General features: G+C 29.7%; 3 protein-coding genes across 6 annotated transcripts; all 3 read right to left on the reverse strand.

Moving 5' to 3' along the window:
- Window positions 1–2,229: 2,229 nt before the first annotated feature.
- Window positions 2,230–5,326, reverse strand: LOC111641081 (N-alpha-acetyltransferase 40-like). Its single transcript, XM_023387200.1, has 2 exons — window positions 4,404–5,326; window positions 2,230–4,229 (listed from the first exon to the last, which is right to left on the reverse strand). The coding sequence occupies exons 1-2, from the start codon at window positions 5,075–5,077 to the stop codon at window positions 4,226–4,228; spliced, it is 678 nt and encodes a 225-aa protein (XP_023242968.1). The 5' UTR covers window positions 5,078–5,326; the 3' UTR covers window positions 2,230–4,225.
- A 5,847-nt stretch (window positions 5,327–11,173) lies between these two features.
- LOC111640991 (MAM and LDL-receptor class A domain-containing protein 1-like) lies at window positions 11,174–19,834 on the reverse strand. Its single transcript, XM_023387096.1, has 18 exons — window positions 19,804–19,834; window positions 19,703–19,727; window positions 19,453–19,629; window positions 19,008–19,285; window positions 18,836–18,929; window positions 18,612–18,758; window positions 18,457–18,540; window positions 17,728–17,921; window positions 17,028–17,112; window positions 16,876–16,902; window positions 15,237–15,392; window positions 14,867–15,141; window positions 13,945–14,032; window positions 13,834–13,863; window positions 13,617–13,751; window positions 13,158–13,426; window positions 11,425–11,506; window positions 11,174–11,349 (listed from the first exon to the last, which is right to left on the reverse strand). Exons 2-18 carry the CDS (start codon window positions 19,707–19,709, stop codon window positions 11,294–11,296), a joined length of 2,184 nt encoding a protein of 727 aa, XP_023242864.1. The 5' UTR covers window positions 19,710–19,727; window positions 19,804–19,834; the 3' UTR covers window positions 11,174–11,293.
- A 13,305-nt stretch (window positions 19,835–33,139) lies between these two features.
- On the reverse strand, window positions 33,140–56,122 carry LOC111641092 (ras and EF-hand domain-containing protein-like). Of its 4 annotated transcripts, none has more exons than XM_023387218.1 (19): window positions 56,017–56,122; window positions 55,494–55,876; window positions 44,085–44,234; window positions 43,744–43,834; window positions 43,411–43,506; window positions 43,135–43,340; window positions 42,997–43,065; window positions 42,715–42,787; window positions 42,520–42,608; window positions 40,703–40,776; window positions 38,887–39,047; window positions 37,784–37,908; window positions 37,377–37,696; window positions 37,005–37,086; window positions 36,702–36,816; window positions 35,926–35,976; window positions 34,783–34,902; window positions 34,621–34,697; window positions 33,140–33,277 (listed from the first exon to the last, which is right to left on the reverse strand). In XM_023387218.1, exons 2-19 carry the CDS (start codon window positions 55,835–55,837, stop codon window positions 33,181–33,183), a joined length of 2,340 nt encoding a protein of 779 aa, XP_023242986.1. In that variant the 5' UTR covers window positions 55,838–55,876; window positions 56,017–56,122; the 3' UTR covers window positions 33,140–33,180. The 4 variants fall into 4 exon arrangements, with proteins under 4 accessions (XP_023242986.1, XP_023242979.1, XP_023243001.1 ...); XM_023387211.1 differs by having other exon boundaries at window positions 42,970–43,065; XM_023387233.1 differs by lacking the exon at window positions 35,926–35,976.
- Between the last annotated feature and the right edge of the window lie 11,620 nt (window positions 56,123–67,742).

The raw sequence follows: 67,742 nt of genomic DNA on the forward strand, positions 1-67,742 counted from the left end.
GAGCAGAATGTTCACAAACCATATAGCCCAATATTTTTGCTAATTTTGACTCTCTTCCCATCCCAATGACTCTTTGTGGCCAGACATGTGACTCTTACCACTAAAACTACATAGTCTAACAAAGCTAGACTCCCTAAATACTTTTATTTATTTTATTTTAAACACCAGGTAGAAAATAGAAAAAATGTTTTCGGAACTCCTTGTGAGCAAATAAAACAGAGAGGCAGGTCAGTTACAAATAATAATTATAACAGTTTGAAGATTGGTGGCTAATGTGTTTTTTTTTTTTTTCGAAATGGTTTTTCCTGTTTAAATATTACTAGTTCTTTAACTCTTAAAATTTATGTTCTACTGTTATAATTGTTTATGCCACACCATACAAAACCATAGAAGATACAGTGTGTTGCAGAAATGATGGCCAAATTTCACAGGTTTATAGAGTGGAAAACCCAAATCAAAAGTTGTCATTTTTTGATCTGAAGTTTAATTATCGAGTTCTATCTATCCAGTGGCATCCTCTCTACAGAGGGTTGCATTTGATGAACTATTCCTCTCCATGTTTCTCTATTCCAGGCTTCTCTTAAATCCTTTCCAGTCCAGTCTTTGATGTTATCTCTCCAAGTCTTTCGGGGTCTTCCTCTAGGTCTTGTCCCCTCCACCAGTCCCTCACTGTCCAATCACTGTCAATCAACCAGTCCAATCACTGTCTTTAGTAGTTGTCCTCCTGATCCTCTAGCCAAATGTCCAGCATATCATACCTTTCTTTGTTGGATATTTATAAGCAACCTTCTCCTCAAGCCCAGCCTGCCTAAAACTTCCTCATTTGTTATTTTTTCTGTCCAACTTATTCTTTGCATCTTTCTCAGGCACCACATTTCAAATGAGTTAATTCTTTTCATCATTTCATGTGTAAGAGTCCATGCCTTGCATCCGTATGTTAGTACACTCCAGATCATTGTCCTTAGGATCTTTATTTTCAGTTTTATGTTAAGGCCTCTGTTTGTTAATATATGATAAATTTGATAAAAGGCAGCTTTTGCTTTATTAATTCTGCTTTTAATTTCCATTTTACATCTATTATCACTCGTTATCCAGCTTCCCAGACATTCAAACTTTTTAACCCTTTCAAGTTCCTTATTTCCCAGCATGATCTGAAATTCATCCATATCTTCCTTCTTTGAAACCTTCCTTACTTTTGTCTTTTTTTCATTTATTTTCATATGGAATTTCTCCAATCCAGTTTTGAACAGTTGATTCAGAATTTTCTGTAATCTCTCTTTACTTTCACTCAGCAGGACTATGTTGTCAGCATATCTTTTGTTGTTTATTAAGCAGCCATTAAGCTAACTGTGCATGAGCAAAATGGAATCCATTGTTATCAAGACAATATAAGGTCACACTATGAAATGCTTTCTAAAAATGGGCAATACTGGACCATATGCTGCATTACCACCAAATAATTAAAGATCAAATGTCATCTTCAAATGTATAACTGCTCCATTAAAATAAAAAAGTAAAATGATAATATTTGAATATATTTAGTATTAGTTTTTTCCTACACCTGTTATTTATATATGTAATGAAATTTTTGTGTGATCCTCTTTCTAATTTCCTGAATGTTCTCAGAATTTAGTGAACTGGAAGGTGTAACTCTACCTGCAAATATAGTTATATAGAGTAGGTAATTTGATGAAAATGCTTAATAACTATAAAGTATAATTCATTAAAACTACATTAAATTTTTCATGAAATGAAATAGCATTCATATGCAAGATATATAATAATAATGACACCTTTTATGTTACAAAATAAAATTTATTTAATATATTAATACTTCATATTAGAATATTTTATTATATACACATTACAACAATGAATGAAATAGTAACATGCTACTATATTTAGAAAATAATTGGACATTTGGAATCATCATCAACAACTAATTACTGTTTGTTGAAGTTTCAACAGATATGTTATTAAATAATATTAAGCACAAAAAATTTTTAAATAAAACTGAAATATTTGGTTTATTAATTTCATTAAATAAAGTTCATTATAAATATATAATAAAATTTAAATATTTTTCTGCAAATAAGTTTAATATAATTTTTAAAAAAATATTTCCTTATAGAATAATGATACAATGATTTTTATAACATTGTTTACAAAATCTTACATATGCTACACTATACTTTTTAAAATATAGTATAATGTAAACACACTGAAAATATATTTTATAGTTGGATTTGTTTAATGACAATTATTATTCAATCTGAAGCAATGAGCACTTCTTAAAAACTAAATATATTGTTACCAAATATACAGGAAATAATTCTTTTAAAAATGCAAAAAAAGTTACTTAATTATGTATTATTTGTTATTGCTTAAAATATAAGTAAAAAAAAATTATATATATATATTTTTTTAATTAAAAATTAAAAAATTGTTTTAACCTTCAAGTAACATGGACTGGTTTTAGACTGTTAAGGAATTTAATTTTTCTATAAAAGTTATAGAACTTTCTGTTAGTTGAGAAAATTGTCCCTCTTTTTATCTTTAAATGAATTTACATTCTGCTAGTTTAAAAGCAATGAGTAAGATATTCTGTTGTAGTTTTCTTTTGTTTTTTTTTAAATATCATAGAATAATATTGCCTAATATTCTATGTTGTGTTGTCTTCAATTTGAAGACAACACAACATTGAATAAAGGTCATTTTCATTTTATTCCAGTTTGTTCTCACAAATGGTCTTCGAGACTGCTGCATGTAAGTGACATTACTAGATTTTTCATGTTAAGTTGTTAAGTAATAACATTGTTACTAACACACGAGTATGCCTTACTAGGCCAAAAAATATATGCAGACTGTGCAGAGACAATTAAGGCACAAAAATAATTTACTTTGTATAAACAATACATATTCATGAAGGAAAAAGAATTAATGATTCTGACATTAGAGAAAAATTCAGTTTAATCAATAACAAAAGAAATAAAACTCATTTCTTAGTTTACTAATGTATATTATCATCTTTTAAATTGAATAAACCCTTTTAACTACCAATATTGTAATTCTAAATACAAATTAAAATAAACAGTCTGTGAGTCCACACCATGTTACTTAAAAGAAAAAACATTAGCATATTAGTTAAGGGTTAGAGAGAACTTAAAACATATTTTAAATTTAAAGTTGAGGTTCAATAGATATACAGCTGGAAAACTTTGCATATAGTTATTGAACATCTGTTCATTTCAGTCATTGTTATTTAAGCTGATAACTTCAGGAATTTATGCTCTAATTTAATCTATCATTATATTGTTCCTACTGTTAAGTATGAAATCAAAAGGCCATTTTAGATTATTTTCTTGATATTTGCCCTGATGTAACATTTGTTTTTAGTACATACACATTAAGGCAGCATTATATCTCACTACTTATCATTATTTAATACAAATATTCAATTTATCTTATTAAATATTTGAAAGTTTATTGATAAAAAGCACTTAAATGTTTTTTATTAATAGATACATATTACTCAATGCTAACTTATTTTTTATTCCATGGGTTCAGCTGAACAGAATCTCCTGATGTAGGTTTTTGTCAAATATCATCATATATAACTTATTAATTTGACTACTTTCAAAACTGCTTTTTCAGTTTGTATCTTTATCAGCTTAGCACTTTTAGGTTCTAACAAAAGTGCTAAGATAATGAAAATTCAAATTCTGAAAATGCAGTCTTAAATGAATAAGTTGATACAAGAGTTGTCATTAATATTCAAATTTAATATTGTAATACTTTTTAAAATAATGATGAATTAATCTAAATGTTCCATTTCCTATTCAAAATAAATTATTCCTATTAACTCTTATTTCATATTTCAATATATAAAGGATTTGGTATAAAAATTGGCAATGCCATTTTTATTAGTATGCTGCAATTCATGTTAATCGCTAAAAGCAATGTACTTCAATTTAAATATTTTATGCACTTTTTAGCTATAACCTGCACTTTATTCTGATTAAAGTAACCAAATAAAAAATCTTATGGGATTTAATTTATTAATTTTCTCCTAACTTCCATTTTGGTGCTTACTGTCTTTTACACCCAAACTCTACATATACTGTATACATACAGTACATAAACTATTTCATGAAAATCATTTTGAGACTTTTTTAAAATATCATATTTCAAAATTGCATAATTTTTACTGATTTATTTGTATGCATTAGCAGTGCCGTAACTAGACAGGTGCAACAGGTGCACCCGCACGGGGCCCACTTGGAAGAGGGGCCCAAAATGCATGTATTTGTTTTATTACTTTCCCAAACCTAATTAATTAAGGGGCCTAAATGCAAATTCCTGCACAGGGCACAGGAATGACTAGTTACGGCACTGTGCATTAGATTGCATTTTTAGGAAACCTTTTAGTAACACTGCATCCAAACTCACATTCTTTACTTAGAATTTCATAACAAGCTTCTTCTGTTTTATCTGGTGATGATGCATCAATTTTAAATCCACAAATTCTTGTATAAAAATTATATGCCAATTTATTATGTTTCAAAACAGTTAGGACAACTTTTTTCATTTCGGTCATAGCTCCAATTTTGCATAATAAATTTATTAAATGTTTTCCAACACCTTTCCTTTGTATGTCTGTTTCTATTTGTATTTCGTAACAATATACTACAGGATCACCAAAATCCATATCAAACCGAAAATGAACAAAAGCTTTTGGATGGTTATTTTCATCTTTGACAATTAAAAATCTAGCTGTGCGATGTTTCAGCTGAGATAGTTTATCATCATCATCCCAGCCCCATTCACAAGTTTCATATAAAGTTTTCATGTTAGTCTTCGTTAACTGAAAAGCCCATTGAATTGTGGTTTCATCTAAATGAGAAGAAGGCATACTAACAATACTTAAATTAAGATTATTTTCTGTGTATTTAGACTCACAGCAAAGTTCTTGTAATGGATCTTTTAATCTATTAGCAATTTTAACTAATGTCTTATTCGGATCAGCCTCCAATTTTCTTTTTGTTCTTGACTTGCTTTTTCTGGCTGATTTTCTCATCTTCTGTAAAGCATTTCTTTATTACTTCCGACTTATGGATAATGAAGATTTACGTAAACATAATGAAAATATGCATATTAGCAAATTTTAGAAACCTCATAAACGCATAAATAATTATTACTAGATTCCGTAAACTGTCATGGCTATTCTAACTAGAAAAATAATATTTATCACTTTACATATTGAAAATAATGCAAAATTTCAAAACGTTTGAAGCATCGAATGAAACGAGTTCATGTTACAAGCGCCACCACACAATTCTAGACGAAAAACTATTAATATTGGTCATGAAATTAAAAGTACAGTATATCAAGTTAAAAATAAATAATCTACCACTTCCGTATAAATGGAAATAGAAAAAATATATATTCGATATTTATTTGTATTGTAATTTGTTTTACATAAAAGTTATAGATTTTTTTAATTATTATTTAAAAGATTACATCCTATTTAACCATTTTGCAAAGGCCGGATAACTCAGCGGACAAGGTGACAGCCTACCATTCTGGGACCCGGGATCGGAATCCGGACGAGTCGAAAAATCCCAAGGAATTTTTCGAGGATGATCCGTCTGGATATGTCGGGCCCCGTCCCTCACCTCCCGGTCGTCCCATTGTGGGTCTGGCCTAATTCATAATAGGCTTGCTAAAAGAGGCCCTCTTAGTACCCACAGGGCGGAGTTTAAAGAAAAAAAAAAAAGATTCAAGAAAGCAAATTAGAATAAAAACGTTTGTAAATTAGGATTAAAAAAAGCTCAAATCATTGCCCAAATTTTTATCATTTTATACTTTTGGATACTCGTAAGCAGTGGCGTGCCGTCCACGGAAGCGGTAAAAGCGCCACTTCCCTTGTATTTTCTAAATTTAAATACACATTACGCGATTATTTTCATATTTTAACGCACTTTGAGTTAATTAAAATTAATATTATATTATAACCGCATTATGTATCTTATTACAAATTTCTATACATGTGAAAAAAACGATAAAGTTTCTATTGTACATTCGAATATCAGTGGCGGAATGGAAGCGCTGTATTGTCGAAACCGGGTCAGCTTCCAAGCAGCCAGATTATACGCATTCGGGCATGCGCTTTACAGAGCACCAACCTCACCCGGTTTAGCTAGTGCAAGCTACACACCAAAATATTGTATAACGCTTCCAATGATTCTATCCAGGACCGGTTCTGGGCTGTTAGCCGCCTGCCTGCTAGATATTTGGCCGCCCTCTCCCCATTATGTGAATCATGAATAGATTTATAACTTAACCTAACGATAGGAATTTACTAGTATGTTTTTATAATAGTTCTGTATAGTTGACAGGAGTTTTAAAAAATCCATTAAAATATTTGATATAATTATTCTGCTGGTTCATCTTACATTACTTACGGATTTCGGTTAAATTTACCTTAGGTAGCCAAAATGGCAGTGCTTCGATTAGGTTCGTTTAGTTTCCGTTAGATTAGCTACATTTTTAGAAGACGTTTCCTTTTTTATTTATTTTTTTTATTTTGTTCAAGAACTACCGTGAATCAATAACTACAATAACTAATGACGTTTGGCACTCGGCGGCCTGCCTGTGGCTACCCTCCGGAGGAGTCCGTCTGGACCACGAACGGTCGGAAGCGCGGCCATTTTGGCTACCTAAGGTACATCTAACCTACAATTCTTGTATAATGTTAAAAAATTAACTATTACTTTGGCAGCATCATTTACAAATAAATTTAATAAATGAGATGCACAAGGTACAAAAAAATTTTTCCAGTTCAATGAGAGTGACTAAAAAGTTGTAAATTTTGGAAATTTCCGTGGACACCTGGTCCTAAAACGAATTAATTAGAAAACAAATGACTATTAAATTTAACATATGTAGATTTTTACAGCTATGGTGAGAAACGTTTAAAATCTACAACATCCCTGTCGCGTCCTTTCAGATATATCAGTGATGCCACAAAACAGGCATTTGACATTAACCGGTATCGGCACCCTCGGGATTTGGCACGCATGCACGCACTGCACACCTACCAAGACCGTCTCTGATTCCATTCATTAGCCACTTGTAGGGAGCAATTTTAACTAAGTGGATTGTTTTAATATTTAAAAAGTATAAAATATTTTATGTTATTTTTATGTACGTTTCTTCACAAAACTATATTTAATTATAATTTTCTTTAAAAGTATATTCATACAATTGAATATTTTGTACCAGGTATGTATAATTGTATATCCATCACACATTTTATTTTAACAAGTTTTTATAATTTTATTTTTAATTTTAGCCCTTATATTATGGCTAGCGATTCAGAATGTAATTGTGATATTGATAATTTATTTCAAAAAAGTTTTGGCTGGAGACCATATAATGAGAAAGAAAACACTATTAAAAGAGAAAGACCAATGCCTAAATGAAATATAAATACATCAACAAAAAAATTTATTAGACACTTTCACGATAAAATTTATGAAGATGTAAAATGGCTTTGTGCATAAAAATGCACATTTTACGTGATGCATAAAAATGCAAAAATTGTTTTGTTGGCCTTGCCTACTATTTTCAAATGAAATTAGTGTGTGGAATAAGAATGGCTTTGACAATTTAAACAATTTGAGTAAAGCTGGCAAGACACGAAAATCGTAAATGTTATATAGATTCTTTCGTAAAATTGAAGCAATTTGGAAATCAAAGCAGAATAGAAATTAACATTAGTAAACAATATAAAATAAATATTGAAAATTATAACAAGATAATTACGGCTAATAGATATATTATGTCTAAATTAATAGATGTTATGTTTTTTTTTTCAAAACAAAAATTGGAATTTAGAGGACATAGGAAATCTATTGAATCTAATAACAGATGTAATTATATTGAACTTGTTTATTTATTAAGTACGTCAGATAATCTATTAAAAATACGTATAAAGAAGTGTACGTTCTACGAAATACGGTTTTTACTGGCTTATCGAATAAATGAATACGAATGAACCCTGAAAAGCATTAACTAATTGCCCCTGTAAGTTGGCTTCTTACAGAAACACAGCTTTCCTATCATCAAATGTCACGGCACGCCACTGCTATGCACCAATAAGATCTCTGTATCACAATCGGCGATTGGTCAAAAAAATGGCCCCCTAAGATTTTAAAATTTTTAGACTCGAGACTTTGAAACGTCGAAAAATGCTAGAAAGAAATGCTAAGGTTTTTCTGTATGTTTGTGTTTGTGTGGGAGGAGCATGATTTTATTCATTCTCTTTGAAGCTTAAACATCAAACTGAAACACGCAGAAAATTTCGTTTATCCAGTTACGGGCGCCCATATGCAAAGAATTGAAAGATGTTGTTGGCGTTGTTTGAAAAACAGATAGAACCCATTTACACTGAAGATATAACTGATTCGTATTTATATACCTTTATGTACCGTACAAGAAGATTGTGAGATAGGAAAAACTGAAACCAGCAGAACTTTTCGATTCATTTCTTCAGCGTTTGAGTAACGTTTATCCAGGAGCGGGTCGCATACCAATATGGAAAGAGCCAGAAATTGTTCCATCAGCCACGAAAGCAATCAACAAGAAAAATGAAAATTCAAAGAGGAAGAAAGAACAAACTTATGTTAAAAGTACGAGAAAAAAGTCAAGTAAAATAAAACAAGATATAGTTACTAAAGATGTTGCAGAATCATGTTCTTGTTAGAAGAGAGAAGGAAGATAAATAAATAGAAGTATATTAGTTGTGAGTATAAATTTTTTTGTTTACAGTACGGTTTTGTTAGCATTGCCTTGCTCGTGAAGTTATGGTTAACCTGTGGTAAACCTATGCTGAACCTATGCTGAAGTTATAGTGAACCTATGCTGAAGTTATGGTAAACTTATGCTGAACTTATGGTTAAGTTAAAAACATACTGTTCCAGACAGTTGCAGAATCCAAATATTTTAATTAAAAATGTGCACCATAAACAGGGAAATAATAGCAAGGTTGAGGCCGAAAGTTTTAAACAAGAAAACATGTACGTCGAACGTTCAGTGACGCATTCCTGTAAGTCTAGAAGTTTAACAATAGTGTTTGGAATGTTAAGCTTGATTCCACTGACTATCCAAACACCAATGTCAACCTTCTAAACTTATAGGAAAGCGGCGCTAAACGTCCGACGTACACGCTTTCGCGTTTAAAACTTTGGCTTCAACCTCACTAATAAACAAGATTTAAATGTAAAAGTATCAATGACAGCTTACACGATTTATAGAGCATAAAGCAGTATTGATTGCTTGTGGAAGAGCAGCTTTTCTTCTAAAGTTATACTGAAGTAATGGTACAGTCCTGCTAAAGTAATGCTGACGTTATGCGAAACTTGTGTCGAATGTTTTGATAAATATATGCTATAGTTAGGCTTAATGTTTTGCTAATGTTATACAGAAGTTATTGTACAATTATGCTGAAAGTTATGCGAAAATTATGCTGAGATAATCGTGACGTTATCATGAAATTATGCTGAATTAATGGTATACTTACGCTGAAATTATGTTGAAGTTATCGTAACGAAGTTAATCTGAAATAGTTAAATAGTGAATAGTGAAATAGGTACTTTATTATTAAATTATTTATTTATGTTTTTCAAAAGTTTTTTCAATACTATTAATACACTTAAATATTACAAAGAAGATAATATTTAATAAATTCATTTTCTGATAATGTTGTGAAAGAAAGCTTTTTAAACATATTGAAATTATTAAAATAAACGAATGTCACAGAATGAATTTAAACATTGACGTTGTCATCAGTGAGATCTAGCAGCCATTACTACCAAAATATTGATAGAAAAGTCTATTTTAAGATGTTTTTCCTCCCATTTCTCCACCCCTTTTTAATTCACTGTATCGTACAAAATATTAGACTTTCTGATAAACATACAGTGAATCTGTATGTTTACAGATTAAGTTACATCTTATTTTTTACCAGTTTTAATTGGTTTTAAGGTTTTTATGTTTTACTACCGTGTTTAGTCAAATTTTAAATACATTTTAACGAAAATATATTTATTTTTACAGGTATACCTTCTTATTATTTTTACAACATTTTATTTATTTATTTATTAACTTATTTTCTAATATACAAGGTATTTCAGTTTTATTTGTACTAGCCCATAAAACATTTTATACGTTTTAACAAAAATAATTTTATTTCTACAGGTATATTGTCATATTATTTTAATAGCATTTTATTACTTTTTCATCTTCTTATTCTTTTATTATTTCAATTTTACTTATTTTACCCCACGGTTTTAATAATTAGTTATTCCAGCTATCACTATAGTAATTTTTAGGTAATTATATTTTTTGAAAAAAAATTTTGTACGCGCATGTTAAATATAATTTAATACATTCTATAATTTCTTACATAGTTTTTTGCCGATATATTTAATAAAATAAGGACTGAAAAAGGACATAAAGCCCGAAATGCACATTCATATCCTTTCTACATTATATTAATAGAAAATAAACCTACTTTTTCCATCCGAAAAGAGTGTTCATGTGTGATTTGTTCTCAACAGTAACTTTGTGCTAATTCCGAACGACATACAACTAATTGAGAGAACAGTAAGCAATCAAGTACTAAGCAACTTTAATACTGACTAGCACGTTGGTAAGTTATAGTTACAGTCTCATTCTTTTTCTGACAGCCTCATATGATCCAAAAAATTTTCTACATGTTTTCGAGTTTGTTGATGAAATGATTTGCACTATCGAAAGAAAAAAAAACAGGAAAGCATACAGAATAAATTTAGGTAAAAAATTAGTTTATTCTTTATATCTTATTTTATTTCATCGATAATATTGTGTCTCACTTCTCCCATTTTTTAAATTTATCAACTTGTCTTTAAAATGATTAAACCAAAAATCTTGATTTGAAATTTAATATCATTTCTTAATATCTTTAAATAAATCTAATAGTCTATCTTTTAATGAATATTCCAAGAAATTAATGTAATTATAAAAAGTTATATAATCTGCATTTCATGTAAAACTTTATTCTCAGTATTCCTTCTATAAACATTTAAAAAAATGATTTACAATTTTAAATAAACATTACAAAGTTAATGATGTTAAAATGCGATTCATTAAATAATATACATGACTAGACGAAAAATCCATTGATGACCTCTGAAAAGATTAGTTTGGCAACCCGTAGATTTTATGCCAGAGAATGGCACAGCATCAAAAGTTAAGTAGTTGGCAAATTATTAGGTTGAACTGTTGGAGCGAAATAAGGAGGACGTGCTGCGAATGAAATATTTAAATATAATAAGAATTTAAACAATTTTTCTACATATGTATTTAAAACTATGAACTTACTAGGACATGATGTATCCATTTCATAAAATCGAATGTCATCAATAACAAATCCAGAATGCTGCACTGTTGCCCCAATAACGACCTAGAACCAAATTGTCATTTTAGTCATTAGTCAATTATCTTATTCTAAAATTATTTTTTTTATCGATATTATTTATTAGCCGAGGTAGCCGGCTTCGCTCGGAAAAATGATGTATTAAGTAAAGGTAATGGACTCATATAAAAATGTATATACGGGGAAAAAATATGATAAACTTATAATGGATTCGACTAAAAACAATTTTTCATTGAAAGAAGTTCTGGGACTCGCTGACAATCTAACGCGGATGAAAATGGCAATGGTAATGTTCAGTGGAGTATATATTTATCTACAGACGTATAGTACACATGTACTGTACGAATTCATATAAACCGGTTCAGCTATTTACCCATGGTACTCGAACAGATAGACACAAATTCAATTTTATATATACAGTATAGATTATTACAAAGTCTATATTATGATATTTTTAATTGTATGAAAATTTCAAAATTAAAAAGCTTGACTATTATTATTGAAACATTAGAATAATATATTTTTATTAGTTATTTGTTTCAAAATATAAAATATGATTAGTGTTCAGATCATAATGTATAACTGGATTTATAAACTAAATAAATTAAAATCATGTGGCTAGGAAAAACTATATTTATATCCTATACATATTCTTCTATTTGAATAAATTACATATAAATATATATAACAGCGCAAATCATATGCACAGAAATTATATATATATTAATTTACTCAAATATATTTTGATTAAATTGTTTGCTATGTATATATTTGTATGAATTATATCATATAAAATAAACTCGTAAGTTTCATTGTATTCAATATATGATTTAATATTAGTAGTAGTAAATCGAATTATATGTTTTGAGTTTACCTTTTAATATACAGAATAATTATTTTCATTTCAAATTTAAAATTTTTTAAATAACAATTTTATTTGTATTTTTTATTATGTTAATTAGTTGATCATCTAATGTGTACACTATTTTTGTGTAAATTAATCAGTATTAATTTGAACCATTTAATTAGCAAAAGTATTATGAAATTAATGTATTAAAATTGTTTTTCCTTAATTTTCGATAAGCATTATTCAATTTTCTTCGTTCAACGTTCATTTGTCAATCATTTTCAGTCCATAAACCTTCGTAGAGCTTTATTTCAAAATTTTGAGAAAATAAAGCACAGTCAATTAAGTCGAGTACCGGTATCTGTTTTATTATACATTTTAAAATTTACTATTGCAGGAATAAATTTGAGCAATAGTGGGACTCGACTAACTTATAGACTTTTTTAAAATGAAATTTTAAACCAATTTTAAAAAAAATATATTTACTTAATTTTAAATTATTGATAAATGTATTTGAAATTTATAATTGTTGGCTACAGTATTAAAATTCAATAAAATCACAGAATTCTTGTAATAAGTAATAATATACTGTACTTCTCCTTGCTAAATAATATAATTATAGTGTACGTTGACAGGTTTAGCGAGTTATTTTGTGTTAAAAATGATTTTCATTCGTGGTTATTATATGAGTAATTTAATGCAATATAACATATGCATATATATTATATTGCATTAAATATTCAAACCATTGATTACATTCAAATATTTATTTATGTATAGAATTTTGTTAATTTTTCACTTATAAATATTGTAAAGTATTAATTTGCTTACAGTGAAATCATCTTCACTGAATACTTCCACTTGACCAAATGAAAAAGAAGATGGAGAATTTTCTTCTTCAGCATCCCTTACAAAACTCCAAACGATATTTGAAGTATTATTGCTTTTAACATAAATGCTGAGTGTTGCTCCTTCTTCTTCGTCAATAGTCGCGTACCAAAATGTAAAACATCGAGATTTATTCCCATCCATCGTGGGACTATGCAGTTCTGCTGTTGCTGCTGTAGGTAGAGTGAAGACGTCGATATAAACAAACCCGGCTAAAAGTGAAAAAAGAACAAATATACATTTTTATGTTCAAACGAAGAAATTGAAAAATTTACCCGGAGAAAAAATTACAGGATTGTCTAGAGAAAAAACTTGAACCACTCTAATAGAAATCTATCTCACTTTATTAACCGGATAGATATATAAATACATATATAAAGTTAAAAACTTATATTTAATTACCTCCAGGAACGTTAAAAGTATGATCTTTAACTGTTGCTGGACGTGCTTGACCACTCGGAACTCGCCATTTTGGAGAACTAGAGGTAAATGTAACGGATTTCCAATCACATAAATCTACATCAAATGCGCAGTCACCTATTTCAATTAGCACAATAGAGAAACGTGTTGTTATTAACAAATTTGTAAATAATTGCAGTTTTAACTGAAATATTCTTACCTAAAGCTGTAAGAGCTCTTGTTGGTTTTCCTATAGTATGCACAAGGTATCAAAGTACTGTAAGTAAATCATTTAAAAATTTTATAAAACATTGTGAAAATTTGTACGTACCAATACATTTAAAAGGGGTTGTGAAAGTTATATCATCTATCGCTATTACTGATCTGGATTCTGCTCCTTTAATTGCTTCAATGGCAACCTGTTAAAATGTGGACAATCATATTTAGTTCTTCAATAAACTTCTATAAATATGTAATCTGTACTGGCTATAAATCTCATTTTAATTTAAACTTGGTTGATATTATGAATTTTTAAGAAATTTGAAGGCTAATATTATTAATCACATGATCAGTCAAAAAATGACCACCCAAGATTTTTACATTTTTGGATTCAAGGACCTTGAAATGCCCAGAAATTAAAAAATTCGGGGGTTTTTTTCTGTATGCATGGATATTAGTGTGTGTGGGAGCACGATTTTGTTCACCCAGTTTGAAGGTTAACAGCTGCTGTGTTTTTGTGGAAAATTTCTGAAGTTTTGCATGGATGTTTATATATTAGGAGGATTAATACTATTAAATTTTGGTGGTTAAGGTCGAGAGATTGGGAAGATGAATGGGGCTCGTCTGTCATATTTTGAGGGTAGTCGGACTTAAAGATCATTTTACACGTTATTAGTATTTACAAGTTTTTATTAAACTTACTACCCTGAAAATTAAGTATTTTGCCGTTTTATAATAATTATTAATAACTTCAATAAAGGCATTAAATTGCTTGAATTAACCTAATTTATTGCTTTTACCTAATTTATTAAGGCCAAATTTTAATTACAGCAAAATGTATTATTTAAAATGCATATTTTAATTTATCTGATAAATTTCAATAAAATAATATATCTATGACGATCTATTGTAGAACAGCAGATACTGGTATTACCAAAACGAGAATTGAATATACTAAAAGTTATATCTATAATTGAATGTTTACTTGTTAGATGCAATAATTTAAGATTACATATTTAAAAATAAAATTTTACCCTGGAATTAACTTCTTGTGGTAACCCGATCTGTGCATAGAACCATCTCGAATCTTGATGATTATTTAATCTCCATAAAATGGAAGATGTATTGTCGCTTCGAATTAGTTTTACTAGAATACCGCCGATGGGTTCTCCAGCTGTCGAAGATAACAAAAATGCCCAAAACGACAAACAGTAAGGTAAATTAGTAGTTTCTAAAACTGGACTGATTAGCATTCCTCTGTCCAATGAAGCGTGTTGAAAATTACTTGTGTCAAACTTCATATAAAAATCTACAATAAAATAAAAGTGGGATAAATTACAATAATAACAAAAATAAACTTTTTGTATTATCTTCATTTACACGGATTACAAGGAAATCAATTACCTAATCTACCCGCTCTCGTCATTGTATAAGTATGTCCTCGAGGATTAAGATGAGTTCCATCACCAGAAACTCTCATCCAAAGAGGTGGACTGTTCTCTCTTAACTTTTCATAAATTTCTTGCCAACCGCACATATCAACCAAAAACGCACAGTCACCTAAAAATGATTATTTTTATTTTTTAGCTTTTGTGATATGACATCTTAAAATTATAACAAAATTTTTGAAACTTTCTTCGTTATTGAAATACATTTTTTGCATTCATAGATCTATAAAATTTATAAATTATTTATTTTTAAATATTTCTTATGAAATATTTTAAATAAATATAAAATACTTATATTTAGCTTAATACAGTATATTTTATAATTTATAAGTACTTAAAAGCATTGCTTCTTAATATAGCTATTAAAAATATAGTTCAAGCTGAATAAATAAATGATACATTAATATAAAAGTTTCTGCTCGTTATTATTGATCATTTTAAAACTTCAAGTATTAAACATAATTTTATTGCTCTTCCGAAGACATTAAGTTGATAAAAAAATAATTTGTATTCATTCTGCAAATATTTTAAATGCTAGCTAATAAACAGTATTCGTAGGATAAACTTTGAATTGTGGATATATTAACTTAATTTCACTAACCTTTTAAAACAGAAAGAGTTTTAATTAATTCATTAACAAAAAAATTAACACGCAGAAAATTTATACAGAACCTTTTTTACTTATTTTATTTAAATATGTGCACATTTATAATAGAGAAACATCTCTCTAGACAATGTCAAATTTAAAAAAGTTTGTAGTTTTTACTAGAATATGTAATTATGTAATAATATTGACTAAAAATTATATTTTAGTAATTCTTTTCATCTATTCAATCGTATAAAATTTTGTATAACAACCAAAATGTAAAATAATAGAAAAAAATTAATGAATTTTTAAAATATCTTTATATTGATTGTATACTTTTGATTAATATTTTCGACAATAATTCTTCAATTTTTCATTTAAAATGAAATAAAACTAAATATTACATTTTCTTCTTAACTAAACAGTTGATGAGAATTAAAACTGGAGATACATTTATCAGTTTCCGCAGGAGATAAGGTTATTTTCATCTAAACTATTCACCTTCCACCCAACAGGCTTTGTTAGGGATATGACATATCCGGAATGTGTCATTCTATTGTTTACTCTTTTCAAGTAAATATCATTATACTGTGTTTTGATTTTCTTTTATTGTTTCTTATGAGAACTTATTTTATTTGATATTTATTTTAGTGCAAATTTTATAATATATTGATGTAAAATAAATAAAGTTTAGAAAACTAAATTTTTAATTGAAAAACTAAAGAAATTTAAACAGTAAATTTTTTATTGAATTGTTTATTGTCAAACACTCTAATTCCTGTTTGAAATTTATTATAGTGTTTGTTGTTTGTATTTGTGTTAATTGCTTTTTCCTAAATTAAATTTTCATGTAGTTTAATATATTTCAATGCGATGTAGATTTGTAAACTAAGTCTCTGCACAACTTTGGTGCGCATATTTGTTTTTTTTTTTTTTTTTTTTTTAATGANAATAAATTGAAAATCAAAATTTCGATGAATGCAATGAAATTAATTACAAATACGTTTACCTTTTCTGCTAGCTTCTCGAGGAACACCTAAATGTAAGAAATATAAGTGTTTAAAATGTTTTTACTACTTATTATTCATGTAAAATATAAACAAAAAAAGAACTTTATAACCATCAAAGCACAATATTTAGCAACAATCAATTTGAACTCACTTGGACACGTTCCATCAACAAGAGAAACATCATCTAAGGCAATATCACCCTGACCCGGGATTCTAACTTCGGCTTCAAAAATTACCTGTTAAATTTAGTAAACATTTAATTTTTAATACGTTTACAAAATAATAAAATTACATTTATTTTCCAGTTTTGTCTCGTGCCATTATGGAACCCTAATTAAGCTGATATTGGTGATGAAGAACATTCAAGCTATACTTGACCAGTGAAAACATGAGAGTAAACTATATATTACTAGTTTGTGTATCATTAGCATATATTGTTTTAGTAGCTAGTGTTCTGCGGTTGTGGAGTATGTTGGTACTCAGCAAGCTCAAAGCCAACAACTCTGTAAATAAATAAATAAATTGTATGTGGCCCGTCGGAAGCCTACGAATTCTTTTGCGTCTCTCATCTAGAAATAGTCGCTCATCATTGTTTTTAAAGCAATAAGTATACATTTAGAGAAAAATGAAAGTGTTGTATAAATGATGATGATGCTCATGTTATCTTTCACTGTATATAATTAAATATCTAGTTTGCATATATATCAATGCGTATACAGAACATATTCCGTGAACACTAGCTGTTTTTATCATCTGCCTTGTAATAAGAAATTTTTGGAGTATATATATCTTATATTGTAAATGTCGTATATATATAAAATTCGAATATTTACATAAAAAGAGCAAATTACCCAATAGGGAGCTGGCAAAGATAATGTTACTTCTCCTTTGTGCCATTGATCGGCTGTTAGACTGCCCGAATTTAGGCTCCAAACAGCGTCGCTAATTTGTTTTTGGAGCGAATCGTAAAGATATATACGCAAGCCTCCTATTCCGGCACCAAACATCGAAGTGAAAAAGCTGAGACACATAGGGCCGTGATCTCCTAATTAAAATAAAATTTAAACAATTCAATAAATATTATAATTAGCCTTAAGTTATTTATTAGTAAAGCACGAGAAAATTATATTGATGCACCAACGAAACATTTCATTTTAATGTTATATTGATATTAGAATGCGTTTTGAAATTTAATGCATTTGAAAGCTATTGCCTAAAATTCTCATTGCTGATAACATACAGTAAGTTATTTACGAAATTAATATTTTGCAGAAACTGATTACAACTAAATCTAGTTGCAACCCGTTTCCGCAAAATATTAATTTCGTAAATAAGTTACATATAAGGTACCTTGATAACATGTTTTTAAACTTTTTAAAATAAAAAATCATTTCTAAAACTTCAACAATAATCTTTCTTTTCGTTTGATAAAATTATTAATTTACACATTTGAAAGAGCCAATTTAATTTCAAAACGCATGCTGTTTTAAAACAAGTACTTTTAACGAAATAATTAATAGAATTATTTAGGATAAATATATAATTAATAATAAAACTAAAATAAAATAAAACATATTAACCTGTTGGATTTAGAGTAGGGCTCCAAAGTTGGGCAGTATCTCCTGGTCTTCTTGGATAAGATGAATCTATATACGCATATCCTCCTAATTAATAAAAATAAAATTTGTAAATATTTTTATCTTAAATTTTCAAACATTTTATAAAAGATTCCGACCAGTTCTTCCTTTTGTGATACTACTACCATGATCTCTTTCGGGACCTGTAACAGTACTATCACTTCCTCTTCCCATCTTCCAATCAAAATCGTCTCCACTATTGACATTTGTCCAGTCACAAAAATCATATTCGAAAGTGCAATCTCCTAGAATTAGTATTAAAAGTTAAACGTCATTTTCAATTATTAAACTAGTAATATTTCAAAATAATAAGAATAGTAACCTGGACAGGGACCATCGTATAAAGCGATATTATCTATAGCTGCAAAACCTCGTCGATTCAGATTATCGTCTTTTGGAAAAGTCTCGAATACTATCTATTTAATGTAATCGTATATATCATAAAGCAATCAAAATTATACATTTATAAATTATTACAAAGAAGAAAATCTTACTCGATACGAGTTTTCCCTGGTAAAAGAAACTTTTCCATTTGTCCATTGGCCATCGGTAGTGTCTAACATTTCCCAAATAGTGTAGGATTTATTATCGACTGTGTCGTAAATCACTACCCTCAATCCGCCTACACATAACCCTTCCAAATTATATCTAAATCTCAAACATTTACCTCTTCCAGTTGTTGGAGGATTACTAAAACTTGGCAACCAAGCTTTTTTAGTTTGATTGCTCTTTCGTCTTCCCATAATGGATATATCAATAAATGCGTAGCCACCTACCAAACGAAAATTGTATATTAAACTTAAATGACAATAATTATATTGAATTATTAATTAAAAAGACTAATATTATATAAACACAAAATGTCTAATTTATAGTCCCAATAAGCTATTCTGTACCAGGTGTTCTTGCGAACATTTTTATGCCAAAATGCATTCGTACCTTTAACGGAGCCACTAGCATCTGTTGTTGGACCGCCATACCAATAAGCTTCTCTTCCTCGACCGAGTCTCCAATTATAAGACGATAAGTGCGTTGACGGATAATCCATATCAAAAAAACAGGAAATTAAATTTCCCGCTCTATCACTAAAACCACACGCGCTAGAAGGGGCTACGACTGTAAATATATATTTCTAAAATATAATATAAACTTATATTTCTTTCAATATATTAGTTTCTTAATAACTTACCTGTCATTTCTGTGGTTTGAGCAAACTAGAAATTTAAAAGATTTTAAGTATTTTAACATTTTATTTTAATTAAATCTTGATTAATACATTTAAAAACTTACCGATAGTACAAAAATCCACTTTAAAATGAAAAGATAATAAAAGATCCTCATTTATTATCCAATATCTAAAAATTATATTATTCATCAAAAATCAGTACTTTTTAGTTCATAAGATTATTTTGTTTTAAAAATTGAGTTTTCTTAAGAATATATAAGGCTTTATTATTGAACTTATCATTAGATTTTTTAAATAATTTTTACATAAAACAATAAAAAGTTAAAAATTTATTTTATAAAATTTAATTAAATTAACAATAACATATTACTTATTTATCTTTTATCTTTGGTACAATAGTTATTTATCATAAAATAATTAATTTAACAACTTTTTACTTAAAAAAATTAATTAAGTACTGTATTTAGATGAACTCGCAGCTGTCAAAATTATGCTAAAATATGTCTAAGAAAAATATGAAATATTTCAAATAAATAGAAAAAAAAAATTCCTAGTTCGTTGAAATTAGAAAAAAAGTGTTACCATGAAAAAATTTTTTAAATCGATTAATTAAATATCGATTTAAATAAAGTATATTGATTAACATTTCACAAAGTTAAATAAATTATAACTGAATAAATTATATATTGTACAAACGATTGATATAAAAATAGGCTTATTATTTGTTAGTTTAATTTAATTTCTAAAATAATTATAATTATATTATAAATTGTAATTAATTTAATTTTACTGTTATGATAATTTATCAAATTTACTGTGTACGGTACTGTACGTTTTGTTTTTTTCTCATCTTAAATTTATTAATTTTATAAAAATTCTCTTATTTTTGTATCAAGAAAAAATAATTATTACAATTAATTATGTAAATCGTCTGTATTATGAAGCCAATTTTCATAATTGTAACAACTTTTTGGATTTATAATTACATTTTTAAAGAAAAAGTTTTTCTGTATATAAAGGGTTTTTTTTATAAGAAGGAAAAGTGTAAGATAAAAGCATTATCCTTGAACGTTTTCTTTGAAAAAGTTTAAATAGGTTAAATATTATTCTATAAATAAAACAATCTAATTAATTGTAATTTTTTAAAATTTTAATTATTTAAATTTTTCTTTGGAAATTAAGTTTAGAATGATATTTAATTCAGTCAGTTAAATTTTATTCTTATGATATTGTTTTATAGTGTCCGTTAAAATAGTTTCATTCTTTATATAACTTGGAGTTAAAGATAAAACTTTAGATAAATGCAGAAATCTTTTAACAACTTTATAAATGTTTAATTAATCCAATAATTTTAGATGTATTTCTTTTTTACAAGAGGGTGTTCGCAACGATAATTTTTCTCTTCTTAAAATTCCCATATAATTACAGTGTAGGGCCATTAAGCTGCGGTGATTGGGGTCCAAACTGCTTAACCGCGGCTTAAATATTTTTTGATAATGCATAAATTACAATAAATAATGAAAAAAATAAATGTTTTTTGATTAATGGTCTTGAAATTAATAATAAATTATTATTTAAGAATAACAATACTGTACTTTAAATACGAGTCGATTTTTTGCTGATTTACCGCGGATTAACTTTGTAGCATTGTAAGGTGTGAATCGATTACAATGGCGGCCTCCATAACGCTGACAATCAGCGTGGATAAAACAGATTAATACTGTATTTGAATTTCATTGTAAGTTATTTTATAGTTTATTGATAAATAAAAGACTAATCTTCTATAAATACCTCTTTGAAGTTATACGCCAGCATTTCAATATTTAATCCGCGATAGTGCATATCACGTCAACCACGGACATTCGAAATGCCAAAATGACAGCTGTCAACACCTGTCTCGAGTGTTTGAGAGGCCATGTCCAGGTCCGTACGATCCATAGTGTCAAAAAATTGGGATACAAGCTTTTTGCGCGGCTTAAGCGAATTCGCGGATTACTGGCCCGCCGCTTAATGGCCCTACACTGTAATATTTTATGTTTCAAAAGAGACTCGTTTATAATTTAATTTTTGCTAAGTATTATCGTATAAAATTATTTTCGTCAGTATACATATGATTTATAATCACTTATTATTAATTTCGTTTGACGAATAGGTTTTTAATCCAATCATTCATTTTGCTTTATCTTTGAGGTAAATTCTGATTGAGTCTGCGACCGAAAAAGATATTAAATCGTTTACTTAACATTAGATTAAAGGACTGGAAGAATAAATGATCTATAGCTACGTAAATAAAGCTGATATTAATGCCAACTCTATTTTTTCTCTTGCTGTATAATCTTTGTTTTTCCCACGTACTGAGATAAAGCCTATTATCAGACTAAAATCTCTAAATATTTGGCAATTAACATGAATATGGAGTGAGTAATCTGAGAATAAACTCCATGAGCTAAAAATAACTATTGAACATTGGCAATAAATAACGAAAAACAAAAAAAGAAGTCATCCTAGTGGAATTGGAATCGGACATAACTGCTCATAAATCTCTTTATTTATTAAGTGAACAACCAATGTGCACATTTTTTTTTGTAAATATATTTAATGCTTTTACATTATCCTCTGCGTTGTATATAGGATAATATAAAAGACGCATATTACAGCATTATTGTACCATTGTAGATATAAAAACTACTTTTAAAGCTCTAAGAATTAATCTCTGAACATTTTTTAGGTTTTTAGGAGTAATTTCTGTTTGGGAATCTATAATTATTTATTTTTTAAAGATATTTTTTAACTGGAATTGTCTGGTGCACTCTCTATTGGTTTAACTTTACACTGGTCAAAACAATAAGGGGATCAATGGAAATTGATGATATGATGTAAGTCAATCATGTAATATCATATTTACTACACATGGAATATGATGTGGACATCAGAGAGATGCATATTTGAATGGAAATGAGTACACGAGACAGCAGAATACGCAAATGACCGATTTCTATGTAAACGATGTTGCCCCAGGGTTCTCCTTGTTCAACTGCAAATTGTCTTTATTGGTATAATCTGTTGGTTTTATGCAGTAGTTGATTTCAACGATGTTTTGCCAGCATGATTTACCTGAATTAACAGCATGGAGGTCGATTGGAAGGCTGGAAGCTGGCCAGACGCAGATAGTGGTAGCAGAAGCCACGGGAATGTCACAAAATATAATTTTTTAACTGTAGATCTGCTTCCAGCATACAGGAAATGTTTGAAGATGACAAGGTCAAGGATGTCCAAGAGCAACAGCAGCAAGGGACGATCGTTTCTTTCCGTTAAGTGCCTATCAGAACAGGTGGTAAAGTGCTATAAAACTTAAACATCAGCTTCATTTGGCAACAGGACACAGGGTATCAAATTAAACCATTCAAAATTACCTTCGGCAAGGTGATCTTTATGCACATAGACCAATGATTTGTGTCCCTTTAACTGCATAACAACGTAAGTCCTGTAGGAATTGCAGGAACCGCATTGTGATTGGGAACATAACGAAAGGAATCCAGGTCTCTTTACCAATGAGTCAGATAATCGACGATTTCTCATCTGAAGTATACAAAGGTTTATATACTTACAAAAGTATATATAAATTTATCCAGCATTTATGCAGGAAACATCACTGTATGGTGGAGGTGGATTGGTGGATTGACTAGCATAAGCGTGATATGCATACAGACCTACACATAATCAGAAATGACAGTTTCATGGTCGCAAGTACAGAGACAAGATTCTCCAACCGATTATCATGTCATATGCTGAAGCTGTATTTGTGAGTTGTTCTTGCTGATGGATGATAACACTCACTGAGCTTGTCTAATGAATAACATGCTTCAGAAGCAGGAATTGACGTACGGAATGGCCAGCATGATTTAATTCCCTGACTTAAATCCTATTGAGTCCTTGACAGATGAGTTACAATATCGAAATATCGAACAGAAGGAATTTTTAAAAATTAGGAATTTTTAAAAATTAAGTTTTGCTCACTTTACAGTACATTTGATAATTTATTTAATTACAGTTTTAAGAATTTTTCTTAAATTATCGAATTAATTATTTTCAAATTCTCGAAATTTTAATTTATTTACTGTAGTATTATAAAATGAAATATTTATAAGTATAATATTTCACTGTAAGACGAACTTAGTATAAGGAAAATTAATAAAACATTTAAAATTTTGTCCAGTTCTTAAAGTTTACATTGTAGAAAATATAAATTAACGTGAATTTCTTCCTATCGTATGTTAATTACTAATCTTTCAAATTAGATTTACTCGACACCTAAATACAATTTATCTTCACTTAAATGAAGTGTTTATAAATTTATTGTTTATATAAATAATATTTTTAATATAAATAAAGAAATATGCATTAAAATTTGCAAATAATTTCTGAGTTTAAAAATATTAATTATTTTAAAAGATTTTATATAAATAAATAAGTTCATGTTTATCTAATATGATCTACAATGAAAATATCAGATTGTAAAGATGAAATTCAGACATTTTGGAAAAAAAACTTTATTGACAATTAACTCAACAAGGATTACAGTTCAGCCTCGTAGATAATCACATCTCGTTACCTTTGCTGCAAACTTTCATTCTTTTTGCTGCATCCCCTGACCATTTGAATCACTAAGGTTTTTTTTTGAAGAAAATCTCGAACGTCGAGTTTTGTCATTAAACTGTATATTGGCAACGTGATTCTGCAGGGTTCGAAATAAATAGTAGTCAGTTGCCGCCAAATCTATACTGTAAGATGGATGAGGCAGAACTTCCCAGCTCAGACTGTTCAGCTTCTCTAAGGTAATCTTTGCGCTATGTACTGGCGCGTTGTCGTGGCAGTATTGGACTTCGACAGTTTTTGGGTGAAGTTCTTTGAACTTGATGTTCAAACGATCTACCTTTGAACATCAAGTTCAAAGAACTTCACCCAAAAACAATAGAGTCCTTTTCTTACAGTGATGTAGTTGGAAGCAGCTCCGTCACGATGACGTCAAACAAACGCAGATCATAGTCACCTTCTGGGTACTATCAGCTCTGATATTTACAACAGCTTGTTGACCTTTGTTCACCCATGAACACTTTAACAAACGCTTTGCAGATGAGACTGTGAGCTTTCGTTGCGACGTGGCAACTTTTGAAGTGAGAGAGCAACAGCACGCGAATACGTTCTTTCCAATGTTTCATATTGCCATACATTGCTCTTGCGACTATTTTCAACAAAATATGTGATGAAACGTCCTTTGGTTACTCTACTTATGCACCCAAATCGAACGTTCTAGAACATATTTCCGGTCGTTTCTAGAAAACTATCGAAATGACTAAATTTCACCTTTACAATCTGATATAACGATGAAATGAGAACATCCGCAGTAGTATTTCCACTAGTCATTGTAAGTTATAAGACATTGTTGCATTTTTATACATTTTCTTCATTTAATAATATTTTATAAATTAAATTGTCGGAGATTAAAGTATTATGAAATTTAAATTTGGTAAAATTTTAATAGAGAACTAAATTAAAATGTATTTGAAGAATTGCTATAGGACGAATTTTTATTTCTTGCCGACTCTTCAAATAGTTGCCTCAGCCATAGTTAATTATTGCATTTAGTAGAATTATTTAAGTCACAAATTTGTTTATGTATTTTATTTGGAATGTTTTGAATAAAACACAATTTATATTCTAGAGATTACAGTTTGGTTGTTACGCATAAAAAATAATTTCGTAAAAATAAAAATTGCAATTAAACAAGATCAGGTATATATTTAAATCGAATATCGAATAAAACTGAGTATCTAATTCATTTCAAAGTTCACATAACTTTAAGTCATCAGTATTAATATATATATTGACAAAACTGAAAAGATACGCACAAAGCGAGCTCAGTAACTAATTTGCGTGTAAAAGAATGTATTACCACATTAGTATTGAATCGAAATTAATATAGAAAGAATTAAAATGTAGGTTACTGACCAAGTGACATTATCGTGAGACTAAGTATAGAATATTCTATGGTCATCCGGACAAACTCTTGTGGACGTCGACCCGAAACGTCATCGGGAAACGAGGGAGTGAATTTGTCACGGAAGAAATTCGTGTGAATGCGCTTAAATTTACGCAGAAATAATCAGAAAACTAAACTTTTCCAGCCAATGCCATTTCAAAAGAATGAATGCATGTAGTATTTGAAAAGACGAACAAACCCTACTTTCGAAATACTTTTTGGAGCACTAAAATATCAAATATGTTTTTAAAATAAAAAAACGATAAAAACCGATTTAAAACCAGTTTGAGTTACGTAAGACTATGATAACCTGCTAATATTGTGGTTGAAATAATGAAATGATTTCACTAGAGCAAAAATTGAACAAAAACGTCAAATTCAATAATACATTTAAAATTGAAAAAATAATAACTTCTAACTATTTATAAAAATTCGACTTACTTGGTGATTTTAACTATTTATTTTAAAAAAAGGATTTAATTTATTTGCAGAAATGAATTTTTTTAATATCGATTTTCAGATGAATTTAGTGTTAAAATAACTGCTTTTGCATTTGTATAATCGAAACAAAATGGGGTCCTCGATATTTATTTTCTTTTTCGGGATTGAAAGCAACGAGCAATTATTTTTCTGTATAGAGAATTCACAATTCTCTATACAGAAATGAGAAATTAAATCAAACATTTGTCTTGCAATGTATAACGTTTGATAAAATAAATTATTTTAAAATTTTTCCGATTCGAGTGCAATAATTAAATCTGTATATTTTATTGCCCTTTTATTATGAATTCATATAAATTCATTTTTGCTCTACTTCACAGTTTTTCGTGCAGACAAATACATTGAGTAAATTTATTTGTGTATGTATTTTATGCAGTTTATTGGTTCAAAGGTAACCGTAGAACATAAATTGAATGGATTAAATATAATAAAAAGTTATCTTTATGCTGTTAATTAAGATATTCTGTGAGAAGACATCCAAATATTTCTAATTATATCAAAGGCTATAAATTATGTATAATAACAATCTTTAATACAGATGCGAAAGCTGTAATAGATTATATATTAAACAATAAGTTAGTAATTTTATATTTATAAACTTTTTAAAATAATAGAATACAATTTAGGAAAGAAGTGTGACGACGGCCGAATTACAAAGTTATCCCCATTGTATCAGATACATTTGAGCCAGATATTAATAACTCACACAATGCTTTTCATTCATTTTGAATGACAGAAACTAAATAAAAAAGGGACAGAAGTTAAACTTAACAATAGAAACCTACATCTGAATCCTGATTTTGTTATGTCACCGGGTCGACATATTTTCATATATGACAGATGAAAGAGATAAAATGAATTCTGAGAAATTTTTAATTTAGAACACTGAATAATAGGCCTAATACGAATTCGTTGAAAATGCTTTAGATATTTTTTATTAATAAAAAAATGATTAGTAGTAATTATAAAAAATAAATTTATAAACTAAAAAATAAATATGGGTTAATATTTTTACATTTAAATATACTGTATATATATACGTGTGTATGTTTATGTATACNATAATATAATTTAAATTTCAGTTCTTCATTAAAGATTGATTTTCGATTTTCCAAAGAAATTAAAAAATCATTTTATGAAAATAACCATATAATGCTATAGCTTTCGATGAAAAAGAGAAAATAAAACGAAATTTTACGAATACTTTTTCATTATATCTATTAACGATTATAATGAAATATACGAAATAATATCGTTACACGAAAAGTTTTTCAATATTTTTAATGGAATATTTTCCATATTTTCGCGAGATTTTCAAAAAGTTATATATAAAACAATACGGAAAATGAAAAAAAAAATTAAAAATAGCTAGAAATATTACTTTTCGAATCTTTAAAATATGTCAAACGAAATATATTGTAATGAAAAAAAAATCGAGGACTTACTTACGACACACTTCACACGAGTTAAATCCGAGATGGCTAAAAGCTTTATCGCTACGGTATTCTCTACCTATAAAATTCTCCACCTGCGATACACAGATTCAGACTGTCATAATTTCGTCACGTCCGCAAGCGAGAGAACGGTTCCTGCGCATAGCGTGTATTGTCAATGGAGTGTACAAATTTTAATTCCATCCGACGAGTGACCGTTGACCTCTTACCGTTGAATCAATCATTTTCTATAATACAAATAAATTTCCCTTTTGGATAATTCTAATGATTTTATTCGAATTTTTTTATAATAGATTATGCAAGTTTCTATTCAGATAAAGTTTCACGAATATTATTTCTTCATATTTATTTTCAGCAAGACTTATTGTTCCTATGTGAATACAATACTGAATGAGATTTTGAAATATCTTTATTGAATATATATATATTATTTTGTTCTCTTTGCATAAGTATTTATTAGTTTCAAACTTGCGTTCACAATACAACATATTATTCATTAGATTTTAAATATTTTATCATACAACTTATCTGGCTTTTAAACTTTGAATCCTTTCTATTCTTAGTTATTACGTTCCAAAATATACTTATTCTTGTAAAACACTACAATGACTATATAAAAATTTTATATAAGTTTGTTAGTATATTTGTATCCTTTTTTCTTAAAAATTACTCGTACAATCCATTGTAAAAATTCTTACCAGTCTCGAAGTGGCGAAGTCAAAGGTGAATATTGTTGGTAGTCTGGAAATATTACTAGCTAATGAGCCATGCATAATGATCGTTTCCTATTTCGAGCGAAACGAACTTGAGATAAATATTTGTTTTGTAGAGAATTCAGACGAAAAAATCGGCATAACCACACGATTCACAATTTATAAAATGATAAATATGTGATAATAATAACTTATATAATTTAAAAAATAGACTTTAAATTTTCGTATTATTATAATTCATGTTTTTTTGTGATTTAATGCAGATACGATTGTTTTGGGGAGGACAGCTATTCGATGTACTGCCTGTAATGTTAATATAAATAAAATAATTACATAAAACCTGTTTAAGAAATTAAAAATAAATTAGATATTAGATTAACTCAGAAGATATGAGATAATAAATTTTTATCATAACTTGCTGTATTCAAATTATATTAATATTGGTGCAATGAATTTTGTTATTTGGTTTTTATTAGAAGGTATATAAAAACTCATAAGAAAAACTGTATAATATAAAATATTGTAAATTATAATAATATCAACATCAACATAAAACAAATATTTTTAAGTAATAAAAATAAATGCATTTGAAAATATAAATGAGGAGATAATTTCTATAAAAATTTTTTTAATTTGAAAAATGCAATATTTTTTATGTTGTTGAATAGATGAATTTTATATGATGTTTATGTTAAATGAATATAATTATATCAAAGACTAATTAAAAAAATAATAATTTTTAAACAGACTATTTTTATTTTTTGTTAAAATCTAATCGAATCAATTCTGAATTTTTATATTTTTAATTCTAATTTAAGTTAGTACGTTTAACAATTTTAATTTTCAGATTTTTAAATATTTCTTATGAAATATTTTAAATAAATATAAAATACTTATATTTAGCTTAATACAGTATATTTTATAATTTATAAGTACTTAAAAGCATTGCTTCTTAATATAGCTATTAAAAATATAGTTTAAGCTGAATAAATAAATGATACATTAATATAAAAGTTTCTGCTCGTTATTATTGATCATTTTAAAACTTCAAGTATTAAACATAATTTTATTGCTCTTCCGAAGACATTAAGTTGATAAAAAAATAATTTGTATTCATTCTGCAAATATTTTAAATGCTAGCTAATAAACAGTATTCGTAGGATAAACTTTGAATTGTGGATATATTAACTTAATTTCACTAACCTTTTAAAACAGAAAGAGTTTTAATTAATTCATTAACAAAAAAATTAACACGCAGAAAATTTATACAGAACCTTTTTTACTTATTTTATTTAAATATGTGCACATTTATAATAGAGAAACATCTCTCTAGACAATGTCAAATTTAAAAAAGTTTGTAGTTTTTACTAGAATATGTAATTATGTAATAATATTGACTAAAAATTATATTTTAGTAATTCTTTTCATCTATTCAATCGTATAAAATTTTGTATAACAACCAAAATGTAAAATAATAGAAAAAAATTAATGAATTTTTAAAATATCTTTATATTGATTGTATACTTTTGATTAATATTTTCGACAATAATTCTTCAATTTTTCATTTAAAATGAAATAAAACTAAATATTACATTTTCTTCTTAACTAAACAGTTGATGAGAATTAAAACTGGAGATACATTTATCAGTTTCCGCAGGAGATAAGGTTATTTTCATCTAAACTATTCACCTTCCACCCAACAGGCTTTGTTAGGGATATGACATATCCGGAATGTGTCATTCTATTGTTTACTCTTTTCAAGTAAATATCATTATACTGTGTTTTGATTTTCTTTTATTGTTTCTTATGAGAACTTATTTTATTTGATATTTATTTTAGTGCAAATTTTATAATATATTGATGTAAAATAAATAAAGTTTAGAAAACTAAATTTTTAATTGAAAAACTAAAGAAATTTAAACAGTAAATTTTTTATTGAATTGTTTATTGTCAAACACTCTAATTCCTGTTTGAAATTTATTATAGTGTTTGTTGTTTGTATTTGTGTTAATTGCTTTTTCCTAAATTAAATTTTCATGTAGTTTAATATATTTCAATGCGATGTAGATTTGTAAACTAAGTCTCTGCACAACTTTGGTGCGCATATTTGTTTTTTTTTTTTTTTTTTTATAAATTTCAGAACCTGCTAACTTACAGTACAGTAGATTGTTGATAGGACTCCGTAGATTTAAATTCGTGTTAATGTGGCAACAATACTCCAAACGTAACAAAATTGAGCAGATTAATTAATGAAGAGCGAAGAAGAATTGTAATTGGCGAATTTCACAAACACGAGGAAAAGGGAGAAGCTTCACAGTTAAGCATTTTGTGGATATGGGGATGGCAAGGAGTTTACCGCAACGTAGAAAAGCTGGAAAGTGATAAGACCGTTGCTAGATGTCTAGGAATTAGACGAAAGAGAATTAAAATGACATACAAAAGAGAGCCACTGGAAAGAGAGGCGGTATGTTAAAAGCATACAAGACAAGCAAAATGTTCTTCGAAAGCGAAAGTCAGCTCCAAAATATACAAAAACAAAAAAAAAAACTGAAAATGGAAAAGACTCTGCCGCGAAAAATGCACGAGGGCGATTTTAAAGCTTCAAATGGACCGGACGTCGTTTTTTAATACTAGGGAAAGGTTTGACTACTTCACAATACATAAAAGTTTATGTCGTCATTTTTTGGTTTAGATTAATCCGAAGAATGATCTACATTTTGACCGGATTAAATTGTAATACATTGTTTATATATGGCGTAGGTTTTTTAAAAAACAGATTCGAACTGAGATGTTGGAAATAAAGATGTTCGGATAGAGAAGATTCAATTTAAGACCTAGTATAGTCTATAACGTTTTTAGCCGTATTGCTTCAGTTATATTGTTGTACAATCAGTATTTATGCGTTTAAAATAAATCAAATTATCGTTTAAGAAGAGTAGTTGTATAAAAACCTAATTATTTGTATTTTAGACTTAATTTTCAGTTTTTTTTTTTTTTTTTATTAAAACGATAGAAATTACATAGTAACTAACTATTAGCAAAATATCGTTTATAGCCTACGAAATTTTTCTATTGGTCTGTTTCTTCGATAATTTATTATAATCTTACGCTTAAATGTGTGTTGTCTATTATGTCGTTCTTGGACTTACGAGGGCTTTCGGAAAATTCGCGGCCTTCCTAGATGCGGCGCTGCGATCAATTTAATTTTTGGCGGGAATAATTCAGCCATCTTTGCTAGAGATACGATACCAATTTCAGCTTAATTTGTCATAAAGTTTTGCCACGACAGCTTAGCAGATAGTCAGTGTGCACATGCTTTGTCAAAAATGGAGAAGACAGAGACTCGTGCGGTCATAAAATACCCGACGAAAAAAGGGTTGACCCCATCTCAAATCAAAGCTGGCATGGATGAAGTTTTAGGAGAGTATACTCCTTCGTACACCACTGTGAAAAAATGGACAGCCCTTTTTAAATCTGGCAGAGAAAGTGTGGAAGATGACCCTCTCAGCAAACGGCCATCAACTGCTGTCACTGAAGAAAATACCGAGAAAGTTCACGATTTGGTATTAGCAGATCGCCGTTTGAAAACGCGTGAGATAGCTGAGACAACAGGCATCTCTGTCGACCGAGTGCACCACATCCTAACCGAAAATTTGAATATGATGAAGGTCTCAGCAAGGTGGGTGCCGCGTCTGCTGACCGCTGAGCAAAAACGTGTTCGCACTTTGATGTCAAAGGAGTGTTTGGACTTCTACCAGAAAAACCCACAGGATTTCTTGCGTCGGTTTGTGACTACTGACGAAACGTGGATCCATTACTACACTCCTGAAACAAAAGAACAGTCGAAGCAATGGACAAACATCACAGTTCGCCACCACCAAAGAAGGCAAAGACAGTTCCATCAGCGAAGAAAGTGATGGCCTTGGTTTTTTGGGATGCTAAAGGCATCATCTTTATTGACTACCTAGAAAGAGGAAAGACCATTAATGGTGTCTATTACTGTGAACTTTTGGAAAAACTGAAGAAAGAAATCGAAGAAAAGAGGCCACACTTGAAGAAGAAAAAGGTTCTGTTCCACCACGATAATGCACCTGCACATTCCGCCAGAATCACTGAGCAAAAGATAAACGAACTTTGCTTCCAATTAGTTCCACATACACCGTACTCACCTAATTTGGCCCCCAGTAACTTCCACCTTTTTCCAAACATAAAAAAATTTATGGCTGGAAAGAGATTCCACTCAAATGACGAAGTCATCTCTGAAGTGAACGAGTATTTTGCACACCTTGACAAATCGACCTATTGTGATGGCATAAAAAAGCTAGAACATCGCTGGAATAAGTGCATTGCTAACAAAGGAGACTACATTGAAAAATAAAAAAGTTTTAACATTATTTTGTTCGTTGTTCTATTTGAGGCCGCGAACTTTCCGAACAGCCCTCGTAAGTTGAATCGTATTTTTGATTACTTTTTCTTTTCATTTCTTTTCTATAATTACTCAATATAAGAATCATTTAAAATTATTGTTAATGCTATTTAATAAGAAGTGGCAATGATTTTTTCGAGTTTCTTTAAAGGTATATACGAAAAGAATAAACAATTTTTCAAACGTGTTTAAGATACTCCCTTCAAATTGAGTCGTAGTCGTCTTTTAATAATCGCAAACCAGAAATTAAAAAACAAACTTTATTAATTATTTCTATTCGATAACAGTAAATAATAAAAACGACGAATGATTTAATAAAGAAAATCCATATTCCAAAATGTATATAATTATTTTTTACAACATTTTCCACTTTTTTTGTTTCCTTCTTTCAATAAAATACTACCAGAAGACTTAAGTTGAAGATCTTCATTGATAGCCATTGACCTATAATAAATAATTATCGTAATATTTTCATTAATAATATCTGTCAGTATCGTATATTTAGGTATTAAAGAATACACTTGATTTTATTTTTCTTATATAAATAAAGAATTCTACCTAAATTAGCAATTCGAAACTTTAACGACAATAAAATAGTCAAAATTTTATAAAAGATTAAACATCGTTAATTATTTTTATTTTAATTAAAATAGTTTGTTTTATATTTATTCGCATTATAAATTCTGTTTTTAATTTACATAAATTCAATTAACTTTTTAAGGCTATTAATTATAATCTATTAAAAAATTTATTATAAATAGAAGTTGGTTATGCCAGATTTTCAATGTTAAATTCATTCTCTGTCCAAAATATATCTTAATTTTTAAAATAATAGAATACAATTTAGGAAAGAAGTGTGACGACGGCCGAATTACAAAGTTATCCCCATTGTATCAGATACATTTGAGCCAGATATTAATAACTCACACAATGCTTTTCATTCATTTTGAATGACAGAAACTAAATAAAAAAGGGACAGANTTTTTAAAATAATAGAATACAATTTAGGAAAGAAGTGTGACGACGGCCGAATTACAAAGTTATCCCCATTGTATCAGATACATTTGAGCCAGATATTAATAACTCACACAATGCTTTTCATTCATTTTGAATGACAGAAACTAAATAAAAAAGGGACAGAAGTTAAACTTAACAATAGAAACCTACATCTGAATCCTGATTTTGTTATGTCACCGGGTCGACATATTTTCATATATGACAGATGAAAGAGATAAAATGAATTCTGAGAAATTTTTAATTTAGAACACTGAATAATAGGCCTAATACGAATTCGTTGAAAATGCTTTAGATATTTTTTATTAATAAAAAAATGATTAGTAGTAATTATAAAAAATAAATTTATAAACTAAAAAATAAATATGGGTTAATATTTTTACATTTAAATATACTGTATATATATACGTGTGTATGTTTATGTATACATTTAATTTAATCACAACTTATATTCAATACAATAATTATTTAGCTATGTCTGGTTAAATTATTTAATATTTTCAATATAAATAAATAAATAATTTATAAAAATACCAAGATTTTATAGATTAAAAAGTAAATTATGCTATATTTTAAAAAAATTTTTAAATAGAAACAATTATACAAATTACAATTTACTATACTGTAATGTAATAGAGTAAGTTATATTTATTTACATACGGTATATATTTAATATTAAAAAATAAGTTATTACTATTATATGATTAAATGGTTGTATTATTTAAACATAAACAAGTATAATAATAAAAGAATAACACGCAATATTATTATACCTAGCAAGTTCTGCGATGGCTTCAAATACATTGCTTCCAGATTTAGCACTCGCTTCCATAAACATCGCTCCAAAATCCTTCCGAGTATTCAAAATTTGAATTTTACTTTAATTAAATTAAAGGTTAATTTAATCAATTTAAAAAAATTAAATTATTTCTAACCTTTGCTAATTTTTCACCACTTTCGTAAGGAACACATTCGTTTCCTTGCAAAAGATGTAAATCTCTAAGATCAGTTTTATTAGCTACAATCATTACAGGTATTTTTTGAGATGTTGCATCCTGAAATTAAAAAGTTTAATTAATGAATAATGTAATGTTAATAAATGTACAATCAGAATTAATAAATTTGAAATTTAAGAAATATTTATTGATAAATATTAAAGCATAAAACATTACTTATTGTTTTTTATATAAAAGACACATGATTTAATGCAGCAGTATATTCTGCAATTCTCTAACGACGAAAACAGAACAGAATGAAAGCTTATGAATTGTAGACTTTACTATAACATTATATATAGATTTTTTAAGTATCGTTATTATAGATGAAAATATCGATGTAACATCTAGTTTTATTAATAATCCGATTTATCTTTTGGCATATGAAATACTGTACACGAACCTCAATTATTATAATGATTAAGCAAAATTATAATATTTTTTACCGAAAAGTTAAATATAAAAAAAAACAATGTTTTATTTCTATATAGCATTGTGCAAATATTGGAGGGTCGTAGGAAGAACATAGGAAAAATGAGATCACCATGTCATTTGTCGATTTATATATCTAAAAAGGAAACATGTAAATGTACAATTTCGACTATATTATATACTTTTTCATATCTGCTTTTAAGAAAGAAATCGACTTTGGGAAGAAACAGCAAAAATAATTCGTATAAATAAGTAATAAAACTTTTTAAATCTAAATAAATTAATAAAAAATAGTGTTAGAAATAATTGCGTTTGTTAGTTTAAATTTGTTAATAATGCTAACAAAAAATATAACATTATTCTAAAAGAAAACATTTCTAATATAGTAATGTTTGGTGTAATTTTATTTAGGAAAATAGCTAATCAAAATTTTATCAAAGTAATTGTCACATCAGTTTTTGATACGATCTCTCGAATAGTGTTTTACGGAAGCGATTTATATGTACAAAATATTTTAAAACAATTACACGCTTAATTAGCATATGAAACTTCGTTTACGTGTGTATGTATAATGTTTAGCAGGCTTATTCGTATTTTCTATTTCAAACAATTTATTTGTACAATTAACTTCTAAAGAGAAACATGAATTACCATATGGGAATCACTCGTTTGTTTGGCCATCATTCTGTAGAAACAGGATACCTACAACAGAATGAGTAGTATCAACCTCCCTTTATGAATAGAATTTTAATTAAATATAAAAGTTTATACATACGAAAAATTAAATTTGTTTCAAGTAAAATAAAACGATAGATACATTACAAGTTATATTCTTTTAATTTTACGTGGCGTATATTTTGTGTGTGTTAACTGTTTGCTTAATTCTATTTAGGTGATATAGCTGCATAAAACAATATAATGGGCTTAATTAACACTATCGTTCTAATTTATATGAACGTTAAGTTTCATATGCCAAAAGACAAAAATAAATTTTACTACTTTAAAGTTATATAAAAATATACAGAAAACTAAATACAACCAAACTTTTGAACAACGGCCACTGGCAGAAACATGATGGGTCTTGTTTGAAGGTTATTTTGTATATATTTTTGTTTAAAAAAGGGGGACTTCTAAAAAACAATACCTACTGTTTAGAGGTGGCTGTTATCGGAGGTTCGACTGTATCATTTCAGAGTGGATTTAATTTAAATCATACATATTTAAAAAAAATAATAAAAAAATAAAGTGGTCACTTCATTGTTATTGTTCATTAAAAAATGTTTACATTTTATAAGTTCTTTCTGGAGGATCCGTTGCTTAGTAGGTATTTTTTATTTCGCTGTTTACAATATTCTAAAATATAGTTAAAAACAAATCGAACTTAATAAAACTAAACATTTATTATATTAGAAATTAGCAATTCATACATCAATGGCTTCCATCCATTGACGAACATTGAGGAAAGACGATTCATTAGTACAGTCGTATAACAGCATGACGCCATCTGTTTTCCGAAAATAAGATTGGGTTATACTTCTAAACCTATAATGCATAGAGAATTATCATCAATAAATTTTATTTAAAAAAGTGAATTTTGATGAAAAAAATAATTAAATAGCGAGAAGTAACAAAACAAAGTGTTACTTCTCGCTAAATAAATGTTAATACTGTATAATAACTACCGAAATATAAACATCATAACTTTATTTATAATTTGCGAAACAAATTACCGTTCTTGACCAGCGGTATCCCAAAGTTGTAATGCAATATTTTTATCATCAATTTTCAATGTCTTCACTTGAAAATCTACACCTAAAATTCGAATAACAACTTTTTTATTTCTTATATATAGTTATTTCTAAATAGGCCTATGCTTAGTCGTTTTGAACTAATTCGTGTTTTTAAGTTTTTCAAGTTATTAAGCTACCAAAACTATTCAGATTTTTATCTTCAAGATTATTTTTAATTTATTTCACGTAATACATTCACTATTTCACATAACATATTTAATAGATAAAATTTAAATTCAAGCATGTAACACTCAAATGTATTCTTGTTTGTTTAAGCCAAAATTGAATATAATAATTTATAAATAAATTTACCTAAAGTAGAATTAAGATGCGCTACGAACATTCCTTTACTTAATCTTAAAATAAAGGAAGACTTTCCAACAGCAGCATCACCAATGAAAACAATTTTATAAGTTCTTTCTGGAGGACCCGTTGCTTCGTAGGAATTTTTTATTTCGCTGTCTGTAATTACATCGGCGACTTTTTGCATAGATGTTTTATCATTTAAAACTTCCTCCTCCGTCTCCTTTTTATTATACAAAGACATCGATGAAGATCGTAATTTTTTATTTGTTGTTTGCAACGTTGATCTTGGTAAAGGAACGGGAGAAGGAGTTAGACTTCTCGGTCTCCTTAATTATTGAAAAATATATAACATAAATTATCATAATTGTAATATTTAAATTATTGTCTATTTTAATATTTTTCAGATAATTTACCCAGCTTTATTTGGATCTAAACCTAATTGGCGTTTAATGTCTGCAATTTTACGCCTAGGAAAATTTTCTTCTGATTTGCATTCGGATGATGGACTTGAATGTAATGATTCGTTATCTGTCAAACTCTAAAAACAAAAACAATTGAAACTTTCACTGAAAGAAGATAAACTATACAAACTTAACATGGGCTTACATTCAAAATATAATCATTTAAGCCTATTTATATTATTTTGTTGCGAATCATACATTATGACACAATATAATAAAATAAACACACGAATTAAACACGTCATTGTGATTATTCATTTAAAAATGTTTTACATGCCATTCATATTATTCGAGATGCTACTAATGCGAGATAAATGTACAAAGATATTAAGGAGAATTAGATTTCATTTATAATAATTTTAAATGAAAAATTTAGTAATATTTTAATGCGATGACTGGAAAGTTTTAAGTTCTTCCAATATAATTTAAGATATGATATTTATAGGCTATATTATTTATTTACTTAAATATCTAACTATATTAATATTATATGACTATATTACTAATATTATATAACTATATTAATATTATATTAATATTTCTTACATATTTTCTTAATGTTGAATAACTAATTTATATCGTCGAAATAATTATATAACGAAATTTATAGGTAGGCCATTTCATTTTCTACCGAAATACGGTAAAGTTGTACAGTATCTAGATTTTTATTGTCTCCAGAAATTAATAATTTGTCTGTAGTAAAATAAAAAGAATATAGGTGTGTGTATGATGTATGTAGGCATGTGTATGTACATACCTGTTATGCAAAACTAAATCGATAAAATACGATAACGATATAATTTCATATTTTTAATAAAATATAGGATTTATTTTCTGTTTTCTATATAAAAATCTATGGAATACAGAAATCTACATGCCACAGGAAAAGCTCAAATAAAAATAAAGAATTAAATGGAATAAAATAAAGCAAAAACATACATATATTTTCCCCCTCATTACAATGACTGAATTATAAGATAATATAACTTATTCACGGATATTGCAATTACTGAAAAACTTTATTAAAAATAATAATTTTGAACTTTATATCTTACTTTTATTCTTCGTACATCACAATGAACTATTTTTTCCGATGTTGGTAATGTTTCTGTTCTAGTCAACGGTGAATGTTGCAATTGATTTATTATCATAGAATTATGGTTTATTCCTTCTTCCTGTTCTTCGGAAAAATCTCGAAGCGTGGAAAATCCACTGTCTGTCGGAATTATTAATTTAAAATGCAATTTAAAACAGGAAAAAAATACTTATAAATATTCATTAATTAAAAGCACTGTTCTTTCTCCAACCTCGTTATGTAATATTGCATAATAGGACAGAAGAGTGCATCAAATTTTTAAAATTATGTTACGATTTTTATAATTTCTTAAATAATAAAGTGGTTATTAATAAAAAATTACGAAATAAATAAAAATATGTTTAGCCTATGTCAAAACTACTTTTAAAACTATATTTTTAACAATTTTTGAAATTTATGTAAAAGTCGGCACACAAAATGTTCTTATTTCTATAGTTATACTATTAAATTGAAGCAGTTTTGAATTTTAATTAATAAATTTTGATATTTTCCAAAGTTTATAATAAACACTTTTAAACATTTAAAAATATGTTACAATTAAATGCATTGATTCATCGTTTATTATTAATATATTAATAATAACAAAGAGTAATTGAAAATATTTATTCATAATAAAAATATTCTTATTATTAAATAAATATATAATATAAATTTAACTGGGCTTAATTTTTTATTTCCCTATCTTAAGGCAGTTCTATTTGGAATATGATTTTAGATAGAAATTAACTTAAATCTTTTAATATATAACTTAATACAATATTTCAATGAGATTTCTATGAAATTTTGTAATTAAGATGTAAAATGTTTAAATTTTTTAATTACAAATTTGGTTAATTTTTTTTTTAATTACAAATTCTAAGCAATAAAACTAGTTCGTCAGTTACATTGAGATTAATTTACGTATTATAGAAAAGTTTTAAAATTTGGAAAAGAGAGAGGAACACTTAGAATTTTGTTATTTTTTTCTGTGGATAATCCTTAAAGTATTTTAAAGACTTCTTTCTAATCCATTAGCAGCAATTACGAGTCACATAAAAACTTTTATATTTTATATTTATCTCCAGAAACAATTGCTAAAGTATTTTACTTTGAATTTATCCACCGAAAACCGAACCATCGCTTTTGCATTGTTATTCTGTATAGGCTCGATCTCTATGGTTACAACATAATCTGCGAAATGTGAGAAAAGATATAATCTGTATCCGTAAAGGAAGGTTCTTACTGTTTTAATAAATTATTTGTTATACTATTCACGAAGATTAAGAGTGCGGACGAGAAGTACACGTTTTTTCTGGTGTTAAGATGGTGGGTGAAATAATTTTTGTTCAATGAAATTCGATTACAGAAATTAATCATTCTCAAACCCAAATAAAATCTGATTATTTGAAAATGGTTGTTACTTAGATAAATTGAGCAGAAAAACAGCATATCCCACAAAACTACAAAAAAAATAAAAAAAATTAGTCTAATAAATTTGGATTTGTGCATCATCAATCCATCTAAGAAACTTTCACCGTTCAGTTACATGCCATTACTATACAGGTTGTATAGTAGGCTACATCCATATTGATAAAACGTTGCACATTAAAATGATAGTGAATTGAAACACAAATCCTCTATTTTCTCGAAAACTTCCTAATGTATGTGAGCCCGTTTTTCTATTCAGCACCTCAATTTATCAGAAATTAAATAGTTTAAATGAAGTTTCAGTTATAAGTAAAAATTTATAAATAATAATTTTAATCGAATAAAATTAAGTTTGATTTGTACAATACCTAAATCATCTTTGATCCTTTCGGTGACATTTAGTTCGGGATGATGTTCAAATTCCACATCTTCCGAGCATGTTCTTGGAAAAGAAACAAGGAAAACATTATTTACTTACAGTTATAATTAGAAAACCGAATGTATATTAAATTAAATTACCATATTTTCATATGGATAACCAGAAGTGGCGTATAACCCACAAGTTTAATAAATTGCTAGAACTGAAATAAAATCTTCAAACACTCCATGCCACCGAAGTGGCGTTGAAAATATGGCACTTACCGATATAAAGTTTAGAAGATAGACCAGGCATGGCCAACATACGGCCCGCGGGCCGTCTAATGAATTTATGCGGCCCGCGATTAATCTTTCAATATAAGCTACTCAAGTTCGAATAGCTCGATGAAAAATTCTGACGCCTAAAAAAAAAGGTCAACAACTCACTATGCGTTCACTCTCCATTACAAATCTCTTAAAACTTAAGCACAGCGTAGGATGTTGATAATGCATGATAATGAGAAAAACGTTTTTGTAATCTCTATGTACAATTTTGTCTCACGGGGTGACACCACAATGAGATCTCGCACACCTCAAAATCTTCCTAGAGCAGCCTCTGGTTCGGCCCGTGAAAAAAGTTTTCTTTCCAATTCGGCCCGGGGGCAAAAACTGTTGGCCACCCCTGAGATAGACCTACTGTGTTAAATTCATTACCCCACGTTTCTTCCATTTCATTTCCATTAGCAGTTCGTTATAAATGCAAAGTACTTATAAAACAAGTAAACGGAAGAAACGGAAAAATGAAATACGTAGAAACATTTTTAAATCGATAAGATAATATTCTGCGATTTGAAAATTAACTGCTTAGCTTCTATCTGTTGTAAAGAACTAGTGTATAAAAAATTCATCTTCCAAATAGTTCTATGGAGAGTCATTACATAGAAAGGAGGGATTATCAGAAATCAGAGTTAGCTAAAGATCATTAGAGGTAAGGGACAACAGGACCAAATAAATAATTAAATGGTCCCATTTCGCCACTTAAAATCACTTCTAGATCTTTAGGATGGACTTTAATTAGATTTTGAACAATATTTTTGCAGCGAGAACAACGTCGTTTAATTATGTGGAAAATTAAAATATTTCGACCGTATGCAGAACTGCTCCATTCTCAACTTATCTAAAATACTTAATTCATCGCTTCCAACACTTCTATCGGAAAATTTGTGGATAATTTGACGCTTTTGTTCGTCATAATATTCCTGTGTTACAAATGCAGCCATACTCTTTGTCCCATTCTTTATGCTTTCAAATTTGAAAATGTTATCAATGATTTCAACATATCATAATCAGAAAGCAAATTTAAATCAATCTTCTGTAAAAATGTTGAATTAAACTGTTGAATACAGTAACACGAAACTGATGAATGCGGTTTCAGATTGTCATTTTTTGTAATGACGAAGCTTCCAAACGAGTAGGCCTATTACTTTTTTCGGCATCATTCTGAGAAATTTCTAAAAAAGATTCGATGAAAAACAAATTGGAGTGTCTAACAACACCAATTAAGGCGTGGATTAACACACAAACGAACGGGAGATGATTAAAGGCGCACAATACGTATACCTATGTATGCGTGTGTGTAAGTGGTTTCGACGTTTTCGTGACTTTGGAAAAGGAAAAACTGTTTACGTATTTCATAATAAATTTCAAATTGCAAAATCAGTAGATAACTCGAATAAACCGTGGATTATCCATATAAAAATATAATTTAAAAAAATCTCTAACATTGTATAAAACATTGCTTATGAAATATTATTGATTTAAAAATCACCTTTTTCTTCTCTCAGGAAGAATATCGTTATATAAATAATCTCCTATAATCGATCCTCTATGTTCAGAACGTGGAAAAATTCGTGAAAACTAATTTTAACAACATTGCATTATATTAAAACACGCTTAAAAGTTTTAAATTTAGGTCAGTATATTATAATTATTATAAATGTAAATAAACTATTTTGTCACTTGCATTATCAACAGGTGATTTCTGCATGGCTTCTCTCAATGTATCGTTGGTATCATTTAATTTTCTATTAGCATCACTGAAATAAAATTAAATATATATATATATATACGGTATATATATACACCGTATTTATTCTAATAATAAGCACCCTCTAATAAACAGCACAGTTGCAAGCTGAAAAAATTAATAGACAGTGCGCTATTTATTAGAATAAATACGACATCTATTAAAATAAAATTCAGATTTAAATATTTGTACGGTGTATAATCGAGGAATTTTGCGTACTGAAGATAGTGAATCTGCCTGCCAAGTACGCTATGTTCATGCAAAACTTCCATAATTCGTTCCTTCTCGCTGAAAAGTTAAAAAAAAAATTAATTATTGTATACAGATTAAATTGTAAAACATATATATTTAACTTACCTGTTAAGTTCTCGGCACTTTTCTTCGTACTGATTTCTCAACTGAGCCATTTCACTTCTCATCAAAGCCACATTAGTTTGAGTATCTATCAAATTCATCCTCAATTGATGATTTTCGTGTAAAGCCTCTTCTAATTTATTCCTTACTTCGTTTGCTTTTTCGTCTTGAAAATGATGTTGACCACACGACTGGAGCCACGAATTGACCTGAATTTAAATATTTAATTTAAAAATTTTGTTAATTTATCCAACAAAATAATTATATTGAAAAGTTTACTTTTTCAAATAAAGATAAATGAGCCTGTAATTCATCCATTTCGGCGTCCATTTTTATTTTCAAATTCTTTCTTTCCGTCTCAACTTCTTCTTGTGCCTATATAATCCAATACGTAAATTTATAGTTATTATAAATTTACTAAAGGTATTGATATTTTACTATTATTAATAAAGTTTTAATTTAATATACGAGTATAAGTTAGAATTTATAAAATTTAATTCAAATTAATATAATTTTATTAAAATCGATCTTGTGACATAATTATAATTTACAGAATATAATTAAATATTTACAATACATTTTAATAATATTTAACTTTCAAATTAATTCTACCTCTCGTTTTACTTTCAACTCTAAATCTTTCACTTGATTCGTCATCTCTTCTTCCATTTTGTGTAAATACAACTCTTGTTCTTTTCTTTCACTATAATAAAAATATTTAAAGCACATTAAATGATAAATTTAATTTCTATTAAATTCTATCAAAATAAATAGAGAATTTATTAAAAATTTTATTTAATTATGCAAACTCGTATCTTGTATCTACAATGTAATGTATAGACTAATATTCCTGAAATGTTTTATAAGCGTTATTTACTATCTGTTAAAATAGAATCATTCTTAAACAAAACTTAAAATAAAAAAATACTTTAAAACACCATGACATTTATTACCGTTTCCAAAAATGTTCCAATTGATGCTTTTCTTCTTGCAAACGATTTACATTCTCCATCAGATCAGCCATGACGGTTTCAAACTGAGATATCAGATGAGGCTTGTCTGATTTTTGAAGTTCTTTATATAATTCAAGAATATTTTCTTCACTAAAAATATAAATTACATTCTATTAATAAAGCTATCTAGGCAATATTTATCATGACATCATCTTTAACAAGGCCGTGCACGCGGTAGACGGATCTTTTCTTTAAGTATTTGGATAATTAGTATATGAAGAAAATAAATTATCCGAAGTAACATAATGCTATTACAGTGTTTTATGTGTATAGTGAACTCGCGTTAATTCGAATTCTAGAGACCCCGAAATAATTTCGAAATATACAATGTCAAGTTTTTAAAAATTTCTGAAGTAGAAGTAAAATTTTAGAAAGTACTACAGTTTCTTACAAATAAAAAGAAAAAAATCGTATGAAGTAAAATTAAGAATGAACTAAACTTTTGCATATGTTTTACTTTACAACACAGAAATTTTTACATCACACCACATTTTAAGTTAGTTCCTTCTGCAGCTACACACTTCTGTTAGAGACCCTACCAGCGGCGGCCTTATCCATTGCGAGGCTCTGGGCGGCAGATCTTTGCGAGGCCCTTGTCCTTTGTGCAAAGTATGTGAATTGAAATAGTAGGCACTTATTAATATTAATATATACTGTACTATAAATTAAATTTATTTTATTGTTATAACTAATAGCCAAGGATAAAATAAAAAGTTTTAAATATCAACTTTTTTTTACTTGGTTGTTGCGCGAGGCCCCTCCAAGAGCGAGGCCCCGGGCGATTGCCCTGCTCGCCACCCCCTAAGGTCGCCACTGGACCCTACCACTTATCAAAGTAGCTCTAGAAACCATGTTTTGTAATGTGTTTGACGGCTTTATTTGCTGCAGCTTCCATCCATGTTGTTAAATGGAACCTGTAACTTTTCATTTTAAAGAGTGGATGAAAGTCTGCGCGGACAAGATCAGAAAAATAAGGAGGTTGGAAAAATTCTCTTATGTTCTTCTTGGTCAGATATTCGTTGAGCAGGAACGACTGATGTGCGTGCGCATTGTTACGGTAAACAGATATCTGACTAAGTAAGATAAAACTTTCTCAAAGTTCTTAAAGACATCATAAAAACATTGCTTCCAGGACTACTTTGACAAATACTATAGACAGTGGCAGAAATGTGTATCTTGTACTGTGCAAGGAGCTTACTTTGAAGATAGTGTAGTATAATAAAACCTGTTCAAAAAGTTCAGTTCATTTTTTACTGTAATCATAAAAATTAAGCATAATTTAATAGATTTAAATTGTAAAATTTAAATCTATTTATTATATCAAGTTTGTTAAAACTTCGTATTAACATTATAAAATGATATTAGAGCTTTAGGACAATGCAGCATAAAATATTGATATTATGATTTTTAAAATTATTTATAATTATCTATTGTTTTATAAATAACTGTGTAAATGTCAAAAATAAAATTTATAATTCTATGTTAATTTGCAATAGTAAAAGCCTATAAAACAGTTTCAAAGATTGCTATATCTTTTAATAGTTTTTAAATTTTAATAAATTCGTATTCCTTTTTTTACTGGAATTTTGCATAAAACTGCATTATTCTCGATAATATTTATAATTTCAAATAGAAAATACAGTAAAATCGCACTTATGTGGCCATCAGAGTATACAATTTCTAATAACATAAGTCAGTTGGTCACCCAAATAGAATTATGGAAAAATTAGAGAACTGTACTAAATCCTGGTAAAAGTTTAATACAAATTATAAATGTAAACAATAAATAAATAAATAAATAAAATAAATTTAATTTTCATTTGTAAATTATAATTTACCAAATAACATTTCATATATGATTTAAAATACATTTTACAAAGGTATAGCCTAATTTAAAAAGTTCAAAACTGTAAAATTCTAGTTTTCATATAAAATATAGAAGTTTTGATTTAAAAGTTAAAAGTATTTTATTGATTTGCGTTATTTATTTAGAGTTTTCAAATTGATGAATTCTAATAATAGACTACAGTAATACATCAACAAGCAAAACTATTCAATCTAATTAAAATCTAATTCAGAATTCATATATTACTTACCAATTAAAATAATTCTAATTTTAATGAAATTCATTTTCATCAAAATCAATATAATAAAAATATTATATTGATTTTGGGGCACTCTGCAGTCGAAAGTGCTAAGCGAAATCGAAGACGCCCTTATTAATTATCTTTGATTTTGTTGTTTGTCTTTGATGAAATTAGATATTAAAATTTTGCTCGGTGTTATATTTATTTAATAATAATATTTTTATTATTAATGACTGATATTGAGTCGAATCCTGGTCCTATGTCTCGTCCACTGTTAACGAGGCGTGTCGAAGTCCGAAAATTTGGATTCGATGTTTCAAACAAAAGCTAAACTTAGTCTAAATGATGGAATAAACTTATCTTTTGAAGATATTGTAAAGGAAGAATTGATAGTATTTTGGAAACGTAAGCGTTTCTTAGAGAATAGAGCCAATATGCTAACAGAAATTTTACAAAAAAATGATAAAACTAATTTAGAATTCACATGTTTCTATTATTTTAATCAGTAAAGGAATATGAGGAAGTAAGAATTCTTATTGGTATTTAACACCAAGAATTGAGAGATATTAAGAATTAATTTTAATTATTGGAAAAAAGGTTATCGTTGTGGAAAATGGAAATTCTGCAGATTTAAAAAGGAAATTGGAACTTCCCATTGCAACTAGTGATGTGCCGGATATCCGTATCCGTATCCGTATCCGCGGATATCCGAGGAAAAAAAAAGATCCGTATCCGTATCCGTTACTTTTTAGCGGATTTTTAACGGATCTTTTATCTTAATGAATTTCATTACTTATATGAAATTTTAAAAATAGGTAGCAGTAAAATACTAATAACTTCAATTCAAATCACTTTTTATTTCTTAAAACCACATATTTGGCACATTCATATTGCGAAAATTTTATCATGCAAAATTCATTTACTATCGTAAAATATTTCCATATTACACTACTAAACTTTTTTGTGGACATTGTTTTTATTTTAATTTAACTCAACACTCTTCAAAAATACAAACGTAATCTACGCTATCCCGTGTCACACTAAACCAGGCATGGCCAGCATACGACCCGCGGGCTAGATCCGGTCCGTCTAATGAATTTATGTGGCCCACGATCAATCTTTCAATATTAGCTACTGAAGTCCGAATAGCTCGATGAAAAATTCTGACGCCTAAAAAAGAAAATCACTGTGCGTTTAGAGTTAACCCTCCATTACAAATCTCTAGTACAGAGTAGAATGTTGATAAAGCATGATAATGTGAAAAATGTATCTGTAATCTCTGTGTACAATTTAGTCACTACGGGGTGACACCATAATGAGATCTCGCACCACCTCAAAATCTTTCTAGGGCAGCCTCTGGTTCGGCCTGTGGAAAAAGTTTTCTTTCCAATTCGGCCCGGGAACAAAAACTGTTGGCTGCTCCTGCACTAAGTTATAAACAAAAACATGCGCAGTGCAACTCAAACCACGTCACGTTACTAAGATTGATTGTTAGTGGATTGATGGTTACTTGGATTGATAGTTAACGCAAAGCGTCAACTATCAATCCAAGGTCACATGCACCGGCGCCACTGAGTGCGAAAGTTGAGATCCATATCCGTATTCGCGGATCTAGACACTAATGATCCGTACCTGTATCCATATCCGCGGATATACATTATTAACGATCCGTCACATAACTAATTGCAACTCATAAAAAATATTATGACCAATGATTTATAATTTTCCTTTAACAGATATCAAATTAGAGAGAGGTTGTCTGATTTAATTTATATACTAGATATATAAAAAAACTCAAAATTACGGACTTGATAGATGAAGAAATTATTAAAGTTCAAATCATTAAAAATCCGAACCTATAATATTGTAATTAGAATGTAAATCGAAAAATTCAAGCTTTATCAACGTTTCATTTGCTTAAAAACGAAAATCAATCGATCAACCGAAAATGCAAATACGATCTGACCTCTCAAGAATCACGTGTACGTAAAGCAGCTGAACTTTTTCCTTATTGTTTCGAAGTTAAAAGAAATGGCTATTTGATATATCAGAATCAAAAATAACTTAGTATCTACTACACACCAAACATTGAACTAAGTTTTTTTTAGAAATACATTTGATTTAGGGTGTCCCAATACATTTAATTTTCAAACGACGTTGAATGAATCTAGCGTTATAGGTTTAGCTGAAACTTGGAGTACGAAATTAACAGGCAAAAAGTACTAACATTTGTAGAACTTATTTTATGCTGTTAAGGCAGATTGGTATTCACAGGAAAGTAATTATTTTCCACCGTAAGAAATAATTCAATCTTTTAGATTAGTAATTGTGAAAGATCTTTTAAAAACTGGTTGCAATTAACCTCATCTTGGTTGATTTTAAGTGAATTGAATGAGAGGGACTCAGTAACTATGAAAGGAATAATACCAAAACACAATTTAAAAGTATGATATTTGATAAAGATATTTATGAAAGAATAATGATTATTTAGAATTTTTCACCGTCAATGGAGAGTGCAGTTATATGTAAGGAATTCGTACTCATTAGGAAACCATGCTTATTGTATAAAAATTAAGGGAAGTAAGACCTAAATAGCAAATCAAGTCTAGTAAGAGACCGCAAATGAAAATTGATAAACCATTTGTGGCTCATTCCTTGCCAGAACAGAAAAAAGTGAAAATTGCTACATCCATTTGTAGCCAACCATCTAAGCATTAAAACGTATGTAGGTTATCTAGAAGACAGATTTGTAATCCAATTCTCTATTGCAGTTTTAGTAAATGGAAGACTAACAAACTTAAGGATTACTACATTGCTACCTGATAAGATTCACTTGGATCAGGCAGCCATTGATAACTCATTAAACAAAATAAAGATTATTTATTGTAAATATTGATGCGTCAGTTGTCAAACAAACTTCGTGGCGGGAAGCTTAAAATAATTAAATAAAAAATGTAGTTAAAATAGGAGCATTAGCGACAACAGGTGGCTTTACTTTTTAGAAAATTATTGTGCATCACATGCTTGCTTAAGCGAATATCGTAATTAACTAGGCTTATGTCCTACCAGTAACTACAAAAAAATTATATCGTGCATTATAATATTTATTCTAATTTGTTTTTTGAAACCGTGTCCTGTTTTAAAATTGTGGCGTAGTAAACACTAGTATTGTGTTTTATTCCAAAGACACATGGCAAGACACATGTCTTTGGAATAAAACACAATACTAGTGTTTACTACGCCACAATTTATTCTAATCTTCAGAGCAGTCTTTTAGAGCAGTTTAATCTTCAAAAGTATTATCTATAATTTCATAAACAAGCAAATATTCGACAAAATATCTTGGCAAAATTGCAATACAGTGGCGTACCGTGGGTGTCAGCCACCCGGGGCGGAAGAAAATTCCGCCCCCCCTTATTTAGGTATTTCAATTTAAAAGACCAAAATTCAGTTTTGTCACAGAACAAGCAATGAAAAATTCGGTGGTAGTGCAGCGACCTGTTTAAAATAGTTCTATCATACAACAACAACAAAAAAAAAAGGTCTACAGGACGATAGCACCATCGTAGGTGCGATGCAAGTATATATTAGGATGTTTCAAATTTTTACAAGATATTATTATTATTTATTGTGAAATTTTGCTGTCCCCTAAAAGGTAATTTTGCCGCCCCCACTACGATACGCCACTGATATAATAGCGTCAACAGTCATACAATTTTTTTTAACTCACTTAACTCGCTGGATGTCGTTAGTGATTTCCGTGGGTGTCTATAGTTAATTTGAATTTGAAAATTTCAAACTGTAAATCAAATTAATTTTTAAATTTACGTTATTTGTGTATGGCGGCGATGGAACATCTTGCTTTTAATATTTTAATTAGTAACCTGAAACATGAAGGAAGGTCTTTGCATAGGCCCTAAGCAAAGACCTTCCTTCCCATTTGTTAACTTTTCCCATGAATTCATGCAGGCAGCGTCCACAGAGGAGTTAACGGGTGGTCCTTTTGAGGAACGAGGAATTGTAGACTCCACAGGCGACACAGTGTAACCTACTTACACACTGCTTCTTTGTAATGTGTTGGTTTCAGTTTCCGTGGGAATAGAACATTTTGGTTTTAATATATAAATACAGATAATACAGATATCACATATAATATTTTCTAGAAAATGAAACGCAGATTTTTAAGTTGTAAAAGAGTGCATAATTAATAATTAATCTCATATTTTTCTTCTTTCAAAATAAAACTGTAAAAAATTTTATGATGCACTTTAATAGCGTATTGCGTCGAAAATAATTTTATGAGTGAGTAAAATTTACTACTGTTATATACTGTATATATATAATTTTTATGTACTGTACGTACTACTTTATAGAACCACGCTTCTGTGCAGATTGCTTAATTCAAATAATTCGTAATTCAAATGTAAGAACAGCTTTGAGATATTCTTATTGTCGTGAAAAAGTCTAAATTTATTATCAAATATCATAATTAATTAAGTCTATTCACTGATTTAGACGAAAGTCTAGTGCCGTTATTAGCTTTTATGCACTTGTTCGTTAATCGTGTTATTTTTTTAAGTTTTCGAATAAACTTTCATTCCTTACTTGTTCAATTTGCTGCGAAAACGTATTAATCATAACTTAATAAATAGACGAAAATTATTCAATAAAATTGTTTCGGCTCTATTTTACTCCTAATATCTAATCCAGACAAGTACTATATCAATTTTTATTACTTTAATTAATAATATAATATCTCCCGAGCTATTTAGCAACTATTTTGCATTTTCTTAGTAAAATCATTATTTATTTTCAAACATACGGTATAAATTTATCAGCTTAAGGAATTTTTATTTCAGAAAAACGAACGAAATTTCGTTTTGAACCCATAAACATACTATATTATAATACTATATTCAGAACACTTAAACGTATAAATTATAGAACAATTTAATTTTCTGAGTATTTATTATATTTATTTATTTTTTATTTTTTTATCGCGAAAGTTCAAATTCGGGCAGTTTTCGCAAAATTTTAAAACTGATCTCGATTATTCGTAAGATAATAGTCATTTAATACGTAATAACGTAGATCTACTGATTAATTATTATTATTCTTTACATATTAGTACGGGAAACTCAAATCGTTATTTATTTTTAATTCGTTTTCCGTTTGTATATTTTATTCTCCTAACAAAAACATCTGACTTGTCAGATATAAAAAAATGGGCCATGTAAAAAATTATGACAATTTAGACCAGCGTTTCTCAAAGTGGACAATAACGCCCCCTTGTGAGCGATGAGTAAATCTAGGGGGCGCTGGAGGCAGGGTATTGAACGGTGACCAAAGGCAAAATTGGGGTTACTGAAAGCCGTTCTTTCAGTAACCCGTTCTTTCCTCTGTTAAACTGATAAGAGGAAACATTGCGTTTAATGGTTTCCAGATGTTAAGAACAATGTACTGTAAGGGCACAAAGTGTGAGATTCATAGAAAAGTTTTCCTAAGAATATTTCCAATCCTTCCTCACACAAGAGAAAATGGGTTAGGGGGAGTTGGGCATAACTTTATGGAACAAAGAGGGCGGTGGATCGAAAAAGTTTGAAAATCACTGATTTAGACGAAGGTCAATTTTTTTTTTCTTAGAAGTTTTTATTTGGTAAAGATAAGCTTGGTGTTGGCTATACTAACACGAGTTTTATTTTCCCGGTTCTGTAATATTGATATATAAGAGGGAAAATACGGCAATCGGTCAGAAATGACCCCTTCCCGATTTTTACATTTTTGAACTCAGGGATCTTGAAACATTGAGAAATGCTAAAAAGTTTGCAGGTTTTTCTGTATGTATGGATGTTAGTGTATGTGGGAGACGATTTTGTTCACCCTCTTTGAAGCTTAATAACTCATATGCTTTTGGTCGAAAATTTCTAAAAAATTGCAGTGAGGTTTGTGTATTAGGGGCATAGATGCTATTAAATTTTTGTGGTTAAAGATCGACGGGGTAGGGAGATAAAGGAGAGCCGTTTGTCATATCTCGAATAGAGTCGGACTTAATGACGATTTTATTCGTTATTAGCATTTACAAGTTTTTATAAATCCCTATCCCTATAAAATCCCTACCCTGAAAATTAAGCGTTTTTCCATTTTATAATAATTAAAAACATTAAAAAGTTTTTAAAATAAAATATCATAACTGAAGACGCCACCAAAATTTTAAATGTTTCCAAGAAACTTAATTAAGCAACTCGTTCCTGGATTGTTTTTTATATTTGTAGCGCCAAGCTTATCTTCACCAAAGAAAAACATTTGACTATAATCTAAATCAGGGGTGTCCAAGGGAAATTTATTTGAAAAACACAAATATTTGTTATATTTGGGTCTCTAATTAATAAAAAGCGACGAAACACCATTTTAAAGTGCGTTTTTATTCAACTAATATAATTATAAATAATATGTAGCCTAAAAAGTAGCCAAAGCGCCAAATGATATTTTTTACGTCAAACAAAAAAAAGTAGCCACATTTGGCGCAATGTAGCCAAATCTTGCAACGTTGGAAAAAATACTAAATAAAGCTGGAGTAGTGAATCAAAGGATTATAGACCCAAGTGCGGGGAAAAGAGAGAAAGGACCATTATTTAATTAAGGGTCCATATTTGCTTAACAGAAGATCTATTTAACCTTTCTCACTACTACATCTTTTGTCCTTTCTCATCTTTCCCTCCTTTTCCCAAATTTGGGTCTATAATCCTTTGAGTCACAACTTCAGCTTTATTTGGTAATCCTTCCTCATTCACACATCTTCAAGTATTTGAAAATATTTTCTTTCCACTCAAAAATAAAATATGAATAAAGGTTTACGGCTTTGTGAAACTTCTTTTTTGAGTTTATGCCGTTGAAATAGATAAATAATAAAAAAATTAAAACACTTTGTCGGTTTTGTTTATACGTTTATTGGACACCCCTGATCTAAATTGTCATAATTTTTACTTGGTGCAATTTTTACATCTCAAATGCTTTTGTTTAGATATCAATTGTTTTTTGGTTAATGATTGTGTTATTACATCAAGATCTAAGAAGATGACGTACTGTTCTGTCGGTGCTTAGAGACGGCCGCCGACCGAACGCTTTCGATATGCCGTTTAGTAAAATTGTTGTAAATCTATTTTCAATTGGTAAAAAATAAAAGTTAATTTATCGATTCAATAAAACTTTCACTAATTATTGAAAAGGATAACAGAAATAAAATAAACGTCAACGTAAAATTAATTTTTACGTTTAACGTATTATATAAAAGCTTTTATATAATACGTTAAACGTAAAAATTAATTTACAACAAATGATTTAATACATGAATTTTAATTATCTTATTGTAATTATAATACAAATTTTAATAGGATAATTTCTAACAAATTTTATATAACAAAAAAATCAGTAAAATTTTTATTAAATTTGAAAATATAATTATAAACGCTACAAACTCGAGAAGTGTATTATAAAAACCAATTTATAAATCCAAATCGTATCGCGTAAATTCATTTTTGAAATGTTAGTTCGTCATAAAAAGTTATTTTAAAAAATAACTTTCAATCTATTTTATTTTGAATTACTTCTAGTTTAATATCCACAATAAACCATATTTGCAACGTTAACTGAAAAGAGAAAACTGCTGATCAAACATCAGCTAGATGTAGAGAACTGAAAATAGTTCAATGCTGCAAACCAACGATAATTTCTGGCAAATAGTTTTAACATCGGTTTCAAAAGATAATTTTTGCTTGGGTAGATGTATCATTTATGGTCGAATCGTCCATCGATACCTCTACCCAAGTATGATTTCCTTGGTATTATTATTTACTCGATAAATTTATTATATCTTGATCTATTAATAAAATTTATTATTATTATTATTATGCTGAAAATTCTATAGGAAAAATAATTTTACTAATTTTTAAAATCTTTGTAAAATTCTTTCTATAACATTGTTTTATAATTTAGTGTTTTATTTAAAATTTTTAAGTCTTTTTTTATAGTTGTAACGTTTCATTGTTGATTTGAACACAATAGAACGACATTGAAAAGTTTTCATCGCCTAGGTGTTGCTTATATTTACTTTCTACGCAACATATTTAACGAGGATTAACGTAAAAAATATGCTGGCCGATGGCCCAAGAGGTTAAAGCATCAACTTTTCGTTCTGGAGGATCCGGGATGGAATCCGGGAGGTCGAAAAACCAAGAATTGGTTTGTCCCGGATACATCACCCCGGCCTATTGTGGGCCTTGAAAATAGTGCCCACGGGGTAGAAAGAATTAAAAAGAGGCCTATATATGTATATAAATTATAAAATTTTTTACGATGGAATTCAAAAATGAATTAGTTGAAGCTTTTCAAATTAATTAATTAATTAATGTCTAAAAATAAACCTGCGTAAAAATATAAAACTAATCCGAGCGTAAATATTATTTATTTCCATTTCTTAAAGTTTTTTTAAGGAGTAATTTTAATAAAACAAATTTTAATTAGTAATCTGTAATATAGCTTAAAATAATTAAGATTAAAATCCTCACACTTAAATTACACTTTAATTCTTAATTAAATTTTAGTTCATTTTTATAATTATAAATTAAAATTAATTTAATTTTAATATTTTAATTTACAAATTAATTCAAATGATTAAATATCGACAATTCGTATGATTGATGCTACAGAGTAGAAACGATTTTATATTGTAAAAAGATCATTTTATTACCATTCAATTTATGTTAATTTTGCTACATAGAATATTATAGAAAATAAACTATGTAAAAGTCGAGGAAATCACACAGAATATATGCAAATTGAAATTGTCTATTTTATAATAATTAATGAAATTTAGAATCGTACCCTTTCATTTTACTTAAAATGATAAATACGGCATGAAATGAGTTTATGACTAAATTAATAAAGATTACAGAACAACTGTATATAAAAATAAAAGAAAATGGCATATATTTATTAACAACTGTAATGTCTCTCTGATGTCAAACTGAAAAGATTCGCGACTTTAACAATAACATTATTATCTTCTACAGTTTCTTAAAATTTTGATATAAAACTATATCGAAGTTATATAGAGAATTGTAATTTTTCATATGCAAAATCGAATTAAAATCTTTAAAAATTACCCGACAAAGTAAAATATGTTATAATTCATTTATTATTCTACAAAATAACAAGGCAAAATAATTATTAAGAAAATTGATAAACTTATTTTATAAAATCTTACCTGATAATTTTATCGGATTTTCCAACTTCGGTAGCAAAATGCTGCCACGCTTGTAAGACAAATTGATGTTTATCGTGTACAAAATCGGTTTCCGAATCCGGGGTTTTGCATCCGTCTTTTTGGCTATTGGAATTCTGATTCAAAAATTCTAATAAGCCCGTAGAAATATCGTTAAAAGTAATTTTCCCGTCTCCGTCGGTATCTAGGGTCTGAAAAATGGCATCCGCGTCTTGCACGCAAACACTGACGCGGGCGCACAGCTCCCTCATCCCTTCTTGGCATAAATAACCGGTCCCTTGAACGTCGCATTCTTTAAATAACTTTTCTAGTTGATTTTCGGCCATTTACGAATCGAAAATTCGTCTACATCACGTGACTCGATACTGAAATTAATTAATAAATCTCGTTTACCATTTATCTCTGTTAATTTTCAAACAAAAACAGGACTAAAATTATTAATCTCCTATAATAATTAAAGGAAATAACTAATAATTATTATTTTGGAATATCGCATTTAACTTACCTAAGAGAATCAGTTTAGCATACCATATTGTTAATACATTTAAAAATAAAGAGTGATGCGCAATAGTATAAATGCTAATGACGTCGAGAATAGTGACAGGTGGTCGGGATCTTCCTACAGATAATGCGTGTCTCCCGTACACCTGTTAATATTTAGAACGTCATTTTCTGGGACAAACATTTTATTGATAACATATATAATAAATATAATTTCTATTATTTTATCTGTTGTCCATAAAGTCGCATGCAGTAGGTCAATCGGTAACTAAAACGTGTATTTCATTAAAATATAAACAATGATTAATGTATGTCAGACAGAGACAGACTAAATTTATATGTATCAGTTTTATAAATATATTTACTTCTAGAAAATAAATAACTTAATAAAAATTTTGTAAATAAAATATATAATTTTGAAAATAAGAAAAATCTATTCGATAATATTTTGGAATTTAATCAATTTTAAAATTGTTCTTTTATCTTTTTAATATTAAAGTTACTTTGGAATCTGTAAAAAATCGTCAATAAACGTTGATCCTCTTATCTTTATCTCAGGGTTATTAATATTTGTTTTTGTAATTATTTCAGAAATAATCTAGTCTTACAAAAATTATATAAACTTCAAGTTTTTATCATTATTTATTTATTTCAGCGTAAAATACAGCAAATTTACTGCGGTTTTTTAAAACTTACGCTAATTACTTGTTATCGCGTCGTTGTTTAGCTGCTTAAATTAATAAATGAGTATTTATGTCTATTGCAACTACTTTGCAGTTGATATAAAGGCTGATATTATAATACTACGATTCATGCAGTTGTGTTATATCTGACTATAATAATTTTTTGGCTATAATTTTTTTTTCTTAATTTATGTATCAATCATCAAGAAAAATTTAAACGGAAGAAGCGAAATTTACAGAAAATTTTATTTTCTGTAAATTTCTTAAAGAACTGTAAAGAAACTGTACGTTTCTTTGGCAAGCAGCTAAATAAACTAGTCAATAGTTTCGCGTGAAACGAACTATTCAATCTATGTCATTGGCTAGCTTACTTAGCTGCTTGACGAGGAAACGTGCCCAATGAAAGCTCGGTATTTTTAACCAAATAATTATACATTTCTCTATAGTTTACTGTATATAGGCCTGCATTAAATTATTACATTTAGGAAAGTCTGTTCGAATTTTATTTAGATGTAGACATTTACTTTTCGTTTACTTAACAGAGATATTCTTTTTAAAATCATTAAGCTATATTAAAATGTAGTTCACTAGTTTAAAACTTATAATATAAAATAATTTAAATAATTATTACAAGTATTTAATGATTAATACCGTATATGTAATTAGGAATATTTTATTGGCCTTTATGCTGTTTATTTAAAGGATTAAATTTTTATTTTACGTCTCCCTCGTTCAAACTGTAGTACAGTATATACAGGCAATCCTTGACTTTCCAACAACTCGTTCATTGATGTCTTCAACTCCCTTTTTCATACTCCAAATCCATACTATCGTACATTTTTCAATCGAAAAAAAAAAACAAAAGTTTCGAGCTATTGAGCAGTGACGATTTCTACTAATTTCGGTTTCAATAACATAAAAATCATTTGTGAAAATTAACTTTATCATCTGTATTTCTGTTTAATTTAGAATTTTAATATTTTAAATATTGTTTTGTATTTTATTACATTCATTGTAAAAATAAATGAAAACTTTCCTACTTTAACAAGAGATTTTATAGCTCTTCTTTTTGGCTGTCTGGAAATTGGTGAAATCGTATTTGAATGAGTTCATAAAGGGAGATCATTTAAATACGATTTCACCAATTTTAAGTCCTTTTTGACTACCTACCCCCTTCAAATTTTGTCACTAATTTTTACACGCCCCATACCGATGTTACGCTCGATCTGCCACCCTCTTCATATTAAAATTGAGCAATTTACTCTGTAAAACAGATTTACGGTATTGTACATTAATTTATTCATACTTTCGGTCGAGGTGAGGCTAATTTTAAAAATAGACCAACAGAAGAAAAAACACAAAATTCGCCGATTTACCACAAAAGATCTGATAACATTGTATTAAGTAACTCCTAGACCAGCGATGGTAAACCTTTTTCCGGAGGTAGGTCAAAATTCTATTCGAAATTTAGTACGGTAACTCTAAATCGCAGGTAAAATATTTAATTTGAGTAATTAAAAAGACAACAAAAGTGCTTACAAATTGTACTTTATTGTTATTTATCTTATACATAAGTTTATTTAACTTTTTAATATACAAGGTAAAAGTGAAAAGAAGAAAATGCTATTACAGCAGAAACAAATATTTCGTTTAATGGGAAATATGCTGTTATTTATTTGATAATTTTTCTGAGGTTCGTAATTACTGGCCTTTAAGACTTTCCACGGCAGTTATAGGATCCTTGTTTTACGTTACTGTATATATGCAAAGTTTTAAAATTATTAAATAAATATATTTTTTATAATTTATAAAATCCTAATATTTTCTAAACTTTCAATGTGGTAGCATACCTCAAAATCGACGCGCGGGTCACGGGTTCGCCGTTACTATCCTACTAACATATTATATATGTGAGGACCCGAACAGGGGTCGATTGAGAGATCCGAATTATGGGTGTCGATTTAAAATAAAAAGCTCCTTTTCAGACGCTAAGGAAACGGATTAGGTGTCTCGATTAAACAATGCAATTGTTTTTTTTCGTAAATTAGTTAAACAATGGAAACGGAGAAATTCGAGGAAAACGCGACGAGAGAGGATCATATTCAGTCGCTATGTTAACCTCTCCCGCGCCCTCCATTAGGTTTCGAATTGTCACCAGGTGACAATGAGAGACCAATGGAGAGGCGATTGCTGTAAAAAAATCTATAAATTTGTGCGACTCAAGAGACGAAGGTTCTTGGTTCGTAGTTTTTGGTTCTTGGTGTTTGGATACGTGGTGTGTCGTCTCCTGGACGGGCGTGCTCCAGATCTTAGAAAAAAAAGGACATTTTGGAACATCGTGGAAGCATCGTTCTCTGGGTGCTCCTAGCAATCGACAGATTCGTCGGATCGTCCGCGAGAAGCCGCCGAAAGCCGTAATCAACGCCCCGGGGCCCACCGAGTGTTTCACCGACAGCGTCCATCCACTAGTGACGAAAACCGACTTTTACGAACTTTATTTCGAACTTTATCCGTGCGCTTTGGGGTGCTACCTCGTCTAACAAGTAATTTGTAAGGAAAATTTCTATGTTTAATAAACGGTTATATGGTAAACCTGTCTCAGGAAGTCAGTCTGCGCCCACACGACAGAAAGAACCGCTCGGCTGTCGAAAAACCCTCACCCTAATCGGCTGACCTCACATATACAGTACTGATATATCTTTAAGCGATATCTTTTATATGTAAATATTAAATTGTTGCCACTATCCTTTCTTATTAAAAGTTCTACTAGAGCACATTTAATACCGTACAGCACTTCTACAAGTATTAATTAAAGTGCAACGATTAAATAAGCAAGAACGTGCTGCATATCATTGATCAAAATACTACAATATAATGATTATAATAAAAATTAATTTCAAACAAGAAATTTTTAAAGAGTTTTAGAACGTTGTCATCATACTAATATCCTCCATTTGCCATTACAAAATGTTTATCAATACATATCCCCTCCCCAGTGCGGACGTTGTACTTAAATGTCCCCTACCACGCGAGTCTGTTCCTCCGATTTCAGACATTTAATTTTTGTGCATGTTTTTAGGAACGCATTTCGTTTGAAAGTCAAGTACTATCTGTATTTCGAATTATAGGTAGGTTTATTATATGTCCGAGATTAGGCCGGACAGTCCACGATTTATGTGGCTATCAGGATTGTTAAATGAAAGTTCGATGGAATTACAGTACTCTTCGACCGAAAGTAGGCGGTCCGTTCCACGTCTCGTCGAACGGGCCGCCTACTTTCCATCGAAGAATATGACGTAGAGTGACGTTGAGTCGATGACGGGCAATCGATGGCCATCAAGCAGACGATGATCGAACGAATTTGCTTCGATATTGCCTAGTTTGCGGCAACTTTTATTTTTTACAAACGTAAGTTTGTAAAAAATAAGCTGACGATCGAAATACGACATACGCATTCTTATTTTATGAAAACGGTATAAACATTTGGTCATTTTTTTCCGTATAGCATTACTTTTTGATAGAGATTTTTCGATTTGTTTCAAATGATCTCGAAACCTCCACACCGGTCGACTAGTGCGTTTGTCTTGTAATTGGCGCTATTATTTTCTCTGTTTTGTTTTCAATCGTTGTATGTATATACAGTAATACCCCGAACTTACGCGATAGGTGGGACCGAGCGATAACCGCGTAAGTCGAATTCGCGTAAGTCGGGGTATACTTTCGCAATTCGTGTAAAATCCAAGTTGGTTGTATATATGCTAATAAATGTTCTCGTTAATCTTATCTCGTCCTTTGATTCATTCACGGTTACAATAAATCACCACATAGAGTCGATCAAGTCTCCGTAGATATAACAAACACAGAAATAAATAACAAAATAAATTGTAGCTATGTGTCGATTCCGCGCGACACGTCCGAACATGTAAGCTGAACAATAGTATGGGGGGAGTGAGTAATCAAGACTTGCGTGGCGTTCAAACAAAAGACGAATCGACGAGATTTGAAAATCGCGTAACTCCGGGTTCGCGTAAGTCGGGGTAGCGTAAGTCGAGGTATTACTGTAGTATATATAACTCGACCCGTGTCCAAGAGTTTCTTACAAATTTATGGAAAGTCTCGTATTACCATTAAATGTAATTTTTTTAACTCCTTCCGCCCTGTGGGCACTAAGAGGGCCTCTTTTTGCAAGCCCATTATGGATTCGGCCAGGCCCACAATGGGGCGACCGGGTGGTGAGGGACGGGGCACGACATATCCGAACGGACCACTCCCCGAAAAATTCCTGGGAATTATTTGACCCGTCCGGATTCGATCCCGGGTCCCCCAGAGCGGTAAGCTGCCACCTTGACCGTTCGGCCATCCGGCCGTTAATAGTTATCATATTATGTTTAATGGAGCGGCCGGATGGCCGAACGGTCAAGGTGGCAGCTTACCGCTCTGCAGGACCCGGGATCGAATCCGGACGGGTCAAATAATTCCCAGGAATTTTTCGGGGAGTGGTCCGTTCGGATATGTTGAGCCCCGTACCTCACCACCCGGTCGCCCCACTGTGGGCCTGGCCGAACCCATAATGGGCTTGCAAAAAGAGGCCCTCTTAATGCCCACAGGGCAGAAAAAGTAAAAAAAATTTATGTGTAAAATAATATTTTTAACACACAATAACATAGTGATTGTTTATACCAGGGATTCCTAACGTGTCGCTAGCGACCTTCGAGATGTCGGTCGATATATCTAGGGGGTCGTTTGAAAAATTTATTTATTACACCTAAAAGTATAATAAAAATAGTAGACTAGTAAATAATAATATACTAATTGAGATATCTGGTTTCTGCTTAAAGTGATCGCCCTTGGGACCATGATAAATGGTCAATATATGGAGAATACAGTAATACCCGGAGTTACGCGATTTTCAAATCGCGTCGATTCGTCTTTTGTTTGAGCGTCACGCAGCTCTCGATTGCTCACTCCCCCCACACTATTGTTCAGCTTACATGTTCGGACGTGTCGCGCGGAATCGACACATAGCTACAATTTATTTTGTGTTATTTATTTCTGTGTTTTTATATCTACGGAGACTTGAGAGACTATGTGGTGATTTCTTGTAACCGCGAATGAATCAAAAGACGAGATAAGATTAACGAGAACATTTATTAGCTTACATACATCCGACTTCGATTTTACACAAATTGCGAAATCATACCCCGACTTACGCGAATTCGACTTACGCGGTTATCGCTCGGTCCCACCTATCGCGTAAGTTCGGGGTATCCCTGTACATATATCAAACAAACCTGATATTGTTTTGTGCATTTCGTGAGTTTATTTCTATTAATGTTGACAGCTGTAGTTTTATATAGCACTATACACATTAATTGTATCAAAAACTGTATAAATTGAGATATCCTCTCTTTGAAGTTCTCTGCTGTTATATCATTTACATCATTTGATTCATGTCATGCATTTGCTGAAAACATTTTAGAACGGCAGCATTTAGCTCAAAATTTGCTGTCTTTCTTACTTTTCTGGAATGGTCTCCATGTTCATTGTCTTAATAACGTTCAAAGTATTTTATCTTTCATTTTTGTATGTTGTTAACACATGCTTTACTTATCCTGAACTTTGCTGCTGCTTTTTGCTGTATTGGGTTCAAAAAACTTGATAACATCTTTTTCTTTCAGGGAAAGCTCTCTGTATGGCTTAGTTTGAGCCATAATTGAGGACTTCAGAACTGTAGATGAACAGATTTCAGCTCTCAGTAATGAACAAAACATACAAAACTACGGAATACACTTATGTATGACAAATAGAAGAGAAACTCAGTACAGTAGAAAACGGTGTGATATTTCTGGAGTTTTCTAAATTCTGTATGAACAATGTTGCTAGACATCTCAGATTTTTATAACCTAAACAATTATAAAATCCAGCCCAAAATTTATAATCACTAATGCCCACAAAGTTAGATGCTGACCTATAAAAGCATATAAAACAAATAAGAAGTAACGAAAGTATTTCTCATTTTTCAGTTTTTAGAACATTTAACATTTTCAGTGAAATGTGTATTGAATTTACTTTCTCACGGCAGCTATTGTATTACAATATTGAAGCAACTTCTGGTAATAGAAAATACTTTTGAAGTAAATACTACAATATGTGGGAAGAAGAGGTTGACCTGCAAGTAGAATTTCTTCTTGCCTGCAGCACGAGGGTCGCCAGTAACCCAAAACCCACAATGCATCAGCTTCTTTCTGTAAACTGGTCATTTTAACAGGTTACATTTCGGGAAAACCAGATGTAACAGCGGTGACATTACACAATAAACAGATGGTCACTATACAGACAAAAAGTATCCCTAAAATCTATTCAGTAAATTTAATAAATAAAACAAATTCAATCAATAAAACAAATAATTACGAACTCTAATAAAAATATAAATTTTTAAAATAACTTTATAAATTTAAAATACTCTAACTTGATTATTCCTAAAATCTCATGGAACATTTTCATTTAGTTCAAGTACAAATACGGATAAACGGTTCACTCTTCCGTGAAAAGCCGTATTCATAAAAGTACAAACGAAGAACGCATTAGTAGTTCCGACGGGCACTGTCTCCACACTCGGTGTGGAATTGTCCTAGTAGTTCCGAGTCTGGAACCGTTCCGACCGGAACTACTCACCTCTGGTGTCCAGTAACGCAGAATGCTAAGTAAAAAGTGTTCCAAGTATTCTTGAACGGTGTTCTCTGTTAGCAAGTTAGACTGATCGTGTATAAAAATAGCAGGTAATATGAACATCATAATTTTATGACAATTATAAAAAATACCTTTAGTCCAGCACGAGCCATCTTGCAGTACTACGAGACAAAAACAATGGCGTCACTAGTAAATAAAACACGCCAACTGAATTAATTAGAGTTCTAGCCTTTGCTAAAACTAATACTAAATAAGAAGAAACTTGGGCTCTGTTTTAATCAGGAGACTAGTGTTTTGAACGAATTGATCTTTGTCTCCTGATTAAAACAGACTAAATAAGACGAAACTTAGGTCTTAGCGGAGGTTATTCTATGAAAAATTTCCGCATACGCTTAATGAAAAAGTCTGCCATCGCCATTTAGTTGTCTAAATTGATGTGTGGAATTCTATCAGTGAGGAGCAAAGTAGTGTTAGTTACTGTAGAAACGAATTCACAGCCATGTTAAGTATTTTTTTTACTCTTTCCGCCCTGTGGGCACTAAGAGGGCCTCTTTTTGCAAGCCCATTATGGGTTCGGCCAGGCCCACAATAGGGCGACCGGGTGGTGAGGGACAGGGCCCGACATATCCAAACGGACCACCCCCGAAAACTTCCTGGGGATTCCTTGACCCGTCCGGATTCGATCCCGGGTCCCCCAGAGCGGTAGGCTGCCACCTTGACCGCTCGGCCATCCGGCCGCATATTTAGGATTTAATTATTTCAGTCGAAGCGGTAGGCTGCCACCTTGACCGCTCGGCCATCCGGCCGTCCGCAGTGTTAGTAGTATCGCAAAATTCTTGCTAAGAGAGCGTTTGGAAATTGTAACCGGTGTTATTAGTAACTGCCAGTAGTTACCAAGGCATTTAGAAAATGTGACCTAAATAACCAACCGCATTTTAAGATCACTGTTATGGCGTCACCGGTTGTCCTGCGGTATTTACCGAAGTAACCACAGTGACAAAGCGGTTACAGCTGTTCTACTGAACTACAAGATGGCGGACACATTGTATCGTGTGACGAATGTGGCCGTAATTTTAAAAATTTAGAGAAATTAAAACAACATTTTGTTTCCGCGACACAAAGTGGCCAAGATCAGAAAGCCATGTCGTCCCAAATTTCAGATGAGTCAAGACAACATGGAAAATGGCCAGCAAATGCTACGAAATTATTGATTTCACAGAATAAACTAAACGAAGATAAATTTTTATCCGATAAGTGTTTAAAAAATTCTACAAGTTCATTTTCATCTTTTGATAAACTTGTTGAATCATCATCTTCATATGATTCTGAATCGATATTCGAGAGCAATGACAGAATTAATATCTCCTCCTCTCGATTTTCCGCCATGTTGAACACCACAAAATAATCAGCGTGTTTAAAAATGCTCTAATCGCCCGGAATAACCGGCTTTGACCGATGACGTCAGTCACAACTATCACAGTGTTACCGGTTAGAATTTCTAAACTCGCCCTAAGACTAGTTAGGGCTATGCTGCGATGCTGAACTCATTTCATCCGCCATTTTTTACACACGATCAGTCTAACTTGGGAGCGTTTGGAAATTCTATTCGGTAACATCGCGGTAAATGAAAATGAACTTGTAGAATTTTAGGTCACATTTTCTAAATTTTGGTAAATACCGGCAGTTACCGGTAACACCGGTTACAATTTCCAAATGCGCCCTTGCTGACTACGGTCCTGGTCTATATTGATTCCATAATGTATCCATTCTGCTGCTCTATTTTTTTTAAAGTAATTTTATTTCATTTTTGAACTGTTATGTTATGGTTATGGTGATAGTAATCAGAGCCGGCCCTACCATAGGGCGAACGGAGCAGCCGCTCCAGGCGCTAAGTCCTAGCGGGCGCCTAAGTGGTAAAGAAAATTAAAGGGTATAAATTAGGGGCAACCAAGGGGGGCGCCATAATAGAATCTCGCTCCATCCTAAAACTTGCCTCGGGCCGGCACTGATAGTAATTAATGTAGAAGTATAGTAGATTCAAATTTATCATTATTGTTGCTACGTCTCCAAAGTTTGGAAAAAAACAGCGTGGTAATTTGTGAAATGCTTATTGTTAATTAAAAAAATCCAGCAACGTGTTGCGAACTTTCCCGGCAAAAACATTAAAACTGTGTGGTGGCCTACTGTTATAAAAAGTTTTTAAATAAAATCTCATATTATTATAAAATGGCAAAAAGCTTAATTTTAAGGGTAGATGATTTTATTTTTTAAAAATTGTAAATGCTAATAACGAGTAAACTCTTCAAGTTCGACCCCACTCGAGATATGACACACAACCTCTTTTATCTCCCAACTTCCTCGACCTTTAACCACCAAAATTTTCCAGCATTAACCCCCTAATACATAAACTTCCCTACAAAATTTCAGAAATTTTCGACAAAAGGCACAAGTTATTAATCCCCTGGCGACCTTCCAATTTTTGATATTAATGTAATTAAATATAAAAAATATTTAAAACTGAAAAAAACGAAAGAAATGCGTTAATTTTAAAGAAAANTTCATTGATGTCTTCAACTCCCTTTTTCATACTCCAAATCCATACTATCGTACATTTTTCAATCGAAAAAAAAAAACAAAAGTTTCGAGCTATTGAGCAGTGACGATTTCTACTAATTTCGGTTTCAATAACATAAAAATCATTTGTGAAAATTAACTTTATCATCTGTATTTCTGTTTAATTTGGAATTTTAATATTTTAAATATTGTTTTGTATTTTATTACATTCATTGTAAAAATAAATGAAAACTTTCCTACTTTAACAAGAGATTTTATAGCTCTTCTTTTTGGCTGTCTGGAAATTGGTGAAATCGTATTTGAATGAGTTCATAAAGGGAGATCATTTAAATACGATTTCACCAATTTTAAGTCCTTTTTGACTACCTACCCCCTTCAAATTTTGTCACTAATTTTTACACGCCCCATACCGATGTTACGCTCGATCTGCCACCCTCTTCATATTAAAATTGAGCAATTTACTCTGTAAAACAGATTTACGGTATTGTACATTAATTTATTCATACTTTCGGTCGAGGTGAGGCTAATTTTAAAAATAGACCAACAGAAGAAAAAACACAAAATTCGCCGATTTACCACAAAAGATCTGATAACATTGTATTAAGTAACTCCTAGACCAGCGATGGTAAACCTTTTTCCGGAGGTAGGTCAAAATTCTATTCGAAATTTAGTACGGTAACTCTAAATCGCAGGTAAAATATTTAATTTGAGTAATTAAAAAGACAACAAAAGTGCTTACAAATTGTACTTTATTGTTATTTATCTTATACATAAGTTTATTTAACTTTTTAATATACAAGGTAAAAGTGAAAAGAAGAAAATGCTATTACAGCAGAAACAAATATTTCGTTTAATGGGAAATATGCTGTTATTTATTTGATAATTTTTCTGAGGTTCGTAATTACTGGCCTTTAAGACTTTCCACGGCAGTTATAGGATCCTTGTTTTACGTTACTGTATATATGCAAAGTTTTAAAATTATTAAATAAATATATTTTTTATAATTTATAAAATCCTAATACTTTCTAAACTTTCAATGTGGTAGCATACCTCAAAATCGACGCGCGGGTCACGGGTTCGCCGTTACTATCCTACTAACATATTATATATGTGAGGACCCGAACAGGGGTCGATTGAGAGATCCGAATTATGGGTGTCGATTTAAAATAAAAAGCTCCTTTTCAGACGCTAAGGAAACGGATTAGGTGTCTCGATTAAACAATGCAATTGTTTTTTTTCGTAAATTAGTTAAACAATGGAAACGGAGAAATTCGAGGAAAACGCGACGAGAGAGGATCATATTCAGTCGCTATGTTAACCTCTCCCGCGCCCTCCATTAGGTTTCGAATTGTCACCAGGTGACAATGAGAGACCAATGGAGAGGCGATTGCTGTAAAAAAATCTATAAATTTGTGCGACTCAAGAGACGAAGGTTCTTGGTTCGTAGTTTTTGGTTCTTGGTGTTTGGATACGTGGTGTGTCGTCTCCTGGACGGGCGTGCTCCAGATCTTAGAAAAAAAAGGACATTTTGGAACATCGTGGAAGCATCGTTCTCTGGGTGCTCCTAGCAATCGACAGATTCGTCGGTTCGTCCGCGAGAAGCCGCCGAAAGCCGTAATCAACGCCCCGGGGCCCACCGAGTGTTTCACCGACAGCGTCCATCCACTAGTGACGAAAACCGACTTTTACGAACTTTATTTCGAACTTTATCCGTGCGCTTTGGGGTGCTACCTCGTCTAACAAGTAATTTGTAAGGAAAATTTCTATGTTTAATAAACGGTTA

The sequence above is a fragment of the Centruroides sculpturatus genome, unplaced genomic scaffold (assembly GCF_000671375.1).
Source record: "Centruroides sculpturatus isolate CEXI.00-Female unplaced genomic scaffold, Cexi_2.0 scaffold101, whole genome shotgun sequence".
NCBI classification, from domain to species: Eukaryota; Metazoa; Arthropoda; class Arachnida; order Scorpiones; family Buthidae; genus Centruroides; species Centruroides sculpturatus.

Excerpts from the sequence above, each read along its gene's own strand:
- LOC111641081 (XM_023387200.1), bottom strand. The coding sequence starts at position 5,077 with ATGAGAAAATCAGCCAGAAAAAGCAAGTCAAGAACAAAAAGAAAATTG.
- LOC111640991 (XM_023387096.1), bottom strand. Across the intron at positions 15,393-16,875 it reads TCGAGAAGCTAGCAGAAAAG|GTGACTGTGCGTTTTTGGTT; the intron begins GTAAACGTATTT and ends AATCATTTTTAG. Across the intron at positions 15,142-15,236 it reads GACGAGAGCGGGTAGATTAG|ATTTTTATATGAAGTTTGAC; the intron begins GTAATTGATTTC and ends ATTTTATTGTAG.
- LOC111641092 (XM_023387211.1), bottom strand. The coding sequence starts at position 55,837 with ATGGCCGAAAATCAACTAGAAAAGTTATTTAAAGAATGCGACGTTCAA. Across the intron at positions 42,609-42,714 it reads AGAAATCACCTGTTGATAAT|TTTTCACGAATTTTTCCACG; the intron begins GCAAGTGACAAA and ends TGTTAAAATTAG. Across the intron at positions 34,698-34,782 it reads GTGGTGAAAAATTAGCAAAG|GATTTTGGAGCGATGTTTAT; the intron begins GTTAGAAATAAT and ends AATACTCGGAAG.